Genomic DNA, 60,948 nt, shown 5'->3' on the forward strand with positions numbered 1-60,948 from the left:
CACCTTTAAACCTGCTTAACTCACCAGTGTTTTTTTTTTTTTTTTTTAGTTGTCAGCCACCACCAGCATTTTTGAATATTCTTTACAAAAATGTAATGGCCCCCCAGAATATTTTGATGTATACCTGAACATGCAATATTTCAAAAGAAATAACAATCTCTGCTTTTAAACAAAACAAATGCAAAACAGCTAGCACGGAACAGCTTTTCATGCTTGAACGTTAAAAAAACCCACATTATTTTACATTATTGCAGCACCTCTCTTCCTAGTCTGTCGGTAACACCAAAGTCCCTTTCAGGCAATTCATTTCACTCGGCGGCCAACTCTGAAATGCCTCTCGGGCAGCTATTTCAGTCATGCAAGTACAGCTTCAAAACAGTTTAACAAGCTTATGATTAAATTTCATATTTGAAATCTGACAATAACTGTTTCAGAAATCTTCTAAATGCTCAAATTATGACAAAAAACCCTGCATTTTTTTCAAGCTGGACCAGCCAAAGAGCATACGTAGTTCTTAGCATATGTCTCAGAACACTGACTGATAGCAACCGGAGCTTCTAATGGCAGCTGCAGGCACATTGACTTTACCCATTGACGATTGGCTCTTTTACTTAGAAGGCGGAACCTATTCCACAATATTGCGCATTTCACTATTTACCATTCATAAAAATACGAGTGCACTGTCTTTGTATATCTAAAGTATTTGGTAATACTCTGTTTAGTTCCTGTCTCTATGAAGCCCCTCCTTCTGAAAAGTGTAGTGTGCTCTGATTGGTCAGCTGGACAACTGTGTTGTGATTGTTCAACCTCTCAAGCATGAAAGGAAAGTCATGCCCCTTACCATAACTGCGAGATTAAGCACTATTAATTCAAGTTAATCAGGCCAAGCCACTTTTTTTGGGGAGGGTGGCCATTATTTAAATGAGGAATATTGTAACGTATATCCTACTTTCCCGGAAGAAAACTTAAGACTACAAACAAGGCATTTTAGGGAGTTCACAAAATAGTGCTTACTGATATAGAGAATAACTCCATTTGGAGTGGACATTGTGCTTTGTAACTTTGTATACATTTTTAATGCTCAAACAGCAGCAATGTGCACTAAAGAAAGTTGAAAATGTACCAAAAAAGCATAATAGGTTCTCTTTAAAATTATATTATATTTTTATACAAGCGCAATAATGACATCCCACAACAAGCTTAAAATTAGCTCATGTTGGTCACTGACATTATAATCAAGTGCTAGACAAGATCATCTGACAGTCTGCTAACATATCTGATGAATGTGCATTGGGTTAACCAAGCTAATCCTTCACTAGTCGTTTGTGTACAGAGGCTAAGTAGAGCAGATTAACCTGTAGCCTTCCATTCTTTTAGTGTTGCCCGACCATCTAAACTCACCATTCCACTTTCCTTTCTGTTGTTGACTTTACAAATGTCTCTTCTCAGCTCTCCATCCAGTCAGTTGACTTGTAGGTCGCTAACATTTGACTCTTTGTCAAGATGGCGTCTCCCCAAACACACAAGACAAAGGACCAAATCAGTGCAAACAGTCTTGACAAACAAAGCAGTCCCAGTATCTGTGTCACTGGTTAAGTAAGCAATAATTGACAACGGGCTGTTAAATTATTAGAAAAATAATGCACACCCGAGGTGGTAATGCGGGCCACTACGCGAAGTGGAGCTTTTAAACTTTTAAACTATTTTATTGACAAAATCGTCAGAGCAGTGCTGATGACACGTTGCTGTGTAAGTGTGTGTCCGTACTTTATGTGTATGTGCGAGAGAGAGCCGCACATAATTAAATCATTTTTATCCAATTGTTTACAATTTTGCTTGGTCAGTGTTGTTGTGCGTTTTGGTTCTTTTGTTGTTGTAGTCTGTAAGGACCTTTTGAAATAACTGAAATAATTTGGCAAGGTGATATGGAACTGTATTGCGGTCAAGACCTGCTTGAAACAACTTAAGCCGTGGGTTTCCCTGAAAATAATTGCACATCTTAGAAAGATCGTCAACCAATCAGATTCAAGCATTCTACAGCCCCGTAGTATAAGCTTATCTAATCAATGGCACTATGACCATAACAGAATCAGATCATTTTTAGCTTTCCAGCTCCAAAACCTAAATTACGCTTTTACATATTCAAACTTAAAGTTATTGGTTATGTACGGTGGCCCAGTAGTGCACAACAAAACGAAATAGTGCACAACACAACAAAATATAAAAAACAAACATAAGTTCACAACAATGGAAATAAGCCACAACACAACAGAATAAAGCCACAATACAAAGAAATAAAGCCACAACACAACGAAAATAAGCCACAACACAACGAAAATAAGCCACAACACAACAAAATAAAGCCACAACACAAGGGAAATGCTCCCGACCATTAGAGGGCTCTCAGAGCATGGTAAAGTTTTCCTTTCCACTGTTCTATGGTGTTGGCAGTCTTAAAAATATATCAACACCACAATTAGTTTTAAAATGTAACCATTGTATATCGACATGAAATATTAATTCAAAATCACCTACGTGCATTAGCTGCATATTTATACCCCAAAAATGCTTTGATACCACAGCGCATGATGCTTAAAGCCCCGTTCACACCGCCAGCGACACGCAGCGACAAAGCAACATGATCCCATTCATTTCAATGGAGGGCTGTGTGCGACACATGCAAATGAGAAGCGAATTTCGCGAGCGACAACCAATAGGAGTGAAGACTGTCAGTGGAGCTATGTGCAGGCAAGACAGAACAGAGTTCCGGAGCGATTTCACTGTTTTATATGATTTGACTGTAAGTTAACCACTCTATGTGTAACCACTCTATGTAACCACTCTATGGATATAATAAGTATGGAAAAGAAAATGTCGACAGTCTTACTGAGTTTAATTCATACATGTAATTTTATGATGCTAGTTTACTGCTGCAGTTAATGTTACTGCATTAAGTTGATTATTAGGGACAAGAAAATGTATTATTTGTCAAATTCGAATGACATTTTATTAATTATTGACAGTATGAGTGAGTTTAATTTGTTGATTGATCGATCATTATTTTGGTTTATGATTTAATGCACTGAGCAGCACTGCTGTGGTTAAAATAACAATTCTCCAACAGCATTACTTTTAATTCTTTTAAGCCTAATTCCTAGTCAAATTAGAATGATTAGAATGATCTTCGTTTTATATATCACTTGTGATTGTACTTTCTATAGATATGGCCAGACGTGCAGTCAACCAATAACATTAGAGCGACAGCACTGGGAACGCCCACAAGCGACTCACAGTAGAGGCTGCGTCCTAACCAGAGCAGTGCCAAGGCTGGGTCTGCCTCCTCCAGGGGCAGTGCTTGCAGGTTCACCACCTGGTCCCGGAAGGGAGTGGTGGGAACCTTGGGCACATATCCAGGCCGGGGTCTCAGGATCACGTGAGAGTCACCCGGCCCGAATTCCAGGCACGCTTCGTCAACGGAGAATGCGTGCAGGTCCCCTACCCTCTTGATGGAGGCCAATGCAACCAGGAGCGCTGTCTTCATTGACAGGAACTTAAGCTCCACTGATTGTAAAGGCTCAAAGGGAGCACTCTGCAGGGCAGTTAAAACCACTGAGAGGTCCCAAGAGGGAACGAGAGGAGGGCGAGGAGGATTCAGTCTCCTCGCTCCTCTCAGGAACCTCAGGAACCTGACGATCAGGTCGTGCTTCCCCACAGACTTACATTCGACTGGGTCATGGTGTGCGGCAATAGCGGCAACATAGACTTTGAGGGTGGAGGGAGACAGCCTTCGCTCCAACCCTTCTTGAAGGAATGAAAGCACGACACTGATCGAACATCTCCGGGGGTCTTCTCGGTGAGAAGAGCACCAGTTAACGAAGAGGTTCCACTTCTACGCATAGACGTGTCTCGTGGACGACGCTCTAGCGGAAGTGATGGTAGCCACCACCGCTGGTGGTAGGGTACTCAAACCTGCCTCAACTCAAACCTGTGGCGGTATTGTCTGAACGGACTAGTACGTGTTGATTCTTGAGCACGGCCCGGAAGCGGCGCAGAGCAAGACGTACAGCCAGCAACTCGAGGCAATTGACGTGCCATAGGCGGTGGGGTCCTTTCCAGGAGCCCGCGGCAGCACGTCCATTGCACATGGCGCCCCAGCCCGTGGTAGAGGCATCTGTCGTTACAACAACATGCCGGGAAGCTCGTTCCAGGGACACTCCGACCCGTAGAAAGCTGAGGTTCGACCATGGGGTGAAGGTCTGACGGCAGGTCGGAGTAACTGGTACTCGGAGGGTGCCGTGTTGCCATGCCCACCTCGGGACTCGGAAGCGGGGAGGATACCGCGCGAACTGAATCGCGTAGCCGAGCCTGATCGTCCGAGCGACCCAGCGGGACAGGTTGGGAAGCTGTAGCCAGGCTCCCAACGACTGTACCAGCGGGGTCATAGGAACCACAGACTTCCCATCGGTGGTGCAGCGAGGCGGAATGACTGGCCCAGACGTGGACGGCATAGCGGCCCGGTGTGGGGGCACTGTCATTGACCGCGCCCTGACAGAGGAGACCAGGGAAGGACGAACGTTCCACGGGGGTCTGCTCTGCCAGGGGGCTGGCGACAGAGGAGGATGAGAGTGGCACGGTCCGGGGACGGCGCGCACTGTCATCTGGCTCTGAGACAGAGGAGGACGAGGGGTGCACGGCCCGGATTGTGATGCTGCGATTGACATCGCTTCTTCCTCTGGAGCACCAAAGAAAACCCGCGGGGCACCCGAAGATGGTCCCGCGGCAATCCCCTAAACACCCACGGGTTGCAACACTGAAGAAGGTGCTGTGGGGCACGGACAGATAGTCGGCGCTTTGTTCCACACAGTCACCCTCAGATCACCCTGGCCACCAGCCGAAGTAGAGCCTCTTGTGGAGGTGCTAGATCGGGGTGTGGATGAGGGGGCTCTCACTCTTGCGAGGTCATTGAGTCTCGATCGTAGTGTTGCGATGGTCTTGTTCCCACAGAGAGAACATGAGTCATCCACGAGCGCTGCTCTAGCGTGATCAATGCCCAAACACACTAGACAGCGCTCGTGCCCATCAGAGTCAGATACAAGTCGACCGCAACCAGAAGTGCACGGGCGAGGCATCTTTAAAAAGACGTGCCGCGTGCAAGCTCTTTTGTGAGAAAAAAACTCGAGTGCTGAAGCGCCCTCGGAGAAACACAACAACTGGCAAACCACGCACAGATTAGCAGAAAGTGTGCACTCGCCGGGAGATCGCCGTCACACCAACACTGGAGAGTTTGCTCGTCTCGTAAGATGGCTAAAGGAGTGAAGAATTAACTTGGCTCCGAAGCCAAAACATATCTGCATAATCTGCCAATTTCGTTGTGTTGTGCACTACTGGCCACCATAGTTATGAGATAGAGAAGATAATAAATACATAGACGCCCTATTGGGCGCTTTGGAACATTGCTGCGATATGTCAACGCATCCGCCATTTTGCTGAGGGCAAGACTGCGCTGTGAACAAATGCAAGTAAACGGGTGAGCTGCGGTTTTCCTGGATAAAAACAATAATAACGTTTACATTTATCAACCGATTTCAGTGGTTTGTACGTGGTGTTACTATTACTAATTATATAATGACCAAATACAACCAGAAAAAATTTTCAGTCTTGTTTGTGAAAGGTAATTACCCGAGACCTGTTTTCAATTGTGTGGCGATTTGTACAGCCCCAAGCAGCACACGGCATTTTTCTCAATTCCCGTAATGAGAGGTATGGGAAAGTTGCCCTCCGCAATATGGCGGCGCCGTTGACGTGCGCTCCAGCAGCCAATAGGGCGTCTATGTATTTATTATGTCTATGGTGTCACTGATGTCAAGTCTGGTGTGTCATGTCTTAACATGGCAGATTCGAATAAGTTTATAATGTATAGACCTTATGTAGCTCCGCACCTTTACAGCACTGTGCTTTGAATTGTATTTCCACAGCATGAAGGTAAGATCTTTGAATGAACCCCTCATTTTAAAATCTTCCCGGTCTACTGATATTTGTTATGTTATGACATCCGCTTCAACCATTACAAAGCTCATAGGATCTTTTGTTAACTCTACAATAAGTGAATCCACTTCACCAGCTAATTACTCGTCGACGGCGATGCCATAGAAATATACAGAGCTACCGCAAAAACGGAAGTTCTAACACACAATTCTAAAGATGGCTGCGTACTTGTTTCTCTGGCGCATATGGTCCTTTTTGTTTGACAGCCCTTTCATGTGTGGAAAAGAACCATCCTAATCTCATTAGTATTGATATTTTTAAATATATTTTAAAATGTAATTTATTCCTTTTGATGACAAAGCTGAATTTCCAGGAATCATTACTCCATTCTTTTAGAAAGAGTAAAAGAACAGCATTTTTTTTAAATAGTAATCTTTTGAAATATCTGTCGTTTCACTTTTGGTCAATTTAATGCGTCTTTGCTGAATATAGCCTAAGTTTTATTTTCTTTAAAGAAATCTTGTCAATGGTAGTCTACATGTATTGATAGCACATAAAACGTTTTAGGTTTTAGAAACGAAACTGGTAAATAAATGTGATGACAATGAACATATTAATTGTCACTGATTAAACACGATAAAACTATTGTAGTTATTTCATGATTTCAATATTTTCAAAAACCTGAAAAGATTTGTAATAATTAATACATCTATAAAGTAAAAAAATATATATATATGTATATATATAATGTTTATAGTATATACACACACACACACACACACACACACACACACACACACACACATATATATATATATATATATATACTGTACATTTGTATATATTCAACATATACAGATGTATGTGTGTTAGAACCACACTTCCTGTACGAATACCTACAATTACTAATGAGTTTGCTCTGGAAAAAAATACAGTATTACTCTGAAGCGAGAAATGACAAATGTCCAGTTTTCTTGTCGTGATTATAACATTATTTAAAAGTGTACGAGGAGTACAACATTCACCTAACCTCATTATTATTTCCAATATAACATTCTTTGAACAATTATTTGTAATATTCCAACAAGAAGGTTAAGGTTAACATTCATCAAGTACAAATAACATCACATGGATGTTCTGAAAATGTTGTTCTCGGAACGTTTTCTTTCACCGTTATGAGAACGTTCATCAAGTAAAGACATTAAAAAAGATGTTCCAAGAACGTTGTTCTAGAATGTTTCTCTCAACATCATGAGAACTCACACCATTTATTAATAATGTTATTAGAATGTTCTATAAATGTTATTTAAAGAATGTTTTATCTTAACATTTACATAACCTGTTCCCTGTTAACTGGAATCCCTTTACGACTGTACTAAAAACATGCTGATTAATAGATGGCAGAATGTGGCTTGATAACCTTCACTTTTACCATCACTGAATCCCAGCATACGATCTATCCACAGATGTCATTTAGAGACACGACATTCCAGTCCATTGTTGTCCAGCAGCTGCATGGCACAGTGTGTCTTATATCTTCATGTGTTTTACGGGCGAAATGGGACTGACAATGTGTCAGAGAGACAGAGAACTGGTGTAATAGCATCGCACACATTCCTTCCCCTTGTTCTGCTGCGTTGATTGCTTCCTCTCTCTTTACTGGATGTGTTAAACGCACACAGTGGCGAGAGACAAAGAGATGCTTGACCTTTGACCTCTGACTAAAAGCAAGCCTAATCTTAAGTTAGCATCCTTGGTTTTTGTCATTGTCTTTTCCCAGACAGAGAATGAATGCAACTTTGGTACCAGGGTCAGAGCCGTTCAACAGTTCTCCGTTTACCAATAGAAGTGAGTTTGTGTCTCTCTCTCTCTCTCTCTCTCTCTCTCTCTCTCTCTCTCTCTCTCTCTCTCTCTCTCTCTCTCTCTCTCTCTCTCTCTCTCTCTCTCTCTCTCCCTCTCTCTGTGTGTATGTGTACGTGTTCCTCTCTATTCACGCAGACACACAGCCCACCCAGGGAAGGTTGTGCTGAGTGTCTGTTGACCCCTTTTTCACCTTTGCTAAACACTGCAATTATCTCCCTTCAGCTCTTTACAGGGAAGGAACACAGATTACTTGGATCTTTGTATCTCGAGTTTGCATAAATGAAAGCAGGGTGCCGGGTATTTCTCTTGAGAAGTCCCAGTTTTGAATTACTCTTTCCCTTCCCACTTGTCAGTGTTCTCACTGTGTAACCCAGACCAGAGCTGGTGTAGAAAGATGAGAATAGAGCTGCACTTCCTGTTAAAAATCTACTGGTCATAATATTGTTGCGTAGTGTATATCTGTACCTTTAGCTTGTGACCTTTAGTGTTTTTTTTTTTGCTTATACCCGTAAAAGGTGCTTAACATGCGCTCTGAAGTTATTTTTATGTACCCATTTTGGGGTAGACAAGATACAAAGGTCTCCTTTTAGGGCACTACGCTTGTACCCCTAAAAGTTATACTCTTTTGACAGATAAAAAGATCAGTGGCATTAATGCTGAATTTACAGCTTCCAAGGTTCAGATTGATGCTGATGAATATATAGCACAATTAATTCTAAATTCTTCATACTTTCATTGGAGGTACTAGATGAGAAATCTTCAATTTTATATATTCACACTACTATTCAAACGTCATTTTAAATGCTCTCCCAGTTGCATTTATTTGATCAAAGATGCAGAAAATACAGTATTATTGTGAAATATTATTACAATTTAAAGTAACAGTTTTCTATTTTAATATATTTTAAAATGGGATTTATTCCTGTGATGGCAAAGCTGAATTTTTTTCAGCAGCCATTTCTCCAGTCTTCATGTCATGTGAGCTTTCGGAAATTACTAATATGCTGATTTGATGCTCAAGAAACATTTATTATTATTTTCAATGTTGAAAACAGTTGTGCTGCTTAATATTTTGGTTGTGATACATTTCACTTTTGAACGGTAGTGAACAAAGTTTCGAACAAAAGAGTATCAGTCATTGTCAGAATTATATTGGTAATATGATCAACGAAGGGTGTAAAATAAATCTGCTTTGTTTATCCTTTTTATCTTTTATTTAAAAATATCTAACCTTTCACTGAAATTAAACTAAATGTTTTCATAGGAACATGAACTTGTTTAGCTATGACTTCTTGTTTCACAGGAGTTTAAATATGAGGAAACACAAAGGCCAAATTCCCTTAATCATCCCTCACAATGAGTGAAACCAAAGAATACAGTTCTGATGTGCAGCAAAAGATCGTTGAACTTCACAAAATAGCATCACTTTTTTTTAAAAGCATCAAAAATTCTCATTTCCACCATCAGGGCAATAATTAAGAAGTTCTAATCAACTATAGATGTTACGAATCTGCAGGAAGAGGATGCGAGTCTATATCGTCCTAATGCACAGTGAAAGTTTGAGTGGCCAAAGACTCTACGAGGATCACAGATGGAGAATTGCAGAGATTAGTTGAGTCTTGGGGTCAGAAAGCCTAAAAACAAATAATCAAACCGCACCTACATCACCACATGTTGTTTTGGAGGGTTTCAAGAAAAATCAACCTTGCTCATCCAAAACCTCCAGCACTTCAAAAGGGACCAGATTCTAAGGTCAGATGAAACTTTAAAAAAAAAAAAGAGTTTATTGGCAGCAAACCCACTATAGTGCAAACAGGGATAAAAAGTACCCCATGTGTACGATTACCGTAAGTATACCGCTGTATCTTTAATGTTGTGGGTCTATTTTTTTTTTTTTTTTGCTGGATGTCCTGGACATCTTTTTCAGATTCATGGCATCATGGATTCTAGCAAATCCCAACAGATAAAAAAAATCTAAACTTGACAGCCTCTACTAGAAATCTTATAATGGGCCATGGTTGGATCTTCCATCAGGACAACGATCCAAAACAAACATCAAAATCAACACAAAAATGTGTCACTGAGCACAAAATGAAGCTTCTGTCATGGCCGTCCCAGTCCCCTGACCTGAACCCTGTAGCAAAACTGAGGAGTGCACCAACATGGAGCTGGGAATCTGAAGGATCTGGATTCTGTATGGAGGAATAGTGTCTGATCTCTTGTCAGGTGTTCTCCAAACTCATCCCCCTTTCCCATTTTCATGTTAATTGTTAGTTAATTGTGAGAATTAGACCCTAATCCAAAGTGTGACCCTTTAAAAAAATTATTATTAATGATATTAATAGTTGCGAAGCTGCTGAAAAGCAATAACAAAAAAGCCATTATTCAAGAAGAAATGTTTAAGAAATATATCTAATTTCTTGGTACTTTATTGGAGGAATTATGTGGTTCACACCTTTTTATGAAATATTTACAGACCCTTTCATGATGTTAATCCCTCAAAGGAAGACATTTACATGGTAACATCATTTGCACAATGAGGTAGACAGATACAATAACTAAAATAGCTTATTAGATGTGTGAAAAAGTATTACTGAATAAATGATAGCACTTAAAGAGAATAATAACTTAAATTAAAATTAGTACCTGTACAATTAAAAAAAAAAACATTTAATTACATATCAATCCATAAAATACAGCTATGTAAAGCAGTAATGAAGTGATCTTGTACACACAAACAATTTAAAATATAAAATGCCCAGTAAAGTGGAACTAGGAGTAATGTTTTCATGTACAGTAGCAGAATAACCAGTAAAATGTGGAAGATTTGTTTTTGTTCTTCCTCTTTTTGTGCTTGTATTCCAGTCCAAAGTCATAATTCCAGATAAGCGTTAGCCAACAGCTGTGACTACTGTAATCTCAGCTAAGGCTTCCCGTAGTGTTGAAGACACATGAGCAAGTCAGACACTTATTCACACAACAGTCTGATTTATTTACAATCCCTCATAAGTTTGAACAGCACCATCACCTGCAGCCGCAGGACTCCACCACCATATCTTCGTACTGTTTGTACACAACGTTATTCCCAGCGTCGATGTACAGGATGCTGATGGGACTGAGTTTGGAGGGGACGCAACAGCTGGGCGGCATGTTGCTGGGGTTCATGGAGTTCATTAGAGTTTGTATGATGGCGTGATTGGTTGGCTCCAGGTGAGAGCGGAGGGGGAAGTCACACATGCCCTCACAGTGATACGCCTCATAGTCTAATGGAGCAATGATCCAGTCATCCCAACCCAACTCCCTGAAATTCACCTGCAAATGCTTTTTGCTACACCTAGATTTGGACTTTTTGCCGTGCCTCTTGCCATGGCGGCTGGGTAGAGTTGTCCGTCTACTCCGTCGGGATTTCAAGTGAGGTCCTTTTTCCTTCCCAGGACTATCCAGACCCCACAGTTTAATCTTCTCCCTCTTTTCATAGAAAATGCTTTGTCTCTTTTTTGACCTTGTGAAAACGACCAGTATGGCTTTCTTTAGTTGCGGGCGGCCATGTCTGTGAAATCCAAGATATTGCAAGTCGATTTCCCTCTCAGGATTATCTAGCGTCGCCTTGAGCTCCAAACAGAAGCGGGTCCCGTGAGAGTGGTGCTGACGTTCCTTAAAAGTCTCCCATACGTCGAAAACCTCCCATTTTGGTTTATGTGCATCCTCCAGATCTAAGGTTTTGGAGTCAAGCACAGTGTGTGACTGACAGGAGAGCAGTTGTATCTCCACTGGGCCCGTCTCTGATGCTCGGAACGTCCCGGAGATCTTTGTGTATATCCTCAGTTCAGCACCCAAGAGCTCCACGTTTTCAGAAAGGGTCGACACATCGAATAAGTATTTCTGTCTCCACAGTGGGGAGTTCAAAAGGTCATCTGGAATAAAAGAGCACACATATTTACTAGTGACAGTGGCTGTACATTTATTTACAATGTCAGTTAGAGAGGCATACAGAGGAAAAAGCGAAAAAGATTTCTTTCTTTGATATAATAAAAAGTTGTAAAAGTTAGATTAAAAATGAAGTTAGGCTACATTTTAAATTATTATTATTGTTATTACTTGGAGTTTTAGATAAAGTAGGGTAACACTTTATTTTAAGGTGAAGTTACACATTACTACATGCATTTACTAGTAATAATAGTAAATTATGCATTATTACAAGTTACTAACCCTAAACCAAACCCTAACCATAACTCTACAGTAAGTACTTTTAAATAAGTTAATTAATATTACTCTGTACTTATTTGAGTAAGTACAATGTAACTGTCACTTTATATATAAGTGTAACCTACAGTGTAAAACTATACATTTGCATAATAATAAAATAATTAGGGATATATTCATTTTATAGGCTGCTGTAGCTATTTCTTATTTTGACACTTAATAAATAAAGACAAATTAATGTCTAGTGTGTTCCTGTCTTTCTTACTGGTCTGTTAGTAATAGTATGAACACTTTTAGAACGTAAAACGAATGTTTTTATTCTGTCAAGGAAAAAAAAAAGAATGATAATGGAATTTCTATCATATTTTAAAGCCGAAGTTAAACAAACATATTTTAGTACAATTACTCATTTTCAGTGTTTTTTCCCCCCAGTTATTTCACATTCAGGAGGATTATTCATTTTTCTTTGCCACTTTATCGCCAAAATCTAATAGCGAAATAACCGCATTTTCTCTGGGAGTTTTTTTTTTATCTTAAACGCACCTGTGCTGTAATCAGTCTGACACTCATTGAAAAGGGGAAAACAAATTTGGTAAAAAAAAAAAAAAAGGCCATTTATGAAACCTAAAGTTAGGCCTATAGATCAGATTAAAAACAAATCAAACAACTAACCTTGGCCCTCGTCCACAAAACTCGTTATAGTGTTTGCGGCTTTTGACGAGCGGAAAAAACTCGCGTTCAGTCCCAGTTTTTCAGCCGCGGAAAAGGTCTTGTAGATGGAGATCATGTAATCATGAGGTTCAATTGCATCCTTCATCCCCCGTTGTGACTGTATGGCTCCAGATAACAGTGATGCTGACAATATACTTTTGCCGTGCTTGGCTCTTCTGTGTCCATCAGCAGGCGCAGACCTGGACACTTTCATCCCTTTGGATGCGTTTGGAAACACGGGATTCATTGAGTGAACACACAGAAAATGCAAAAGAAAAGTAAAAGTCAAAAATATCCCAGACACTCCACAAGCCCACATCTTGTAAATGCACAAGAAAAAAAGAAGGACCTGCTTGGGGGAAAACAGGAACACATCACATGTGTGTGTGTGGAGGAGCGCAGACTGAGAGCAGCTCCCTCTGAAGAACAGCCTCCTTAAGTACCGTCATGAGCTCCCACTCAATCCAAACAAGACTTCCACTCTCTACTACCCAGCTTTAAGATATTAGCCTACTGTCCTCCTGTCCCTATAATTTAACATGCGTGATTTGAACAGTAAAACATGCGAACGTTATATTTTATTGATAAGGTTTTATAATCAGAGCCAAAGTATAGGCTACAGTGTAGCATAACATAAATATAGATCTAACTGCTGAGTAGACTATGAGAAACAAAGACAAATTTTTTTTTTTTTTTTATCGTGATTGTGATTGACAGATTGTGTTTTTCCCCCCTGGTTTGTTCTGCAGGTGTGTCAGGTCAGGATTGAGCAGCGTGGACTTTACCTCCCTCTAGTGGTGAAACGTGTTTTTTTCTATTCAGACAATAATTCAAGATGCATAAAGCTCTTGATTCTTGGCCGTATGAAAAAGTAACATAGTTCTTGTAATTGTTTAACTATATCATTTGTTACAATAAGGATATAATTAAGGTAAGACCATTGATGGCTCCTCATTACAATGCTTAGGCCATGTTAAGGCTTTTATTTCTTTATTTTATCATGCATTTGTTATTAAAAAATAGCAACCTACACAGGTAGAAAAAAATAGCTACAACATGCAGTTGTAATATAAATCTTTAGAGAGGGGAAATTCCCTTAACAGTTTATCTATTAGGCCTACAAATTCTACAAGAAGTTAGTCAAAGATTACCACAAATACAATAGAACATGATAAATTCTAGTAAAGGTGGTCATGAAAAAGCATTCTTATGTTGGTGCAGGAGGATGTTTTTCACTTTTTTTCATCAGTATTTTTTTTGTTGTTTTTTGTTTATGTGGCTGTTTTAGATTATGTTTGACTTTCTCCACAGCGTTTTAAAGTGGTAGCCTATACGTATTCTCAATAGAATTCATACGGGTTGCACATCTTATGATTAGCGCTGTGATAAGAAAAGCTTGCGCAAATCTCATCACACTTTTGAAACGCTCTGGCTTCAGTCAAATTGCGCAGGTAATTGGTCCGTTAAATGCTAATGTACGGCTAATAAAAGCTCCGAACGCCAATGTATATAATTAGCCTGATTCTATAGTAGCCTGATGTGTTTTGGTGTGGGGGGTCAGAGTACCAGCAACATGTGAGAAGTGCCAGTAAGCAAGAAAAGTTAGGGTAGCCCTCCCCTACCTCTTGAGGCAACATTTCTTTTCATATCTGATGATGTGTTTACTGGACTGAGGGTTAGACAAACTGTCACTCACATGAGATCACAGTAGTAACAAACCATAACGATCCAATTGTTTCCTGATGGACAAAATCATGTCCCGCCCAATATTCGTTTCACAACTTTGATTTGAATGGAAATGTTTGGCGTCTATATGTTCAAGAATTTAATGCAGAAAAAGACAAAAGCAGTATGCTAGAACTTGATTTTATTGAGTATATAAGAAAGCATATAAATGTGTAATATTCCAAAGTAAAGTAATGGGAATAGATAAAAAAAAAAAAAAACTTTTGTTAAAAGTAACAGTTGTTTTTTGTTATTCTACAGTCTCAGAATAATAATTGTAGTTAATTATATTATATGTATACGAGTGCACTTCTTCATTGGTTCTAGAGTCCCCTGAGCAGGAGGAGTAAACCACTCAACAACATGAGCAGATACACAGATGGTGACGAGACGCTGGGGAAACCATTGCCCATAGGGATGACCACAGAAGATGGCGTTGTAGGTGATTTGAGCGTAAAAGATCTGGACTCAGCTTTCCATTCATTTAGAGTAAAGGCCAACTTCAAGTTATCACCTTTAGAAGAGGTACAGAGAGAGAAATGATCGTAAATGCTTAAAATAACAAGTGACAAAAATCGAAGTCATATAATGGAGATGACCAACCCCTTGTGAAGATGGCTAAGTCAGTGTAATTGGCCCAGCAGCCACTGAACGGGATGGTGGTGTTTCCGTAAAGCCCCTCTGTTGGATTCCCGTTAGCATCTTTGAGCACAGCTGAGATGGTCAGAGTCGTCACACCCACGGACACACAGTCACCCTGGAAACAGACACACACAAAAAAGATGCTCTGCTTATTCGATACCAGGTGTCGTTTCCTAGTAATCAATCACCTAGGTAGGGTTACACCAGTCATTCATAAGTTCTTAATTAAAGGGTCATAAAACCCCCTTGTGTTAGCACTGGTCGTTCACACCTAACATCTAAAAAAAAAACTAAAGAAATGGGTGTATAAAGCTGTGGAAAAGTGGGAGTGTAGAGGGTGGGAAGAGGGCAGACAACAAGTAATAAAATACAGACCTACAACACACATTATACAGACAAATGAATATTAAAACATGAGTGGAGAAAGAAACACTTGATGCATTTTAAACATATAACCCTATGACAACAAACGCACAAAAAAAACGTATCATTAGAGACGACTTACAATGATCACGAATAAATCAAATGAGTAAGAGTATTTAAAAGGTCTAATCATATTTTCATTACATTTACGAGCACTGCAATATCTGAACAAATGACACGCGTCAGTTTAACACAGAAAGAATAAAGGCATAAGTTGTAACTTTATGCCACTTACGTCAAAACTGTGCTCCTTACGCACAGCTGAAAACTACCTGAAAACTTGCATCAGATATTCTTAATGAAATCTCACCGCTGCGTCCAGAGCCATGATGCTGGGCTGCACGCTGAGGGGTCCGGGGGACGATCCGGCCACTGGCTGTATCGCCACCATCAGGGATGATACCGTCTTGACCGTCTCCACCTGCTGGTCTTCACGGGTCACCTCCTGAGTGGCCACCTGAGAGAGAGACCGTTACAGCTCAAATAAGGAAAAGCATGTTGTGTGCTTTACTGTACTGCAGGGGTGTCCAAACTCGGTCCTGAATGTCCACTGTCCTGCATAGTTTAGGTCCAACTTGCCTCAAAACACCTGCTGGAAGTTTCTAGTAAGACAGGTGTGTTCAGGTGTGTTTCTTTGAGGTTGGAGCTAAAATCTGCAGGACAACTGTGGCCCTCCAGGAGCAGGTTTGAACACCCCTGCTGTACAGCATCTATTATTGGATCTTATTCTGATAAAAATTCAAAGGGATATTTGGGGTTCAGTAGAAGTTAAGCTCAATAAACAGCATTTGTGAAAGTGTTTCGTCCCTCATTTTCTTTAAAAAAGCAAAAATGGAGGTTAAGGTGAGGCACTTACAATGGAAGTGAATGAGGCCAATTTTTGAAGAATTTAAATGCAGAAATGTGAAGCTTTTAATTTTGATAAAATCACTTATATTAATTATTCTGTTGTATGAGATAATAGAATAACAAAGAATAATATTCTTGTGTATTATTTGAGTTGTAAAGCTGTTTAAAGCATCATTTCTATCGTTTTAAGAGTTTTGGTGTTGTCATCATGGTGACAGTTGTAAAATTATATAATTTCACACAGATAAGGTTAGTCAGTGATCTTTTTTTTCACACTAAAATCATGTAAGCAGTCATACTGTCCATGTCTTGTGATAGTTGTTTATAGATATGTTATACAGGTTGAAACCCCCTTCACCTCTTGATAGCAATCAATAATAGAAGTGGTCTAAATATTAAAACATGACCATATATCTTCTGTGGAAGTCTCAGGACCAACAAATGTTCGTCCAATCCTTGCAATCATACATATGTATTTCCATTCCTCCGCATACCCTGCTCACGCAGACATCACACGTCATAAGCGTGTTCCTTAAGGCTATGCAGAGTTGTAGACAGACTGTCACCGAGCGCCGCAAATGAACAGAAGCCACATTTTACAGTTCCTCCTGAACCAAAACAATGAGCTTATGCTGCGCTCATGCCATCGTAACTGTCATTACGAGATGGCAACCCGTGACCGTCTAACCAGAGCTGTTCATGCCCTCAGACTTGGATTTATGCGTTTCTGTGTCAACACGCCGAAATGAATCTGCAGCAGTCAGGTGGTACAGGTCAGAGTTTCAGGTGGTACAGGTCAATAATTTAAGTTCATTATTTTTGTAATGTTATGAGCTTTCAGACATGAGGTAATTTAACGCCATCTCTCATCTTGTGACGTTTTGCAGACTTTCATGTGTTTTGAAGGAGGTGTGGCTTTGGAGACGCTCTGAAGGAAGGGTGTGATTTCATGGTTTCAAACCTAGCTTGCTAATTGCTAGCCTCTCTGAAATTGCCTTCCCTACCTTTAAGTCATGACGTATCGAATACTGTTTCCAGGTCCAGGTTTATATATATCACACATTTAATCAAAGCTTTTAAAAACTGTGTACAACAAAGTCTCTGGGCTTGCATTCACTGCCATTGTAAGTGCCTCACAGTAACCCAGATTTTTGCTTTAATTTGTATTGAACCCAGGAAATTGATTGAAATATCAGCTTTGTTGTATATGTTTCAATAAAAATTCCCAGATGCTGGGATCATCTTGACATTTTAAAATGTTAGTGAGTTTGGTCATGTGATCTGATTAGCATCTTACATCGTTCCAGGTGGGGTCACTGGAAGAGGGTGGAGGAGGGATGATGCCCAGGGATGACACATTGAAGCCGATGGACTGACTCAGATTGCCGGAGACAGCAGCGCGGCCCAGATCGTCAGCAATGTTCTTCAGGGCCGCAAACTGTTGGTCTTCTGCAGATGGTTTATAAATATTAAGACATTGTATTGTGAATTTGTGATCTAAACGTTGTATTTGTCATTTATTTTATTCTTGCTCTCACCAGTGGTGCTGTTGGTGGTTGTCTGAACAGGGGGCTCCCTGATCTCCACCTGCACCGTCAGTCCTGTCGAGCGCCTCCTTCTCGCATTAGTACCCTCACGGACGATGTTGGTAATTCGAATCTTGTTCGCCGGTATTTTCAGAAGTAAAGCTAGATTGTTGATCAGTTTTGTCCCGAAGAACTCCGCCTCAGTCATGGCTGGGAGGTTGAAGGCCAGGAACAAAACCGGGGAGGTGCGGATTTGGACCGGCTCTGAGCCTCGAAGAAGTATGTTCAGCATTTTGTAGTCCTGGTCAAAAAAGTTGGAGCCGTGACTGGAGTTGAAACTGGGAACGTATTGCCCTGAGGAGCACAGAGAGGAATCAAAGTAAGAATTGTGAAAAATGGTCTGCTGGCCTGCATTAACATGCATTATTGTGCTGTACTCTACCTGTATAAGTTGGCTCACGCAGAATGTAGTCAGTTTTGCCAGCATTCCACTCAGCATTTGTTGGACCAACCAAAGTATTGTTAACGTACACATCCAGCCGCTGAGGGTTTGAGTAAAATACAGCAACCCTGACAGCCTGAGAACAACAGAATATTACTGTAGTTAAGGTTCTACTGAACACACACACACACACACACATATATATAATTCTATATATTGCAGGTTTGGATTCACATTTATTTTGATGCAGTGTTGGATATATTTTGGCCATAATGTAGTTATTTATTTATTTTAGGATTCATTTCCAACTAGCTACATTTTTCTGGATCGTGTTTTGTAGCTTTTAAATAAAAAAATATTAACAAATATGTAAAAAAAACATATATAGTAACATTAATAAACTAATTAATTCTATTTTTTAAATTACTATATTATTTTACATAATATCTGTTAATAAATGAATACATTATTATTATGAATACATTACATTGTTTTTATTATTATCAATTATGATATTATTATTATATTATGTGTGTATATACAGTATTTGTGTATGTATATGTATGTATCAATCAATACCAATTAATTGATTGATATTGATTCATCAGTCAATTTATTTTTAATATTTAAAAGATACACAAAGTTCTGCACAATTCAGAAAAAAAACAAATGTAACTTGAAAAAATCTTAAAATAAATTAGAAGACAAAATGGAAATAAAATAATGTATTTTTAATAACATAATGCAGAATAAAATCTATTATGCATTTTATTGTTCTAGATTTTGTATCACCTGTAGATGCTTATAGGTCAGCATAGTCTATTGTCAGTATAATCCATCTTACTAACCTCTGTAGGTCCAGCATTCAGTAACATAAGTCTCAGCTTCTGTGGTGTTGTGCTGGTGAAAAAGATGTCAAAGGATTTATTGGTGGCCACAATGGCGTGGAAGAGAGATACTCGCTTCTGACACGTGTAGCCGGCGCACCAGCCGTGGTCTTGTGGGCCTGGAACAAGATATTCACAGTAAGATTAAAATTCAACAATACACAATGAAACCTTTTCTGCTTATATAAAATCCTAAACAATATTATGCATAAAATAGTAGGTGTTACAGGGGGAGGTAAGAGTCATACCATTCACCAAATCCACATATTTGTCCCCCAGGATGGCTACAGGTGAGAGACGCCTGGTCTCTGTGTCTGCGTCCAAACTTTCGATGACCAGCATCCTGTAGTTGAGCCCAAAGCACTTGTAGCTCTGCCAGGTGTTCATGTACGTACAGGTGTCTCTGATCACTCCTGCACAGGTAAAACAGCCACGTCATACGTTAAAAGCAGCTCCATCATTTTAAGTTCTCTCTCTTAGATCACTGTAAATGTACTGTACCTTTGTAAGGAGCGATTTGATTCACAGGTATCCGGCTGCCGTTGAGAGAGGTGAGCATGACTTTGGGGATGCGGTAATCGCCCAGTCCGTGTCGGGGATCCCCGTTCCACTCGTACTCGGACTGGGGCACCACTGCTCCTACTGCACCCAGGAAACTGCCATCCAGATCCTTCAACATCGTCTTCTTCTTAGCATCACAGTCCATGTCCACACAGTCTGATGGGTTCACCTTGCTGAGATATAAGAGTGGAAAAAATCAATCAGTCACTTCATATTTTTTGGTCATCCCAACATTGTTCTCTCAATCACACATTTTCATTGTTGTCTTCCTTATAATCTTTCATAATTATTTTTTCGGGAGTAATAGTTTATTAACAGTAGAGATGCGCACCACAACTAACTTCATTAATGTAGAAATGTTTAAACCGACTAGTCTAACAACTCCAGATAGTCAAAAAAGTCTGCATTTGAATATCTGTCACGATCACCAGCTGGAGTGCCCTGGTTGTCCACCAGAGGGCACTCCCCTGGTTCAATTAAAATTAAATTATTTCGTTTTCTGTTTCAGATGTAGAATGTTTAATACAATTTAGTGGACTGTCGCACATCCTTAATTAACTTTGTGAATTGACATTGACTAAGCTTTTGAATTACCCCAGATCAGGCCGATGAATGTATGCCAGAGCGTCCTCTGTGCTGTTTATCTTGGCTATCCTCTCAACACTGATTGGATGTTGTAGATCCTCATTTCCCGGGTTGGTCATGAACATGTAATTTCTCTCCTTTGAGCACACACTATTGAACCCAACAAAAGTTGTGTCTGGAAATAGAAACAGACAGTGTAAATAGATGCTCTTTTTTTGTATTATGAAAGTTTTAAACTGAAGAGGGACATTTTGAAGCATTGTGACTCACCAGAGACAGTCATTAGACCAGCTATGGCATTGTAGCTCATCAGTCCAGCGTGAGGCTTTTGTGGTGCAGTATTGTGGTAAGATTCAAATGTTGGCCAGGAAATTCCAGACCTTCCACCTGTTGCACACAGAAAATGCAGTTAGAATCAGCACGGAAAATGGATCAGTTACATCAAACAAATGTATTCACTAGTGCATAGATGATTCTTTAATATGTATTGTACCATTGGGGGGGCGAGGGGCCCTGTGGCTTTTGCTGAGCATAACATAGGTCATAGTTGTGGACAGACTGTCAAAACAGTTGAAGTTAGGGCTGCTGCCCACAATCAGGGCACCCTGTAGAGATGATTTTTGAAGAAAATGATTAAAAAATGAACAGGGTAAAAGTCCTTTATTCTTTTAAGGCCAATTAACACTGCACTGAGAGATGCCAACCAATGCTGACAGTCACCAGATTAAAGTTTGTAACATCACAGAGACATATAAATGCCAATTCAACATGTTCGATAGGCAGAAATGAGAGCCGACAGATGCCAACAGGGGTAACACACTGACCCTACAAAGTGTCGGTTGCTGTTTGTCGGTGCAGTGTAAATTGGCCTTTAGTTTTGACCGAAGAGACATAATAGTGCATCCTCACCTGTACACGGACTATTTTGTCAGAGTATTTGTGGCTGAGCGAGGGAGGACTGTAGATGAGAGACATGATACTTATTCCATTATCAATCAGGCTCACGTTAGAAACTAACACGTTCATCGATACCTGGAAGTGAGGAGAGGAAAACATGAATGCTCACCAGACCAGCACAATGCATTTGTATAACTAAATTAACAATTTATCTGACCAATAAAACACTTGGCTTTGCAGTTACTGTAATTATAGTAGGAAGTTTGCAGATCATTTATCCTACTTGAACATAAATGCCAAAATCAAAGCTCCTCCAGACAGTGAAGCCCTGGATTTGAGAGCAACCAGCAAGTCCATCTTTATTCATGTAGAGTCCGTACAGACCGCCATGTGCCTCATTCTGACTCCATTGAGCCACTGAATTTGGAGATCCTTTTGACATATTGTTGGAATACATGAATAAATTAGTAATAAAGTTAATCTTTTAAAAAATAAAATAATTAGCATAGACAATTGTAATCTTTAGCAAATTTCTAAATTATTTTTTCTTACTGTAAATTATAATATTGTGATGTCTAAACTAACTTGTATCATTTAAAACAATCTATTTGTTTTATTCAAAATGTTCTTGTATTGTAGTTTTATTTTTGAAAATAATTATTGGCTTCTATACCTGGGCATGGTTCACCATCTATTCGGAATCCCACTCGTTCATAGCCAGCAACAATATTCCCTTGAAGAATTGCATTGGTTGCCTCACTCACCTACAACATCAACACTAATATATCAGTCTAGTACTAATCTATCAGCCAGTAATAATATGGATTTTTTTATGATTGACCATGATAAAGCTATGTTTTTTGAACATGTACCATACCAATCTTGTACCTTGGAGTGCAATCAAAATGATTTTTTTATATTTATTATTAATATGGTAATAATTCTCTACCATGTTTTAGAACAGTACCATGGTACTAGCATCTGATCACAGTATGTTTCTTTAAGGGTTACCTCAATGGCTGCATTCCATTCAAAGTTAAATTCCTCCGCTCTGCCGTTGTACGATCCAGGCCACAGTGTCAGGGTAACTAGGTTCCTCCTGATGGCATTACTGTCACCCCAGACTCTGATTCCTGGGAAATTGGAATAATAATTGCAGAATAGAAAAGTGCTAAATCATATGACCTGGCTAACTCCATAGTGATTACATTTTGTTTAATAGTATTTTCCTTTTGTGCTAACAATGAAGCTGCCAATGAATCTGCACCTTCTCCAACGGTGTGATGGATCACGTTGTCATCAATACTCAGTCCATCAGTTCCGAAAACACCAATAGCAGGAGCAAAGCCGTCATGAAAAGCACATCCCTTGACGTAAGACTCACCAACCACCTAAAAATATTGTGACAGTAAGTAGTTGAAAGGAATACGTGTGATAATCATGTACTGTATCAAGACTTTCTCTCACCCCTCCCAGGTCATAAAACACCAGAGAGTAACGTGGGTCTGACGGGTCGTTCCATCCTTCCTGCCCGGTGTGGTAGAACTGAACATTTCTGATCTGGGCTTTTCCTGTGAGGCAAATTATCATTAGCTTTAGTGAGTTTTCATTACTTAGATTGTGCTGAAAAGGTCTGATTAGCAAGTGATGTTATCATTTTGAAATATCACTTTGACATGAAGTTCTTTGAATATGACTGCTTGCAAGATTCTTTTTTATTAAAACTACAAAACATTACTATTTTCCAGCTTTCTCTCATCTTCCAGGTAATTAAACCATAACCATGACTAAAAATCATAGATACATTTGTACATAAATGTACAGTACATAAAATGTCTCATTTAATTGAATGCATCAATATATGTAAGTGGTTTTGCATGTGATTCTCCTCAATTGTGTTTCATGAATGAGGCCCAATGTGAGTAATTTATAAAGATTATACCTCTGTAATCAATCCCTCCACTGGAGAAGCTTCCCACCAGCACTCTGGCTCCATAAGACTGTGTGTACATTTCTGGATACTCCTGACCAATGATCTTGATGTTCCTGGTCAGTAAAGCCACATTGCCTGCAAGCTGATAACTTCTTGAAGTACCTGGCACACTGTAGCTCTCCCCTATATGACCAAATACATTTAATAAGGCAATAAGTCCCGCGAAGCCGTGATTTACAGTGAATTTAGAACAGCTAAGGGGCGTTGCTAGGCATGACGCGGACGCAGAGTTGCTGGTGTTTATTATAAAATAAAATAAAACACCAGCAACAAAAAATATAACATTATAACACATTTATTCCACCGCCAAGCAATTTAGTTCCAAATAGGTTGCCGAGCAACACATGCAGCAACCGGCAGCAACAAAGAATCACAAACGGCAGTTGCGCACAGTAATGTAATGCGGTCACAGGTGTATGTTTGTTAAGTAATTTACAATGGCTTCGAACGTCGCTCAACCAATCAGAATCAAGGACCGGAACTATCCGTTTTATAAATTGATTTAAAACATTTATTCAGAATGCATGCATTGAATTAATCAGAAGTGAAGGCATTTATAATGTTACTTTATGTATTTCTATATTTAAAAAAATGTAGTAATAGCTTATATGTATATGGCATTATCTATAATCTAGGGGACTAACCGATGTGTGTGAATGATAAAGGCTGGTCCAGAGTAAGTGTGCACCCATAATCTGAGATAGCAGTTATGGTGCGGATTTCTGTCTGCCAAGGGTCATAGCTGGTGGTGGACAGCAGGATCTTCTCCCCAACCTGGAGGAAAAAAAAAGTGTTTTATTCAAACAAAGAGAATAATGGTTCAGAGCACTAATGCATGAAATCTAAATGGCATCACCAAATAACACAAGGAGGTTAAATAATTATCTTAAGGTCTCCGTTTTTATTTTTATAAAGCTTCTGACCTTCCAGTCCACAGATTCCTGTAGAGAGAGAGTGCTGTTTCCTGCCTGGGATGTGTTAGCCAGCTTAGTGTGATACACGTTGTGTGGCATCCCATAAAGGTCAAGAGATCCAAACACACCTGGAAGACAATGTTTCCACTCAAATCAACACTTTTAAGTTGGCAAACGATTGAGAGGAACGTCTCTGATGCATATACAATCAATAATGAGATTTCTTTATTTTTATTCCTGTTGATTTACCTAGAACTTTGGACCCTTGGTTTGGTCCAGAGGGTAACAGCCAGTCTGGTGTGGAATGGCTTCCTCTCAGTATGATCTGCAGCTGACCTCTGAAGGGTTCATCAGGCCACCCAGCAATCAGACGTCCACCCTGATTGAGTCAAGTGAACATGTACAGATAGAGTTAGTGTCTTTAGTATGGACAGAAGTATGTGAAATTTGCACACAGGAAGAGTCTGGTTCTGATTTGGTGTAATAATCCTAAGATGTCTATAGCAGAAAGATGCCATTTGAATGTAGTTATGTGCTTACTTGAATGGAGATGTATGTGGCATTCAGAACAATGTTATTATATTGAGAAACATTGCTGGTGGAGGTGCCATTGTTTGTGTCTGGAATCTCCAGAACTCCAACTATTGTCAGCTTGTTCAGGGAGGGGACTACAACATCCACAACCATCCAAATGCCTTCGAGAAATGATGGGACATTTTTTAATGAAATAACATACCATATTAATAAATAGCTTTTTCTTTGTCTTTGCTTGGGATTTGTCACATTAGAGATGCTTACCAGCTGGAATTATCACATCAGAGCCTTCTTGTGGCACATTGAAGTTGTTCTCTGAGCTTGACCGCCAGAATAATGTATTTGACCAGAGACTAAACCCAACATATGTTTTATTAGCAAGGTCAATTGAGACAAAAGATCATAATAATAATAATAATAGGTAATAATTATTAATATCAGAATCAGAATCAACTTTATTGCCAAGAAGTGTTGTACACATACGAGGGACCTCGATATATACGAGGGAATATATAAGAGTGATTATTATTATTATCATTATATGAAAAAAAGTGCTTAGCGTGTGTGTGTTAACATACACATAGATGAAGTTTGCAGGTCTGTGGGCAGTTGTGTTGGCTGGATTGACTTCAGAACCAGATGGAGGGATAGGATTGATTACAGGAGGGATAGGTTGAATACAGCGGGGATAGTAACACTGATACACTCTAAAGTTCAACGATCTGTCTACAGCTGAGCGGTCCACACTGTTCCTCCTCCTCCGGCTAGTCACACGGTCTCTTCCAGACACTGTAGTCACAAAATTGAAAATCTTTATTTTTTTGCATTGTACTGAACAGCTTTAAGCATTATACTGTATGTGTCCTCTTTAAATACAAAGAAAGCACATGTCTTGGGTGAAAGGACAAGTAGTTTTACCCATGTAATAGAGGCTTCTGGATGACTCGTTAAAGTACCAGTCTCCATTTACATTCGCAGTGTGGTTCAGGGGCTGGGAGGAACCTTTCCTGTCATCTATAATGCGGAATATGTCAGGTGTCTGAGTCAGGTTGTGATTCATGATTATATAATTTTCTCGCTGTCATGGAGAAAGAGAGAAAAAAATTACTTGCTAAATAACAAACTTAATTGGATGGAACATAATTAAAAGCATAGTTTTATTGTCCAAGGGTTGTCATGCTAAAAGCCACAAATGTAAAATCAATTTATTGTGAAAAATGATTTACAAGAAATGTAGATATACATATTACAATTTTTTTTTTATTAAAACAAGTTTTATACACATATTTTTCTCATATACTATAAATGAGTCTTTATATATGAAAAGCATCCTTTATATCATAATTAGGGCTCCTGGACAGCAAATAGTTAAACCCCTGATGTAAGTCGAACAGATACTATAAATAACAGTAAATGGGTTTGCAACAATATAAGGGTGAGTAAATGTTAACAACATTTTCAACTTTTCATTTGAAAGCATATTGAATTATTTAGTAACGTGTAGTGTGCACACTTTACCTGAAAACCGTAGACCATTCCATTGTATGAGATGCTAGTGATTTGGGAAGCACCATCAAAGTTCCAGTTATAGGTTTGGCCGGTGGGCAGCATTGCCATCCAGCCAAATGTGTGGGTCACAAGTTTTTCAAGGAAAGGAAGCAAGCATGTTCCTAAAGAGAGGTATGAGAGTAAGACATGAGTTGTTGTGCCAACAAAGATGCTTTCTAAGCATCACAGCTCACTTCAACCCAGCAAATACAGAATGCTCCCCATTGTTAGTGTACGGAATCTTTAGTTACTATTATTTTTTGTAATATACAAAAAAATATAATTGGGGGGGGGGGGGGGGGGGATTGATTTTGTATGTAAACATGCAAACATGCACTAGAGTAGATGTGTTTGACCATTGCGCTCGCATCTTGCAGCGTGTCGTGCGTGACATTCTAAAAATGCGGCACTTAAGCACTAATGAAACTAATGCGTCTTTAGACCTAACATTTTTTTCATTCTACTGCCCTGTTTCATGTTTAATGAAAAAAGCGTTCTTTGTGAATTGTCCCTAAGATTTTTCATAAACTAAAGTTCCCAGGACATTCTGAAAACCAAAAAAGTACATTCAGAAAGAACTAGACATTCAGAAACATGTCTAACATATGCTACACATTTTTTTCATGGCTCAATCGCCCAGATTATTTCATCCTACCAAATGAGTTGGTAAGAGTCACATCTTTAGCTTGAAGTGAATATGGTGAGGGATTGAAGACGACCATGCGGTGGAAGTTAATAGTGTTGTCACACACTGCAGCAGGGACGCCAACACTCCACTCTGTTCTCGGAAAGCAGTGTCTCGGGTCGAGCAGGTTATTCCTTGGTACCACCTTGTAGCTAATGTTCCCTTTTCAGAAATATATTCATTATTTCATTTTTTTTATGTTAATGTTACCAATGCTTTGTCAGTGTAAAGTTTGAGTTTTACCATGCCAATAAAACTAAAACAATATCCATTAAGATATTGTTACACAGATAAAAGTTTTTTTTTCAAGTTATCATGATTCTATATATTGTAATATCTAATGTTTCTATACCTGTCAGGGACCCATCAGTATCTACTAGTGCCACCTCATGCTCCCATCTGAACCAGGCCTTGTTGGGCGACTGATGAAACTGGATCCCACTGAACCTCGCGCTCCAGCCTCCACAGCGGAACATGCAGGTTCCAACTATTTCTGCCACTCCGACAGCAGCACACGATGGACGATTGAAGTTCACAAACTTGGTGTTGATGACGCTCATACCATCATCCAGGGGCAGGACAATGCCACGAGCGGTGCAGTAGTCGCTCCCCAGCCCCAGCTCATCCACATGACCCACCATAGTGCTGTTGACCACGGCCGCTCCTCCATTCAGTCCCCATCCGCTGACATACGGCTGGATGATCCTCTTGGCCTCCACTCCTGCCTTCTCATTATTGACCATTAGGAACTCGCTGAACTGAACCGCTCCTACGTTCACCCACTCGGCACCTTTCTCGTTGTTCCAGGAAGTGAAGCGGCGGAAGACCGCTGGCGCTGGTGTAGAGGAGCTGCAGCTGCCAGTACGCATTGGGAAAAACTCTTGGAAGATCCACAAGCCAAACCAGCCCTGTGAATGCACCGTATTGTTGAAGAACTCTCCTAGTGGAACTCTCTTCTGACAGATGTTGGCATCATACGAAGGGCCATCTGGATTATCGTGCATGCGGTACCAGAAGCCGAAATGTGTCCCACCAGCCGCGGCATTGTGCCTAATGATGTTATTAGGGTTGGTGACCCAGTATGCAGCTGGAGTTACATCATCATTTAGCAGACTGGTGCTCTGTTTTACAAATATCGCCAGGTTGTACTGTAGAATGTTGCCGGTCTCAATGCCATCCTCAATAAAGAAGGCTCCACCCATGATATTGTAGATGACATTACGTTCCACCAGCAGGTTGTGGGTGTTGTGGATGGTGATGGCACGGTTGTAGGACTGGTGAATGCCACATCCACGCACGTATGACTTAAACTTAACATCACCCAGTAGATGCCAGTGGATTGGGTAGCGTCCCAGACGGAACGCCTGTCCAACATTGAAGAGCTGAAGGAGGAAAATGACAAACGTAATGTCATGATTGAATATCCTGGAAAACATGGTCTTAAATGTCTTCAAGAGTTTTGAAACAAATGTTTTTGAAACAAAATTAATGTTTACCTCAACATATTCAATTCTGCCAATTGCCAGATTTTGGTTTGGTTGTGGTGCGTGGAACATGATGCAGCCACCAAACTGGTCACTTCCTACCTCTTCTCCAAACCTACCCTGGAAACAAGTCTGGGTGGCAAATTCCCCTGTAAGCAAAAGCATTCATATAATTTGATAAAATTGCCAATCACATGACTTTTAGCTGTTTGTCTTTCCATCCACAGCTGAGGAAATAACATCCAAACCTGTGTTGAATCCATCAGGGCAAGCTGCAATCTGATCGTTCCACTCCACGTTGTTGGATCCACGGACAACAATATTTCTGGTAAGAAGGCCCACCTCTGCTCTCGCTTCAAAAACTGTCCCATCAGGCAGTGTGACAGACACACCCAGATGAGTGTATCTCAGTGGTTCGGTCAGAGTGAGGGTCCTACCGTCAGCTGAAACTGAGGCAATTCTCATCAACTCATTCTCACGCTGACTGTGTCTGTGAATTCAGTCAAAACACATTTTTGGTTATTAGCATTAGCACTGATAAAGTTTTTGCATCATTATTTGCATATTTTTATAGCAATTTTAGCATATTCAATTTGAGCAAGAAGAATTTAAACAATAAGTTTAAAATTTCATATGTTTTTTTTACCCCTAAAACGAATGATATCACCTAAACATTTTTTTAAGTTAAATTAATTCATTTGGGACCATTTTATAGAGAACAATTGCAAAATTTTTCATTTCCTTTGCCCTTGTTCCTACACTGATGTAGTTCAGTTTCTGTAGCAAGTCAGTGGCTTAAATTAAATCAACCTGAAGTTTTGCTGTAGGTTTGGGCGGTGCATTAATACCTATGCCCAGTGGAAGCGATGGCAATTTCGTCACCAGTCTTCCAGGTGACAGCATCCATCAGTGTCAGCGTGTTGGAGCCGTTTCGTGCAGTCTGAGAAAGGCGAGTCCACGGCATAGGGACAGGGATTCCTGGAGAAGTAGGAGTGTAGTTAAGACCTGAACAAAACCTCTCACTCCAGGGAAGTGATTACGCACTATGGTGTCTGTATCAGGGAAATTTCACAAAGGGGCTTTCTGAATTAAATGAGCCTTCTGGGAATGTTATGTAGGTCATCTCTATATTTGTGAGGATAGCTTCATTTTGTGTTTCTGACTTTGTGACCTTTTAGTTGCAAATTTTCCAGTACCTCTGAGGTCTCTGTTACTTTAGTCAAGTTACAGACAAAAAAGGAATACTAATAATAAAAAAATATATTGTTTAAGGTACATCTGTTCAATGTTTATGGTTATGCATTTTGCAGATTATTTAATATTTGCACTACCGTTCAAAAGTTTGGGGTCAGTAAAACATTTTTTTTAGTGCATTCACTGGAAAACAGGCCCTCAAATCTTGTTCGCACTTCTGCATATTAAAACTTCACAAAACATACATATATTTTTTAAAATAATCTGTAATGGCGCGCTGTCTGTTAAACGGCTCTCGGTGAACAAATACCCGAAACAAGAAATCCACTTCAGATAGTACCCCAGCGCCGCATTGATTGTTTGTCAAAATTCCTGTTTTGTCAAGTATCCTTGTCTTAAATGAGTTAAAAATTGTTAAATGAACATAAAGAACCATATGCGTCAGGTCTTAACGTGACAACAGCCTAATAAACCTGCTGCTGTCTGTCATTTATATTAATCAAAGAACAAAAGACAAAGAAGAACCACTCACTGCTCTTGACTGAATAACTTTTGTAGCTTTAATAAGGATTAATCTATATTCAATTTATATTGTATGCAGTGAAGTCTGAAATTTGAAATTTTAAGCACTTTTAACTATGTTACATGGGTCAAAAACAACGAAAACAAAACTTTTTTGTGCATTTTACCAGGGCAGGTAAAAATCTGAACCAGCCCGACTGGGCCAGTAGAAAAAAACCTTAGCGTTGAGCCCCTATATATTAAAGGTACAGCTAAATGTGACACTTATTACAATGTGTTTATGTGAAAATTGTTTCAAGTTCACTTAAATTAAAGTAGTTATTTTAAATGATAAAACAATTAATTACTACAATTAATGGCTAAAATTGAGAAAAAAATCACTTTAATAGAGACATCAATCTCAGTACTGGTATTAGTGATGCTGGCCTTCATTCGTAGTGCTTAGTAAAAAGATGCCTTAAACAAATATGTTGTAGATTATTTTGCAGATTCAATGTGATGTATTATAATATACAAATATATTAAAAACTTTAATGTTAGGTGCGATTAATCATGATTAAGTGATTAATTACAGAAAAATTTTAATCAATCGACAGCACAAGGCATACACATGTATGTATGTGGGTATGTATAGACCAACTCTAAATAAAGCTACATTGTCAGCATCATTACTCCAGTCTTCAGTGTCACATAATTATTCAAAAAACATTTTTATAATGCTGATTTGTTGCTCAAGAAACATTTATTATTATTATTATTAATGCTGAGAACAGTTGTGCTGCTTGATATTTTTGAGGAAACTGATGCATTTTTCTTTTATGCATAGGAAGTTCAAAAGAACAGCCTTTATTTGAGATGCAAATCTTTTGTAACATTATAAATGCTTTTACTGTCCTTTTTGGTCAATTTAATGCATTCTTGCCTTGAATACAGTATTTATTAAAAAAGAACCTTACTGACCTCAACTTTTGAACAATAATGTATATTAAATATATATATATATATATATATATATATATATATATATATATAGTTATTTTATGTATTTATTTTATAAATATTAATATAATATATTATGTATATACATTTTAATTATATTGAATTGAAAAAAATTGAACCTAAATAGTGTTGTTTATTTGCATACCATGCAGATCCAACACCCCTTCTCTGACAGCCAGGGTCTTGGTGCCATAGACAGGAAGTTCTGTGGAACGCAGGTGTCCATGCAGTGTGATTATGGCCTTGTGCTGGAAGGGGGCCTGCTCTGTTCCGATCTGCAGCGCTCCACCATCTGTGATCAGAATATTCTCTGCCTGCAGCTCAATATCTGCCTCATCAAAAATCAGTCGCCCACCTAAATAGAAAAAAATACATGAACATAACAGTGAGTGTAAGTGTACCAAGGCTTTGTTTAATAAAGGCCGTATTTGTCTAAATGAGCATACCCTGGATAAGGAGCATCTTAAGAACTGGAGTGCTGATGTCCAGAAGGATGGTCTGGCCAGGAGTGATTACAGCAAACATGCCCTCCTCAGGTGGGGAGAGACCACCCCATGTATAGGGAGATGACCATACATCAATGTAGAAGAAGGTAGCATTATTCTGAGAGAGTGGACAGACATTATTATATTATTGATAGTACAGATACATATATTATTATTGTTTTTATTTAATAATATATATATTGAGAATAAATAAGTATTTATTTAGTCACTGTGCTGTTTAAGAAGGTCAAATATATTTATGTCATGTTTGATGTTACCATTCTGGCAATTCCTCTGTTCCCCAGCTGGATTCGCACTTGAGTTTCTTGGGATCTGCGCTGAGAGTTGGTCACACAGATGATTTGCGATTCATTGGCTGACTGGACATCGCAGACAGACCCTGCGATTGTGACGGTGACTTCATTGACATTTGAGCTACAGGTGAGATGGGGAAGACAAAAGCCAGTGAACTCGAGAAAGTAAGTAAAATTATTCTGTCATAATTTCTTTATCCTCAATAGGCTTTAATAGATTTGAGGTATAGTGTACAAATGGTCTACTTTTATCGTCAAGAGATTTGGGTGACTTTCAATGGAGGGACAGAAATATTTCAGAAGTTCAGAAGATGAACTTAAGTCTTATTTTTGAGTGAACTAACCTTTTAAACAAAATAAAAATGAGAAATGATGCTTTGTCAACTAACTGAAATAAGTTTAGGTTGAAGCATTAAAATTACTAACTGGAAATAAATAAAACTAAAACTAAAAAAAATGCATGCATATATATATATATATATATATATATGTATATATAAACAATAAAAATGACAAAAGAAAATAAAAATGTTAAAAAATGTAACAAAATAAAAAATAAAAACTGAAAATATAAAAATAAAAACCAATTCAAAATTTGATTAAAAATATAATAGTATACAGTATAAAATAATACTAAAATAACACTGCTATTGGCTGAACAACACATACATGTTATATTTAGAAACAATAATGCCGAAGTAAACAATGAACACTGTATCCAAGCATGATTGGAGGACAATCAGCCACAATGTAATTCTGGTCTGTTCTGCACCTGAAACCTGAGCCGGTAATCGTGAGTCTGGTGCCTCCAGCGGTTCCCCCTCTGCGTGGTGAAACGGTGGTGATAACAGGGGTCAGAGAGGATCTGTAAGTGTAGCTGTTCGTGAGGTTGACAGTGTCACCTCCATTCATCACTATGACTGTGCAGGCCCGCTCTGCTTCACTTCCTGCAAGAGACAAAAGCAGTCATTAAGATACAAGCAGGCAGACTGATAGTCTTTATTTCAGTTCTGTTCATCTGTGACTTGTTTCCGAGCTGTCACATTTGTCATCGTCTCTCATTGACTGACTTCTGGTCAGTTAAAGCCTTTCTGGTTTTGCTTTTGCGGAAAATATTTGGACTGGGAGATCATATAATTGCTTTGATGGATTAAGCTTTGCTAACTGAACAATTCTAGACACATTCACAATGCTTTTAAACTGATACATGCCATTGTTGGGTGGGACCTCGCAGTTCAGATGGGTAGATGTGGAGTTCTGCAGGTGCACGTTACACTCTCTGTTACAGATAAGGACTCGTGTGATGTTTGGGTCAAATCCAGAGCCTTGAATGGCAACAACAGCTCCTCCGGCGTAACTTCCTACAGCAAGGCAGAGCAAAGGCATCATGTAGTGTCTTATTACTTTGTAGTTTTTGTGTACTTGTGTAGTTACTTTGTGTACTTTGTGTGAATATGACAGCAACTAAGTAAAGGTATCCAGCTTCAGGACCCAGAGTTTTTATTGGACATAACAAAAGCGTCCCTAAAATTACTGCAAACTTCATGGGCCCGACAGTTTGGAATATTATTAACGTTAACAACTATTTTTATTTCTAATCATCTTTTGAATTTTGATTGGATTGATCCTCTTGACAACAAATAATTCACTGCACAACATACAATTCATAATCATCTTTATTTGAAAGTTAATTTTTTTGTTTTTCCATGATGAGGACATCACACAACCTGTCCAAGTAAATGTGGTAAATGTGGCCAAGAAGTGTTTAGTTTGATTAACATGAACAACAAGTATATTAAGTGCTTTTCCTTGTTCTTTAGTGTTGGAGTACCATACATTCAAAATACAATTTAAAAGTTTGGAATCAGTAAGATTATTTTCATTTTTTTATTTGTTTGTTTTGTTTTTTGGAAAGAAATTAATACTTTTAATGTGCAAGGATAGATTAAATTGATCAAATGCGACAGTAAAGACATTTATAATGTTACTGTCATGATTATTTAGTCATCTGTTTGTTTAGTTTCATTTTCATGGACTTTTACTTTGCTTGTCATTATTCCCTGTTGTCTTTGTTTACGTTTCCTGCCACTTGTTTGTTACCATGGATATTCATATAATGAATATCCTTTATATGAACCACCTATACCACCTTTAAAAAAAGTTACAAGTTATTAATTTTAACTTGGTATATAATATCTATATTCTATAGAATGACAATTCACGAGTTCACACTTACATACAATTAGAGTGTATAAGGTTTAATGCGTATTTGGCGTGCTGTCCGGGGGGAGGGCTCCGAGCTCGCAGTTTGGCCCGAGCCCAGAGTACTCCCCCCTATGTAAGTGTTTAGGACTAGAAGTGTGGAGAAGGGGCGGTGGAGGGATGCTGCTAAACTATCAATGGAGTGAGGTGAGATTGCTGAATCTATATATACCTCTTATCATTGATTGCTGGGTGCACTCCACTCGTGTTAATTAACTGAACGTGCTCCTCCCGAACTTTGTTAATAAAACATCATGTGTCGCTTATTTCCATGTAACTGCATGTAACATTCCATGTAACATTTCCTTCTAAGTTTGCTGAAATTTTACACAAGGTTTGAAACTTTGCCAGTCAGTTTGGCTATATTCTGTCCATATTAACAAATCTTTTGACCTAGAGAAAGTGTTTTTGATTACCCTCATTCGGTGTGACCCCTGTCAGCAGCAGCTCATAGGTGAAGACAGACTGGGTCAAGGCATGACCTTTGACCTGATGGTGAAAAATGACTGGGAAAGTTCCTCCTGCGTGCTCTCCAACAGTGCACAGCAACTGCATATCTGTGATGGATGTCACGCTACAAGCCACACCGCCGATCTCGAAGGAGACGAGTGCTACATCTGTGCCAAAGCCAGAACCAGAGACGGTGATCTCTGTTCCACCCGAACCTGCGAGGAAGGGATTATGTCTGTAGTATTACTATGAAGTGTTGTGATGTTCAATAGTTCAATAGAGTGCTGTAGAGATAACGTATATATTTTTGAGGCCAAAACTTGGAAATTAGTTAATTTTTTAGCACTTCTGGTCCCATCATCCTGAAGACGATGTTTTTTCTTTAATTGGTTTTTCGTTGAAATGCTTAAAATAAGGTCTGTGGTTAACACAATCTCAAGATTTTTTCATGTTTTATTCTACAACATAAAATACATCACCCTTGTAATTTTTTTAAAAAGCTTTTACTTGTCTTGATGAATGCTGTTGCTAACAAGTAGCTAAATGGGACTACAGAGGTTGTCTGAGACATTAAACATTGTCACGCCGAACAGGTAAACTCATCGAATTTTTTTTTTTTTTTTTTAATAAAGACCCAAAATAAAATTCTGATTCTTAACAGTGGTGACATTGAAGTCACGCAGCCATTTATAGCCTATGTTTAGCTTTTTAACTCTGGAAAGTTGTTCATTTGTGAAATTATCATGATGAACAAAATGAGTAAGAATCCAAACTTTTGTTGGACATAGACCTTAATTTATGGAATAATCCAAAAGCCAATGGAAAAATCCTATTTGTTTTTTGTCGAAGGAACAAGGGTGATGATAACTTTTGGGTTGGCCAACAAAAATACGTAATCACTGCAGCAGTCCATAGTAAATGCCACTAATTATATTCTTTTCTTAATGTAATGCATGTTCGTACCTGTTATAGGACTGAGAGAGGTGATGTTTGGAGTTTGTTCCCTAGAGTAGTTGAAACGTTGAGGTGGATACACAACATCAAACACCTTAATGTTCACCTGCACCTGTCCCTCTGCATGAGGAGGTGTCATGCACCTCACCGTGTCTGGAGTCACATCTAAAATCCTGCAGGGGGAGTTAGCGAGCTTCACGGTTGTATTTCCTGCCACAAAGCCATTTCCTGTGATCAAGAGTGGAGTTCCTCCAGCAATGCTGCCTGATGTTGGGTTGACGCTGGCTTGTGCTATGCTGGTCAGGGTGGCGTCTCCAGTGGCAAGACCTTTTCTCATGACCACCACCTGTAGGACGTGCGCGCCAGCGGGAAGGGCACCAACTAAAACCGTGATGTTGTTATCAGTTACTTCTGTGACTTCCAGCAGGATGTTGGCCGCAGATACCATTAGATCAGCAGAGTTGTTCCCAAATCCACTGCCAGTGACCTCAACGGTGGTGGCGTTTCCACTAACCGAGTTAGGGAACACCGCGGATACGTACGGTGCGATGGAGTCGGAATATTCAAACGTGCAATCAAAACTGCATGAGGAAGAGATGGAGTTGACGTAAACTGCGACGTTTCCCCTGCGAGCCGCAGATGGTGAAGTATCGCACACCACTTGGGTGTAGTTCATGAAAACCACTTTGCATGGAATGTCTGCTACCGTAACTAAGCCGTTCGAGAACCCAGAACCAGAGATGAAGAGTCGTGTGTAGCCTGTGGTGCTGCCCACCAAGGGAAAGACAGAATCGACCACGGGTAGAACTACAAATCTGCGGTCATACTCTTTCGGCATGTACAGGATGGCGGTGCCAAGGTTGTTGATTCTGACACTTACGGATAAAGGGATTCCCACTGGTGCTCCGCTGTCAGGACTGAGTTGGCAGTTAATCTCAGTGGAGGTGCTGTTGATAACGTTGCATGGACGATCTCCAACTTTGACCTTTGGTTGGCAAAAAATAAATAAGACAAGCGATCAATTAAAAAAATATTTAATAATTATATATATATATATATATATATATATATATATTATTTTAGTTGGAAAGATATATCTTTTTTAAATTAAGGATAAAAGAGATTTACATTTACCTGCATTTAAAGCATATCTGAAGCAACATTATTTGTTAAGCCGCCTTTCCACTGCACACGACAAACGACAGCCGTTGGACCGGAAGTCATTCATTTCCAATGGAGAGTCGTACGGGAGCTGCGGGGAGTTCCGATCATATGCGTATGCGGAAAATTCGTATCCGATTTGAGCTTTGGATCCGTTGAAATATCTGAACTTCTGCGGCTAGACCGTATGCGACTGGCCGACCGGATGTGATGTATTCTAATCAAAACTATGAGCGTGAGGCTAGAATTACCAATATTTCAACTCTTTAATGTTATTCTGTAAATTCTATTTCTGTAAAATGTCGGTTATTAATAATTATGGCAGAAAAAAATATTTTATAATTATTAAATCAATATTTATTTTGATTAGCTCTGTAAAATCTATTGTTTTTATTTTAGATGTATTGGGGGGTATCATTTGTTTTGTGTGGATATATTCATGCATGAATTACATTCATCATTCATTTTACCATTGTGAATAGCCGAGGGTAACGGTTGCTTCACGACCAATTTCAAAGTTCCGTGCGACTGACACTAGGGGGCGAAATGCGACAATCGTATGCGAATGTCGTGTGCAGTGGAAAGGCGGCTTTAGAAAGAAATGTCTAGATTTTGATTAGGTAGAGAGGATGTATTTTTAAATAAAATTGGCAAAATTAATTATTCTTTTTGAAGAATAAGTTTTTTTTTTTTTGCTAAGGTTTGCTACTGTTTTATACCAAAATGTATACGTTTTAGGTAACTGATGTGCATTTACTCTGAAATCTCAAGTGATTTTCATTTGAGTTATTTTTCTTTAAATGTGTTTATTTATTTGTATGTTTTCTGTATATAAAATACATATTGTGTATGGTAAATAATCTAAAAATGTATGTGTATGTCTATATGTGTGCATTTTATGTATGAATGTATATGTATTTGTTTTTGTTGTTGTTTTATAAGTATTTGTGTACTTTTTTTATGTATTGTGATGGCAAATTTTTTCTTTAACTATATGTATTTTAAGTGGAAAATAATAAGTAAATAATTTAAAAAAAATTCTTTGCTGTGTATTTTATTGACATTTGTCAGGTGTTTGGGACATTTTATGCGTGGTATTCCAAAAAAAACCCTTTAAGCGCCTTTAATGCCATAGCTGACCACTGAAGCTCACCTCATTTGCACAGTTAATGTTGCTAAAGCCAGATCCATTGATGTTGATGATGTCATGTGTGGTACCATGGTCAGGCGTAATCTGGTACACAGTGGGGCTGGCGCAGGAAGTAAAACTGAAGTAGTGACCGTCTGAGGTCTCATTCAGTTCCAGCTGATCTTGAAAACAGTCCAAAGTGGTCATACACTCAGAGTCAGATGAGTTCATTTGTCCTGCAACTGGGGAGGACACAAAGGACAATTAGGATGATTTTACCTTCCAATTCCTTACCCAAAACCAGCTTATGCTTATGAGTTAAATTACTTATGAATATAGGTTGTCATTGTACCTATATTAATAGAGGCCTGTATTCCTGTCACAAACACCTGAAGTCCAACAGTGCTTTTCTCCCGAGGCATAACAGTCACCACTCCCTGCAGCGTCTTCTGGTTGCCAGAGTCGATGTAACCGCTGCTGTAGTAGTAAACTCCAGGAGAGGTGAAACGATAGGCGAAAAACCCTAACAATAAAACAGACACAACAAGATCAGATTTTGTTCCTCCTCAATCAAACTAGCGTCACACCTCCAGATTTCATTGTCCTTTACAGGAATAACAACTTACATTTACGGCAAAAGGCATTTGTTGTGTTTGTCTAGCAAAAGCATTTGTTATGTTTGTCTAGCAATATAACAACGTACATTGTTTTCTGCTCAATGACTGGAGTGTAATGTTGTAATTATAGTTAATTAGAGACCTTGGGTTTACTCTTCATGAAATCTGACACTCTCACAAACCAAATGCTTGTCTGGATCAGGGGTATTTAATCACATTTCCCCGAAGACCAGTCTCTAATGTCACAAAGATCAGGGCAATCAAAAGCCACTTACACTGTTTCAGAGTCAATATATTGTACTATAGGCCTATGTGACATCATGAAATAATGTTCATTTAGCAAAAAATATAAAAAAATTCAAGCTGGGAGCCATTAAAAGTAAAAGTAAGAAACAGCTTAAAAAGTAAAAAATTATGTATTCAAAACAGTACATCCCAGACTGTTGATCTTTCCTGTGTAGAATTGCAAATTAGTAATTCAATTCAATTCAAATGTATTTGTATAGATAATTTCACTATACAAATTATTCCAAAGTAACTATACAGAAAATAGGATAGTACCTTTAGGCAACTAATTTGTTTTTAGGAAAACAACTTTAGACTGATAAATAAAATAAACAAAAATAACAATACTTGGGCGAATAAAAAAAATAGTCTATAAAGATATCTTGCACAATAATACAAATTTTATTTATAGTATTTATATTTAAATTATATTTATGAATTACTTTGCATATTTATGAACACCATCTAATTATTTACATATTAATATTCATGATTTGTGGTTTTTGATTCCTCTAGTTAGATAGGATCTCTTTATAAGAATTAGACTAGAAAATGTAAAAAACGTAAGCAAGGACTGGTTTTCAAAATGGTGTTCAGGAAGATGTTGTTCTCACAAACAGTTTATGTAGTTGTTTGTCTGCTTGATGTAAATTAGATTGAACAGGTTTAACACACAGGATGTAAGATAGTAGTTTTTGTACCTATGGCAGTTCCTGTGTCTCCACTGCTGAAAGCAATGCCATCATAGTCTGTGCTGCTGGGACTGGACACACTGAAGACCCTGTAGTTTAGACCGGGCACAAAAGCTGGGGCGTCCCAACGCCAAACCACTGTGTCCCCCACTGAGGCTATTATCCCAGAGGGACTCCAGCCGTAACCCTGACCATACACTGAACAAGTGGGCAAACAAGCACATGCAGTCAAACAAGCATATTTTATGACAATACACAATATGTAGGGACATTTTCCAGACTAGATAAATCATTTTATAGTTTCCACCTAAAAAAAGTCATCTCTATCTAAATAAATACTTTATAATTAGAACACATAATAGAACAGCATAATTAGAACATGTATTTAGACTGTACAAATCTCCATACATTTTTCAGTATCATTTACATTTACTTTTTCATTACCATTACTTTAAGATTTTGTTAATTTCTTTGTTCAAGTTTTTCATGACCCTTTAATATTTTATAATATTTATTTCCATTACATTACTTTTTAATTTCCAGCATTTCTCCATTACGTTTTAAAACTTTATTAATTTCCATATTTTTTTAGCTTGTTTTTTTTTTTACTTTAAAATAATATCTCATTTGTTAACATTACTTACACAGTACTACAGTATTTATTAATGCTAATTTCGATATTTACTGTACTAGTAAATTTTTTAAATCAAAAGTTCTATCTGTTAACATTAGTTAACAAGGCACTGTGAGCTAACATGAACTAAGAACAATATTAATAAATGCTGTAAAAAATCCTTTATTGTTATTATTTATTGTTATTTTTATTATTACTCAAATACATTAACTAATGTTAACAAATGTGAACTTATTTTTAAGTGTTACCATTTTTTCTTTACTTTTTTATTTCTTACATTAAAATGACTTATCCAGGTCTGGTATTTACAGAGCCCCCCTAGTCCCACTTTGTCAAAAACATTAATTATAACTATCTTGTGGCCTCAAGATAGTAACTTGTGGCATCAAGATAGTATGGGCTACGAGATATTATCTTGAGGCCACGAGATAGTTATAATAAATTTTTTTTGACAAAGTGGGACTAGGGGGGCTCCGTAGGTATTAAAAAAAATCCCTGCTATTGCAGAATTTTCATGACTTCAGGAACCATGAATTTAAATATCAGAATCCGTGTACATTTTCATATATTCTGCACTGATTGTGAGGGAAAACGGGAATATATTTCAAAATGTAAAAAAATTGATGAACAGAGCTGACAGTCAAATTGGTAAGATAAACGTCATATTAGGCGAACACTCACTAGCATACAATGCTATTGAAAAAATGTGTATGCTATTATTTAACTATGTCAAGATTTTCTTGGACCATAACAAGCTAAAGAGAAGTCTAAATTCTTCCGCTCAATCAGTGCTATGGAATATCATGTTTTTTTTTTTTTGTTGCTCTAGTGTATTTGATAAGTCTGAGTCAATGTGCTGACAGCCAATGTTTTACTGTCTCTGATGTATTCAGGTATTGTGTGCGTGGCAGAAAAAGAGATAAAAGAAAAGAGATATTACCGGGGTGGAAACCTTGGTTCGTCACGGTGTGTGTTTTATCTCTAGACTGGGTCACACACTCAAGATGATGATCTGAAATGGCTGTCACTCGGCATTGTGTGTCCCCTGTATGAAACGCACAATGTGACTACAGTACTAAATGATCTGGAAACGATTGGTTTGAGTAATACACTGTTTAAGATCAAAGAGTAAATCAAAGCATTTCAAGGTAGTTTTAAACATGGGGAATATTTTAAAGAATGTTGATATATACTTTTGTCCATTGTAGTCTTGTCTTACCTAGAGTGACATTATTGTCTGCTGTGACAGGGCTGAACCCGGAGCCGGTGATAGTGATGGTGGTTCCGCCATACAAAGACCCCAGAGATGGAGAAAAACTCGTGACCTCTAGAACATACTTTATGGTGGTATTAAGGCCAGCACTGCAAACACACACAAAAAAAAACATTTAATCACTTTTTAAAAATTCACTTATGATTGAATGTCACTGTAAATGCAATTTCACAATTTCATTCTACATGTGAAGCATAATATTTACATAGTTTGAAATCTGATGTTATGGAGTATAGTAAGTGATTTGAGACCTGGTTAAGGTGTAACCCTGGTTTCCGACTCTCACACGGACATTGTACATAGCTGGGGGAAGTGTGGGTAACAGGCAGGTGATGTTTTCATTGGTCCACTGCAGCAATTCACACTCAGCCTCACCAATCAAAACAGAGCTGCCATTAGCCTGCGCCCCAAAATTTGTGCCCAAGATGGTGAGAATCCTGTGCCCTTTATCAAAAAAGATCAGTGAAAACAGGGTAAAATTAATCACTGTTCTTGTAAGATTGTGAGGGGTGAGAACAATGAGGAAGTTCGATACAAAATTGCTGTGATTGTTTATTGTTGTGAGTTTTTAGAGCAGATTTCAGTGTTATTGACAGGTCCTTTTAAGAAACATCACGCTATTGATTGCCCTTCACTGCCGACAAACCGGGTTTTGTGATTGCGTGACATCAGCTAAAGCCAGTGGAATTATCTAGTGTGTACAAAAGTGCTGGAAAGCACTGTTAGCGGAAGTTTGTCTGGAGGCCATATGGGGGTTTAATGCTGTAACCAAGATGAAAATGCAGATCAGAACAATGGGGTGGGAAAGAAACACTTGAATGTGATTCTATCTGTTTGTTTGTTTGTTTGTATCCCATGACTTTCACCTTCATTGTCATGTCTCTCTAAGAACAAAGCTAACCACCAGTGTTTAATTTGAATATGAAAGCAGTGGAATTCATTAATTATAGGTTGGAAACTTTTTAGGGGTTAATTATGTTGACCGTTTCTACAGTTTTTGTCACGTACATCTCGAAATTGTAGCCTACTGTTGCTATCAGCAGTTCAAAGGGTAGCCGTGACTACAGGCTTTTTGGAATAAAGGCAGCTGATAGATCAAAATCACAACACAGTATTTCCCCTTCTTACATAAATGGTCCGAAATGGACACTCACAAACTGAGTAAAATGTATTTTGACGGTACATAAGAGGAACATAAGACATGGTTCACATTACATTGTAAAACTTACAGCCTTGGTCCTCACTGATCTAAGACAGTGTTTCCCAACCACTGTGCCGTGACAGGTTGTCAGGTGTGCCATGGAAAATGATCAAATTCCAAAAAAGTAGTAAAACTAAATGCTACAAATAAGAATGTATCATCGCGCTGTCGGGGCGAAACATGTATGAACATTTTTGTATGAAATTAACTGAAAGCTTGGCTATTCTTATTTACTACTCGTCGACATTCTTGTGAATAAAGGCAAGGGAAGAGACAGAGTATCGGATTACAGCTCTAATCTCAGATCGGAACACAATCAGTTGTTGACTGTTTGCAAACATAGAATGAGAGAGACCAACTATAGGGCACCAAATTTGACAAGATGAATATGTATTGAAAAACATATTTGAACATTATTCAGGGTACTTGTCAGTGTCGCGGTCTGGGTCTAATGTAATGTCTAATGAAAAGGGCCCAGCTTCTTTAACGTTTAATGGCCATGGGTTCAATCCCCAGGGAATACATGGAGTGTTTAACATATCTGCCCTGAATTGATAAAAATATCTTACCGAATACTGTTGTAGTTTGTGGGCTCACAGATGTGATTAAGGCTGTCAGAGTGCTGCTGTACGTGAAAGAGCCATTTGATATTGCTGTCATCTCTGCCGTGGTCAGTGTTACTGTCCGTTCACCTTCTGACCCCTAAATGTTGTCATACACAAGATTCATGTTTCAAAGTTTCATTGATTCAATATTGTACAGCATAAGCGTTTTTTTAAGGGGGGGGACATTAAAGGGTTAGTTATTTATCGGTGAACTAACCCTTTAAGGGTGGAAATTCACTAAGATTGCAAACAATTGTAGGTGGATCCTATCGCATAGAAGAGATAATATTCCACATCCAGGCACTCACATATTAAAAAGGGCTAGAAAAAACACCAACACATATCTGGGGCGATATTTTATATATATATATATATATTTTATATATATATATATATATATATATAAGTTTTATATAGCGCTGTCCCAGAGATAAAGTCTTTTTAAAAGAAAAAATGGCTATGTGAGTGCCTGGATGTGGAATATTATTTCTTCTATGCAATAGGATCCACCTAGTCTCAGCCTCAGACGTCACGCCCACGGAAACACTTAACTGGAAACACTTCAGGAATGTCGAAGTCGTCATCTGATTGGTTGAATTTTATCGGATTTCCGGGGGGCACGAGTGTCGCGTTTATTTTCGGTCCGCCGGGAAACAAAGCGCAGACGTGTGATTGCGGAAGAAAAACTGTTGTGTTTACATGAGTGACAATGAGCATTTATCAAGATCAGCTGAACGTAGGATTCTCAAAAGTATGCGAGGTTCACAGCATAGACTCTTGAAGTTTTCTTCTCCTTCTTTGATTTTCTATGCTGACTGACTATGCCGGTCTGTTGTTGTGGGGACATTTCCACGCCCCAAAACGTGACGCTGAACGAAACGAACTGTAATTGGTTGTTTGACATGTCGGTCAAACGGCCTTATGGGCGGGCCTTGGCCAAAGAAAGCTGCTATGAATTCCAGACATTCAGCCGTCAGTCTGAAGGTCTGGCTACGCGAGACTAGGATCCACCTATAATTTTTTGCGTTTTGTTCCCCTTCTGGAGCACCCATAGTTTTATTTTATTTTATTTCATTTTTTTAAACCAGATGCACTCATGGATTACATTTTTTGTAATTTGCAAAATATTTGAAGTTGTGGAACTGTATAGTGAATTCAACCATAGGAGTCTGTTGATAATACTAATAAAACATTTTTAATAATACATTTTATATTCTATTACGAAATTTATTTTAAAAGATTTATAACCCATTTAGAATTTAACATTTGTCTATTTTCTGGAAATCTTCATGGGAAATCAAGCTCTTCACTTACAGCAGGAACTATGCATCTCAGCTGGAAAAGTTCCACTTCTATAATGTTACATGGCTGAGTGCCAATGGTGACTGCGGTATCATTCCTGAATCCATAGCCTGACACTATCAGAATCGTCCCTCCTGTGAAGCCATAAAAAAAAAAAAAAGATCACGCTAGTAGCTAATTGTAAGTAACAGTCATAAGATATGTTGGGATAACATCGGTAAGCAGATTTTGGACACACCAAATCCAGTTTAGAAATGAATGTGTCAGTTCAACTTGTCATTTCAATTGTGCTGTTGATTTATATTAATATATATATTACACTCTTCCATATGTAGAGAATTGTAATGCTACTGTACATGTACCTGCTACACTTCCTGTTGTGGGGTTTATGGAAGTCACTCCTAACAGATGTGTGAACAAGCTGTTATTACATTGGTATTGGGCATTTCCCAGCACAGAGAAACTCAGAGAGACCGGCTGTACACCTGCACTTGCAGGACCGACCTGGCAGGTTATAGAAGTATCTGAAACACAAATAAATATTTTGAACATATTTTCACTTAAATAGTGCATAAAGGAAAAGTTTACTAAAAATTAAAGTTTTGTCATGATTTACTCACCTAAACTTTTTTTTTGTGTGAAAAATAAAAGGAGTGAATGAATAATGATTTCTCATAAAAAGCAATCATATTACTTCTGAAGACTTGACTTGTGCTTTGTATTCCATTGTTATGATACTTTTATGGAGCTTTGTATTCTTTTTAAAGCTTGAAAGCCTCAGTATTAATTCATAGTAACTGCTTGGAAAAGTATAGTATAATTATTAGTGCCCTATTATACTTTTTTTAATATATTACCTTTCCCTTTCATGCAGTGTGTAATATAACTGTTTGTAAAGATCAAAGTGCACAACAAAAAAAGTTGTTGTCTCCTAAAAGAAAGAATCGATTCTGAGCAACTGAAACAAGTCGTCAGCAATTCCAGTCTCACTTCCTGTTACATATCTACATAGCGATGTGATAAATTTCAACAATGCCAGCGTATGGTCTTCATTGGCTGTCCACGAACAACCTTTACTTTGACCCGCCCTCTAACTCTAACAGTAGTTTTAGTTGAGACTTAGAAGAGCCCTGGTTCATGTTGTTGACATGTGGAGAAGATGCTGTTTTCAGCACAGAAAAAGCAAATCCACTTTGCATGCACTTCCAAAGGATGAGGACTCATGCTGGAATTGATACGGAAAAGCTATCGTTACTGTTCATATCACAGTGTATCAACCACTGACAAAGCCTCCGGAGCTGAAATTCAGATATGGTAATAGGTGTTTCGTTTCCAACACATGTTGTAAGCTGTAGACCAATTACAACAGACTGGGCCTTCTGACCAATCAGAGCAGAGTACGGCTTACGGAATTGAGGAGTTTAGAGAAACTGAGGGCCCTATTTTAACGATCTAAGCGCATGGCGCAAGTTCAGTTTGGATCCACTTTTTCTAGTTTAACGACGGATAAAAAGGTCAGCGCGCCAGGCACATGGTCTAAAAGGGTTGTCCATATTCTCTTAATGAGTAATGGGTGTGTTTTGGGTGTAACGTGAAATAAACCAACCAGAGTCTCATCTACCATTCCCTTTAAAAGCCAGTTGCGCTCGTGCCATGGCGGATTCGCTATTTACATGACAGAATTTGATAGTGGAAAGACTGAACGCATCTCCAGAGCGAAAACGAACAGTATTTATATCGTTTTTACCTCTTGTAACGCACAGACCAAAGCGCCGGCGCCCTCAGATCACTTGGACGTGGCTGTGGTTACAAGAGGTAAAAACGATATAAATACTGTTCGTTTTCTCACACAAACCGCTCGTTTCGTGTCTTAGGCCATCATTGTGTACTTACATTTACGAGTCATTAAATCATGTTTAATTTGGACTTCTCTGTGCATGCTCTTTGAGGTGGTGACCATAGACCTGCATTATATGACTGACAGACAAGAACGGTTTGACCTAAAAATATCAAAATTGAAACTACTGCGGAAACAAAGACACCTACATCTTGGATGCCCTTGAGGTAAGCTAAAACATATCAAAACTTTATTTCAAAGTGAACTATCCCTTTAATATTTGGCATGTTTGTGTGTTGCTGCGTGTTTAATATGCAGAGTGTGCCCACGTTGTGGACCCGCCAATAGATGCCATTGACTTTAAACCAGGTTTTTGTTGGTCAATGGCGCAGTCCATTTATAGCCTCAAAATAAATAGCCTATCTAGCCTCAAAATACCAACGCGCCATCAATGCACCTGAACAACACACCTAGTTTTCAGACCAGCTGCCGACCATATGGGCGCAAACGCAATTGCTATTTAAACAACGTGGCGCATGACGTGAAAATCATACCTGTGTCAGGCTGAAACTAGCGAAAAACACTTGCGTTGCGCCTGGTGCTGCGTTGCGACTGGTGTAAGATCGGGCCCAAACCTTCAAACGAACAGTTTACAGACTCTTTAAGAAATTAGGTGATGTGCAATGTATATTATGAGAAAATAAAAGTGTTTTTTGACCTTGGATGAATGTAAGGAGGAAATTTTTTAAATTAGAAAATTAAAAAAATAAGACCCTTTAAAAAAGCATAGGGGCACTTTAATGTCTAATTTTGTGTTCTAGAGAAGTCATACTGGTTTGTAACAACATTAATGTGAGTAAATTATGACAAAATCTTAATATTTCTTAAAAATTACCTATGACGTGATGTTTTTTACATTCTTTTAACAAAAAGTGATATGCCATCTGAATGCAGCTTTTCACCTGATTTTATGACATTACTGTGTTTTGACTTACTGGTAAAATGTAGAACAGAGCATTTCACATCTCCAATCTTTACAGTGACGTTTCCACCATCAAAACCAGATCCAGTTATGGTAAGAACTGTTCCCAGACTGCTGGATCCTGAAGGACAAGTTATATCAGTAATATAAACCATTATGAATGGAGATGACAGCTTTTATGTGATACTGGATCATTTACTCTTCTTTACCTTCTTTAGGCGAGATCCCGGTCACTGTTGGGGTCTTTGGCTCACTCCAGGTGAAACCACAGTCCCCTGTGCACCGTGATGGAATACCATTGATGAAAACTTCCACCTTAAAGATAAGCACAGAAATATACATTTCTGTCATTAGACATCTTAAACCAAGGTTTTCTCAACTTGATTTGCTTTAGGACCCAGAAATTACACTGGACTTTAAGTTTACATTTAAGAGGAGAGGATTTAAGAGGAAACCCAACACAGTACTAAAATAGAAAAGAAAAAAAAAATCTCTTTAGTTCAGCCATAATCCTCTCAACATGCACAATCCCTTATGATCCCTAGAACAGAGTAACAACTGGACAGCCCCTGCACCTGTCCCACTATGTAGCGCTATTGAAATCTGCACACTACACTGCACCAGGTAACACGAGGAAGAGCCTTAAAAAGAAGCTGCATTTATATGAACGATGTATGTTGGACAAACATTATTGCAGCAAAAGCAGTGAGTAAGAAACTCACCTGTGGTTTATTTGTAGGCACGCGCAGAAAATCTCCCATAATTCTCTGTTTGAAGAGGCCTCCTTGCTCGGTCTCGTGTGACGTCAATGAAGGGTTCACACCAACCACATTGGAAGCATTGATCTGGTTAAAATTATCAAGAAATGTTAATTCAGCCAGGTATAAAATGAAAAGTTTGAGTCAATTAAGATATAAAGTTGGGGTTGATATGATTTTTCAAAGTCTCTTATGCTCACCAAGGCTGCAGATCCTTCAGAAATCATTCTGAACTACTGATTTGGTGCTCAATCATTTCTTATTATTATCAATATTTAAAACAGTTGTTCTCCTTAAGATAGTTGTACCCACTGGATACACTCAAGACTGGCCCTATTTAATTTTTTCATTGAATATCTTTTTTAACTTTTAAATATTTCACATTGCAGAAGTAAAAATGGGTTGCAAAGACCTTTCCATTTTGACTTTGCTATATATTTTAAATAATTGTACACATTTTTTTTTAAATCCCATTAATAATGCTCATGAGCAGTTCCCTTGCCATCTTGCAAACACCAGCTCATTTTATTGTAATAGCACTCTGAACTCTTTCTTGCCTTTAACAGAGGCTGATTTCCAGGGATGGTGAGCCACTGTATGTACCAGCTGTAGCCTCTACAGTCTCCAGATCTCTGCACCTGCAGCTGGCCGAGCTCTGGGATCCCCTGCAGGGAGTACTGCAGGTCCGCAGCACTGATGTCTACCGCCAGGCCTGGGAACACAATGCACATACCACATGAAAAAAAACAGATAACCTCTTGGGAGATTGTGGTTTATGTAGAAATAAGTCTAGTTCGCTATTCTACTAAATTAGTTTTGGGACTGAAACATGATTAACAGTGTCCGACATGCTGTGAAACTACAGGAAATTACATGTACTAAATTATTCAGTTATTTTATAGCAGCTACACAACAAAGTAACAGATAAACCACAGCCACCATGCTTACCTTCAACACGCCGGGCTAAGAACTCAACGTTAAAGGTTCCTGTAAGAGGGGGGCTGGCTTTCTGAGGGCGCATGATAGTGACAGTGGCATTCCCTTGGCTTTGAATCAGTAGGTCTCCTGTTCTGTTTGGCATCTTCTGGTGGACATAAATGAAGACTGAAGTTTGAGAACATGGAAGGCTTACATGGATCACTTAACAACACAATCTGCAGGGAAAACTCAAATGACAGATCTTATGACAAGCAAATATTTTGTTGTCAACCATCACTTGTTATGACATCAGAAAGATCCAGCACTTCAAAACAGTCATTGTATAATGAGTTCCATTTTAACTCTAACTTACCTTCAGAAAGCCTACTTCAAACAGTGGGACACCAAAGCCACAGTTGTAAGGTGTCGCGGTGATCTCATAGCTGACTTGTGAAGCATTTGCTTGTTTGCTCACAATTATGTTTGAAAAGAAAAGTCCTGAACTGGCTAGAGCAGGTGGTCTTCTTCTGTGGATTATAACTGAACACGTGGAGAGACATAATAGAACATTACATTTAAAAATATGTAAAAACATTTTAAATGATTTGATCATTAAAAATAGCTTTGCCGATATATCACCTAATTATCATATAAATTATCCAGCATATTTACATCCATGCCACCATTCAAAATTTAATTCTTAACTAATTCCTATTTACCATTAGAATCCAAAGCAGTCATTGCACGTCCAATGTGAACAGCATCTATGAAGTAAACAGAGTTTGCCACTCCATACACACTGAACTGAAGAAGTTTGTAGTTGGAGCCTATGTAGTTTGTCTGTATGGAACTCAGGAGATCCACACACTTGTAGTTCCACCTGAGAATGACAATTTCAATTTTATATTATACTCACAACAAAAATTACCTTGATATTGGTATCATTTTGTTCCCATTCAGTCAGTCACGTTCGGCTTTACATCGATACTGACGTATTGGGGTCTAGCCTGGGAGCCCAATCACCTCCAAGTGGTAACTAAAATGAGCCAATGGAAATTGGCCACACCCACCCGGACATACAGGTATAAATATGACTGGCATTACTCAATTCATTCTTACTTTTCTTCGGAGCAGAGCAGTTGTGACAGCGATCGCTCATTCAATTCATCTTCAAGAGCAAACAAAATTTGAATTGCTAAAAAGGAGATCATCTCCAAAAACAGCCATTTGAATTGCTTTGAAGCAGCTCGTCGTGGGAGATCTCTCTGCCGGTGTGAGGGCGCATCCAGAGGTGATTTGCATCCAGCCTGCTGTGCACGGAGAAGTGCAGCGTTTCACCCCTCTGCGCTTCAGCGTTCAGAGAAGATTTCCTAAAAGAGCAAGCACGGGCGGCGAGCATCTTTATAAAGATGCCTTTCCGTCCATGTGTTTCTCTTTCCGTCCATGTGTTTCTGTATGTTGTCGGTTCCTGACTTCATCATTCAGCGCTCCGGATGAGGACTGGATGTCAATCCCTGCATCGGAAAGCGGGCTTTTGTCCTCTGGAGACAAACCAGTTCAGCACTCGCGGTAGGAAGATTGGTTCACAGCCACGTTCCGCCCCAGTGCCTTTCTTCCTGAAGGTTCATGAGCAGGTTCAGAAGTCGTGAAAGGCACCTTTTAATGCCCGAAGCTGCTCTGTTGCCTACTCTACTCTCACTACCCTCCGAGGGCCGCCAAGGTTTATGTGGACATTCCACAGGTGGAGCATGCAGTTGCGGTGCATTTATGTGGTGGAGTCTGTTTCTTCCCGTTTGTTGAGTACAATGCATTGCAAAATATGAAATGACAATGCAGAAAAGCTGAATGCATGTGGCGGAAGACAAAACTTGAAATCCAACATAACATCTATAAAGACAGCCTTCATGCTCCGTAGCTTCCCTCTCCATTGGACTGGGCACACTTCTCCAGCGTTAACAACACTGGTCTTGGCTGAAAAGCAATGGGAGTTGAGATCTGAAGCACTCTTCCCCCCGTGAAATGTCACGATAGAGGAACAGCAGCTACGACTATCCCCAGAGTAAGCCCTGTCCCTTCCATCCCTTTGGTATGGAGGACTACTCTCCTTGGGCGTACATGGGGCACTGGGTAGGTTACAACTATGTGAGGGCAGTTGCCATAAGGGCACGCTATAGCTTGCCAGCCTCTGCATCTCCGACACTTGTTACACAGTTCAGTGGCTGTGGCACTTTCCAAAGGGACCCCAATACATCAGTATCGTTGAATGTGACTGACTGAATGGGAACGTCTAGGTTACTAGAGACAATAAGATTGCTATATGTTCAGTAGATTAAACTTACTCATCCGTTGAGTCAAACTGCACAGAGATGCGTATGTTCTCTTCCCGGACAGTATTTGCAGTCATGTAACTGAACAATATTCCCAGTTCATTCACCAGGCGCCCTTTGTAGGCCAAACAGAGCTGCAAAAAAATATATAACATATTTTTTATCTTTGAAAAGTTCATATACTGAGAAAAATCCATTAGTAAGGATGAGATGCTGAGGTGTTTAGTGGAGCTTACAGTGTTGTATGTTTGTAGCAGTATTGGGTTGTAGAATGCTCCGGATGCTGTAATGTCATTGACATTGAAGAGAATCTCTGGATTCTTCAGAGACCAGCGGCCACAGAAAGCCTCCGAATCAGTGACCCGGACCCCTCTGCGGCTTAGATCACCTGAAAACTGTTTGATAAGGAGAAAGCTCTAAAAACTGGACAAAAAAGTGATGTTTTCAACAAAATAACTGATGTCTATAATGCTATACCTAATGTCACACATTATTTGCAAGGCAAACTTGACTTGATTTGAAATAGGTAGGCATGTCCTCTGCATGTAGAACATACTTGATAATCTGCTTTGCAGCCTTGCTTACCCCTGTGGTGGTGGTCTCATAATCTCTGAAAAATTTCACATTAGTGTTCTCCATGGTCGGAATCTGTGCTGGACATTTAGCGCTGATCATCATATCTAGTGCTGAACGCACCTTTAATAAAAAAAGATATTTCAAGAGAGTATTCAAGCTGTTTGTACACAGGACTGTAATGGCTATCATTTTATTCTATGGTAAATATTAAGAAATATAAAACAAACAAAAACCTCAGCTTCAGAAGCATTGAAAGGCAGAGGGAGGGACGGAACTCCACCCCACAGCAGTGTGAACGTCTCCATGCTGGCCTGGCCTTTCACATCCTCAGTAACTGTGATGTTAGTATCTGAGCCCATGATCAAGTAGTCAAGATCCTTAAAGTCACCTGAGCTAAAAAAACAAAAAAAAACATATTGCAAAATACTCTTAAATGTAGTGGTATAAAACATAAACGGTAACATAAAAAACCCTAATAACTGATAACAAAAATAAGAATCAACGTTATAAATATTTTAAAAATTAAAATATACATGAAAAATATGTAATCAAATGTGGTAAAAAATATTTTTAAAGTTCACCTCTGTTAGAGTTGAATGTCACATTGTACAGTGACTCATTGTCCAGTTCTAGCTTTGTGACTGTAACGCTGTCTGGTTTAATTGTCCACAAATCATTCAGAGCGTTCTGCAACTCCATCGCTGATGCACTAACTGGGATCGGTCCTACAACATGCAAAGCAACTCCAGTAAACATTACAAATATCCAAACAAAAAGATGTCTCTAGAGGTAGTGCAAAAGCGTGAATGCAAAAATATGGAGAATTTATAGTGCTGTGTGAACTAATGCACCTGTTTTAAGATCTCCATATGCCAGGAAGTAGTATGTGTTTTCACAGTTGCTCAGAGAGAAACAATCACTGCTGATTCTCAGAGTCTGCACCTCGTTGATGGGGGTTACTGGCATCCACCCCATGAAACGAACCACCTAAACAACAAAGAATAAAAAAAAAAATGCATATAGCAGGTAGAGGAGCTCTTCTCTGAGACGTATTGAGTTTCTGCAGGTGCAGTGCAGAAAATGAATTCCCAAGGCCCTTCCTTTCCCTAAAATGCATCTGTGAGCTCACTTACCTGTTTTTCAGGTACTATATCATAGTATGCGTTAATCTGTTGTCTCTCATTAACAGCTTCAATTGTCTGCTGGGCTGTGAAAGGGCTGATCTCTTTGAAAAAAGCCACATCCACTGATGCTGCTACTCCATACTTCTGCACTAGAATCTCAATGTAGTACCTGTAGCACATTTAAAGATGTTTCAAATTGAATCAATATAGTCAATAATAACAATAATAATGACAAAAAGACTAATAGAGAGCAAACATTTATTACTTTTTTTAAAACTATTTTTACTTGAAACCCTTCACTTACGGTTTTCCCTTCTCTAACCGCATGACGTCTGACCTCTGAGTGCTATAGCTGAAGAAACTGCCTGTATATGAAGGCTGTGATGCAATCTTAACCTGAAATAAAACAAAATGATTACATTTAAATTAAATGAAAACATGCTTGTGTAAGTTACTAGCCTCTACATAGCCTGTTAACTGTCAGTGTATTGCTAGCACTTAGCACACTTTTTATTGCCTTTTTTTAAATTAGGTATCATTCGAAAGTTTAAACACTCATAATTAATCCTGTAAAAAAACTTTTTTGAAATTGGACATCATTACCATGGAAAGGGTACTTTAAACCCTTTAGCTGGCTTAATTTTCGTGATATCAAATTTGGTAAACAACTTGGTTAAACACATGGCTTCATTTTTTCTAGCAATTTTAGAGTCCAAATTATTTTGTAAAATATTTTGTGTAAAATAAAAAACATTTAGTTCAGTACATTTGCTTTACATTTAACCTTTAACTTTTTTACACTTCAATTTTTCTGATGCTGCTTTCACTTCTGCAATAATCTGCTAAGTGCCTTCTTTAAAATAGATCCAACTTAGTAGTATTCCAAAGCATTCATACATTATAACCATTTAAGTCCAGATACAGTATATGCTCAAAAAGGCAGTTAACAGGAAAATTGCTTGCACTGATAACTACTGAAATTATGAAACTATGATTTTATTGTCATTCAGTACCTTGTCCTGGGGAAGACCTGTCTTGCTGAAATATAGCTGGCATTGGTCGTATGCTTTGATTCGGAAATAGTAGTTGTCGGTCTCCGTTGGAACAAAGAAACCACTCAATCGTGCCACAAAGTTATCCATTTCATTGGGCCAAACAAACGACAGTGAATCCACCCACTGGAAGGAATATCCAGGCCTACTGGAATTATACTTCAGGACGTCCTCAAGAAGGTTTGGAGAAGATCTTTTCCACATCTCCATTTTAAAACCTCTGCCACCTACAAACATAATCATTTAATCATCACTCAATACAATCAAGACAGTACTGTTTATAGTGTTGTACATTTTACATGTGTAATTTTATAAATAGTAGGGGAGACCTGAAATTAAATTAAATTAAATTAAATTAAAAAAACTTTTCCTGGTCAATAAATGAATCACAAGCTATGTTACCCTGTTTTTATGCGCATGCTGAAGTATCATGTCAGAAACGAGTGATGGAAATGCAAATTTCCCCCAAAAAATACCTTAATTCGCAAAAGGTTTACGCTTGCTTGAGGTGGTTTTTGAAAAAATAGTTAATGCGAATGGAGATGGAAACGCATTTGCCGAGTAAATTCTGAGGTAGCAAACATTGAACCCATGTGACTAATCGGCTGTGTCCGCTGATGGTGTTTTATTTATTAAAACAAGGGATGCAAAAAAGAAGTGCAGCGCGAAGTGTAGAATCCATAACCCATAAAAAGCCTTTATTCAATCATAGCTTAGGCATTTAAAAACAGGTAACCGCACAAGCCTTCATCTTTTTATATTTTTCCTTAAATTGTCGAATGGCTTGGCTTGATATGTTTGTAGGTGTTTCATTTACTGTTGGTTACTAGGTTATAACAATACCACCGTCATCCGCTTGAACAACTTGATGGAAACACACCTAATTTGCATTTGTTTGTTTCCTTTTTTTTGTGTGTGCAAATTTTTAAAAGATTCACTTCACGTTTGGATGGAAACCCAGCTACAGCTATTCAGGTACGTTTACACGACAACGATATGCTTAAAACTGAGAAGTTTTTCCTTTGAGTTTTTTTCGCGTACAGACGACAGCATTGTCAAAGCGATCCCCATTCACACGGATCAGTGACTAAAACGCTGTGTTCTGCTGCCAGGCCATTAGATGCCGATGAAACACTATAGACTGAACACGTAATACGCACATGACGTCATCGTTTTCAGAGATTCGCGTTTTTGTTATTTCCACGGATACCGTTTTCCAAAACGTACACTTTGAAACCCGTTTTCAAAAGTTCGCATTTTCTGGCACCCAAAAAAACGCCCTTGTCGTGTAAATGAATGTATAAAAAGTTTAACGTTTTTAGTTGAAAACGGTGTGTGTAAACAGCCTCGTAATTGAGATCAGAGGGTTCCAATTCCAGTCCTTGCGCCTCCCCGCTCAGTTTATATGAGCACCATGAACTCATGTGCGTCCCGATTGACAGGGTCCCTACACAGTATTCACTGCTCCCTACTCCCTTAGCACAGGATATCAGTTAAAGTACACTTTACTTAACAAAATGCGTTTATTCGCAACACCCTGCAATGTCATCAAACACAGACAAAACTCGTCACGCATATTAGAGTTTAAGGTTTGATGCCATAATATACTTTTTAAAAAAATGTTTAGATAAATTATCATACTTTCATTTAATATACTGTACATGTGTATAAAATCCATATAAATATTTATTTTATTTATATAGTATTCACATACATATGAACTAATTATACATTTCACTTAATCTAATTTGTCAAATTCAAAAGCCCTAAACTGAATGATGAATGTATGTTGTGATGTTTAATATGAAAATAAACGCACATTGCAGCACACATATGGTCGAATAGAACTCACCCCTTAACTGAGCGCGTCAGATAAAAGAAACATACAAAATGTGCAGAGCGGTGAGGCATGAAGACTGGAATTGGAAACCCCTGGTTTACATAGATTTATGTCATGAACAAAGAGACGAATACAAAGAAAATGTTAAAATTCTAATTTCCTTGCTGTCAATTATGTGATGGCCTCTTACAATGTCCTGTTGAAAACAGACAATCAGTTACATGACAAAAGAGAATCATGTTCTTGTTTGAGATAATGTGTTGTGACACTTCAACAATGTCAAAGTCAAATGTTCTCGCGTGTGGAGCGCAGAATTCCACTGTCGTGCCAACAGTGTCTATGGAAAAGTTTGTTACAGTAATATAAGATAACCATAAAAGATCTGATTTCAGATAAGTTTCTCACCAGGAAACACTGTCATATTGTTTTTTTCATAACCAGGTGTAATGCAGACAATCCTCTCATTTGATATCTTCTGAATCTGACACTCACGACCTAAGGAAGAAAATGATAATAACAAAATACATTAAAAAAAATATTTTTTAATTATTTTATAAACCATTTATATAATCATTTGGATAATTATAATTAGTCACAATAATTAATTTTATTATATATTTTTGTTATGTATATCAGATAGCATATATATATATACAGAGAGAGAGAGAGAGAGAGAGAGAGAGAGAGAGAGAGAGAGAGAGAGAGAGAGAGAGAGAGAGAGAGAGAGAGAGAGAGAGAGAGAGATTTTCAAAGGGTTACCTCCTACTAACACCATGGCTCGTTGGTCAGTCTCATCAAAGTAATGTCCCTGAATGGTCAGTAATGTGCCGCCCAGTATGCTGCCCTCAGAGGGAGAAACTCCTGTCACCTCTGAAAGAGAACGGCCATTTTTTTTTAAAATCTGATTTTGTGCAGACAATTCCATGCTGTATTATTTAAGAAGAATAAATGTTATCCACACCTGCGTATGTCTGGAACATGGCAAGCTTGTTCAGTGCTGAGATGCTGAAAACCCCAAAGTCTGGCAAACTCCTACAAAAAGAAAATATGTTTTGTCTGCTTTTCTGTCGACAACATGCAGAGACTTTGATGTAAAGTTTAGTACAGTAAAATCAAACTTCTCTGACCTCCCAAATTGACCGTCGATAATGTAACTGAGGTTGTGATGACCTGAAAACCAAAGGCAATGACATTTAATCTGACAAAAATCAATAGTGAATGAAAAATTATTGAATGTTTTAATAATAACGTGTCCTCACCAACATACGTTCCAGTCATTTTACAGCTCATATATCCCCATTGACTGCTCTCATAATCCAAAAAGAGGCCATACCTGAAAAAGGGTGGAGGGTGCATTCACAATTAATGTTTACATTTATTAGTATCTTAATTTAGATATACTTACTTTTCATCTGAATTGGGTTTTAGAAGTTCACAAGGCATGCCTCCCATGTACGCTCTGTTCAAAGAAAACACATTAAAACAGTTTCAGACACACTTTATGACAAGACAGAGTATATTTAACATTCATACAGTTATATTTTTCCATTGTGTATTAAATATTTCCAGACCTTAAAAATCTTGATTCCAGGCCATTTGAGCTTTTGTCTGTGTTGCTTCCGTACACATCAGTGTAGATTCTTCCCCGCAGTGTCACCACAGTCCCTAACAGTCATTCAGTTTCATTTTTGTTTCTTTTTTTTTTTTTTGTGAAAGGTATAATTTTTTATAAACCAAAGCAGCAGAGTAATGACAAAAACTAACAAACTTTACCTGGGGGACCTGAGAGTGGACTGATACTTTGAATGCTAGGTGTATAGTATGTTCGGCTCTGTGAAAGCAGTGAATGTTTTTATAAATATATTGTAATATTTTGAGAAGATATGAGTAAATGTATTAGTAAGCAATACAATGAAGTCCATCTCACTTACATAGAACATGCACCACCCGTAATACCACTGATAACCATAACAAATGTTACTGGGAGGAATTGGCACGCCATCCACGCTGACCCGAAACTCATAGTTATCTTCTGGCAGAGCTCTGAATATAATGCAATATAAAGCTTATTTAGAGAAACATATGCCATCGTCATTTTACATAACATTGTGCGGTACAGCTATCTCAAAGAATTAAAATATCTTAAAGGACAAGTTTGGTATTAGGAAGGATTGTTTCTGTGCACCTATGCAACCATTGTGGAGGTGGAGGGGTGCAACCACAGAAACCAAAATTTCTCGGGACAGCAGCATGTGTCCAAATTTTAATCTTAACCGTTTTCATTTCATTTCATCAGAAACGATCTTAAAACAGGGCTTTAAGTGTAAAATACCGAACTTGTCCTTTAATGCATATCTTCTTCATTTACGCACAAATATGTCAGACCAAAGTCTGCAATAATAAACATGTTATAGAATCAAATGCAAAAGAATTTAAAAATGTTTTTATAATTATATTTTTTTATAATACATAAAATAGTAGTACAATAGTAGTATAATTTAGAATAACATTAGAAGAAAGTGCATGCAAAAATGAAAATAATTATTTCAAATTGCATGAATAATATGCATGAATAATATTTGGGAGCTGCAGGAGAGGGGAATATTTTGGAAGACATGGAATATAGCACACAAGTCATGTGGACTGGTCTTATTTTCATTTTATTGATTGGATATTCCTAAAAAATTTCTTCCACAGAAGAAAAACAAGTCACATATATACGGTAGCCTATATATAGGTTTGGAACAACATGAGGGTGCAAATTTATCCTACAGGACAAGTAAATGTTTCCTGCAATGTTTAGTGGGGGAAGTTGATTTAAAAAAAAAAAAAAGTATTTAAGCTATTTTTAAAAAAATGTTGCAGAACTATGCAGACAATGAAAATTAAGTTACTATGCTATATAGGCCAGTTTTATTTAATTCCACTGATTTTATTAATTTCTCCTCAGTTTAAGGAATTATGTACATTCCTTCCTTCAAAAATATGCCCAATCCCATTAATGCAATTTACTTTAGAGTGTGTAAAAAATAAAAATAATAATAATATTAATTCTTATTAGCACCATTCAATACAATGCAATTACAATCAAGATAAAGCAATCAAGATTGCTTACCTTGTATAACAGATGATCTGATTGGAGTGACTGGAGTCTTTCTCGACATCACAGGGAACAGATCTGGTTCGGGACACCATAGTCACACTGTTGCCGAAGTTTGGGTCATTGGCTTTGAGATTGAACTGATTGGCTTGAGCAAAACCTGAAAAAATCACCAACGCTATTAGAGTTTTTTAAAGCATTTAAACTGTAATAGAGCCAAAATATGCTAAATCAGAAAAGAATGTTGGGATTCATTTGAAAGCATATTGGTGACATTTTTTTAATACCTTGCCCCTGTATGGTGAGTTTCGTTCCGCCATTGACGCTTCCGAGATATGGGGTCACTTTGTTGACACGTTGCGCCCCTGTCAGGACGGAGTTAATAGGTTAGTCACTAAAATCTATTCATTTTAATGTATGAATGTCTGTAACGCTTTTAGGATTGTCTTAATTATCTTAAATATATCTTAAATAAAACTAAAAGTGGAAGATAAATCCAACGCCTACCTGCGGAACTCCACAGTAAAATACAAACTGTGAGCGGCAGGTGAAGCTCCCGTCGCACGTGCCTCATCCTGACAGACTCGCGCGCTTCAAAACAAAGCAGCCTGCAGTTACTGTAGACCTTCTGCACAAACAATATACACATACCATTTGTATTTCTATTACAAAACAAATTTTAACATAAAATTGTAAAAGTAATAATTTACATATTAAAACGATGCAATACTGAACAGACAATATCCAGTATTCAGGCTATATCCAGTATACATAGACTACATGAATATACATAAATTTTTTTTATAATATATATATATAAAAATAAATATATATATATATATATATATATATATATATATATATATATATATATATATATATATATATATATATATATATATATATAAAGTAGAGGCTATATACTTAAAAATAAAAATAGACAGAATTTGTAAAAATACTATAGGCTACATGATTATTATTGAAGTGTTAGATCAAAAGTAATCAATATGCAAAGATTTATGTATGGTGTATTTTATGTATATATATATATATATATATACAGAGAGAGAGAGAGAGAGAGAGAGAGAGAGAGAGAGAGAGAGAGAGAGAGAGAGAGAGAGAGAGAGAGAGAGAGAGAGAGAGAGAATTATAGAAAAGTGTAAAAAATGTAAAAGTTCACAATGACGATAATTAAGACTCACCTACCTGTTAAAGCACTCTTGGGAAATCCAAACACCAGTGGCTCACTTTTGAAGAAGAGCTCACTCTTTTTATAGTACTACATGCCCACAGGGTGGCAAGAGGAGATTGGCTGTTAAAGCACCATGGTAAATCCAAACACCAGTGGCTCATTTGTTAAAGGTGTTGACGTTATTTTCAATAAAATGAATGGGTGAATCTTACGTCTAGCTCCCCCTCGTTAGACGTCCAGAAAGAATGTAATTTGGGCCTAATGGATGGTACTAGAATAACTAACCACACCCTATCCCTACCCACAACTCTATCCCTCCACCCCATTAGATGTCCAGAGGGGTGGAGCTGGACGTCATTGACTCTGCAGTGAGCACCACTTGACTTAAACAGGGAGGGACATATCAAACAGCTCCACCTCTTTTTTAAAACAGCCAATACCGTATAGTTTATATTACAGCTCGGCAAGAGCCATTGAGCTCAGTAAAGCAGCAGTTTCCTCCTAATCTCTAACCGTTTCTCCTCCTAATCTTCCCTTCGCTTTAAAATACAGCTTTCTGTGGTACTTATGGGACCCATTCACATGGGTCCCATAAGTTTTCTGGTATGTGCCGACTTGCGCATATGATCCGCTCTGTGCTACCAAGTCTGGACCGGAGCAATCACTAACATGAAACCAGACTGTATTCGCCCCAATGGAAAGCATA

General features: G+C 38.3%; 2 protein-coding genes across 2 annotated transcripts; both read right to left on the reverse strand.

The window, feature by feature from the left end:
- Positions 1-10,709: 10,709 nt before the first annotated feature.
- On the reverse strand, positions 10,710-13,155 carry gdf6b (growth differentiation factor 6b). Its single transcript, XM_056250681.1, has 2 exons — positions 12,724-13,155; positions 10,710-11,762 (listed from the first exon to the last, which is right to left on the reverse strand). Exons 1-2 carry the CDS (start codon positions 13,079-13,081, stop codon positions 10,873-10,875), a joined length of 1,248 nt encoding a protein of 415 aa, XP_056106656.1. The 5' UTR covers positions 13,082-13,155; the 3' UTR covers positions 10,710-10,872.
- A 1,633-nt stretch (positions 13,156-14,788) lies between these two features.
- Positions 14,789-60,295, reverse strand: LOC130085116 (fibrocystin-L-like). Its single transcript, XM_056250688.1, has 77 exons — positions 60,257-60,295; positions 59,558-59,678; positions 59,338-59,415; positions 59,066-59,210; positions 57,882-57,993; positions 57,724-57,781; positions 57,522-57,615; positions 57,356-57,409; positions 57,210-57,283; positions 57,078-57,120; positions 56,912-56,982; positions 56,710-56,820; positions 56,356-56,445; positions 54,072-54,337; positions 53,363-53,454; positions 53,068-53,227; positions 52,786-52,921; positions 52,516-52,659; positions 52,168-52,322; positions 51,944-52,054; positions 51,595-51,753; positions 51,371-51,492; positions 49,751-49,911; positions 49,405-49,571; positions 49,062-49,197; positions 48,671-48,825; positions 48,078-48,200; positions 47,565-47,670; positions 47,369-47,476; positions 44,899-45,060; positions 44,549-44,670; positions 43,199-43,331; positions 41,680-41,872; positions 41,375-41,517; positions 41,096-41,200; positions 39,531-39,719; positions 38,280-38,450; positions 37,952-38,169; positions 35,647-36,622; positions 34,650-34,898; positions 33,183-33,332; positions 32,744-32,918; positions 31,936-32,092; positions 31,619-31,775; positions 31,318-31,527; positions 29,306-29,435; positions 28,706-28,947; positions 28,470-28,606; positions 27,326-28,355; positions 26,944-27,135; positions 26,259-26,410; positions 25,659-25,818; positions 25,319-25,529; positions 25,005-25,093; positions 24,747-24,901; positions 24,456-24,585; positions 24,216-24,334; positions 23,937-24,066; positions 23,242-23,415; positions 22,767-22,870; positions 22,567-22,690; positions 22,311-22,432; positions 21,973-22,063; positions 21,583-21,731; positions 21,312-21,434; positions 20,896-21,007; positions 20,673-20,789; positions 20,412-20,577; positions 19,758-19,990; positions 19,505-19,669; positions 19,218-19,375; positions 18,370-18,505; positions 17,940-18,281; positions 17,699-17,850; positions 15,863-16,009; positions 15,091-15,244; positions 14,789-15,001 (listed from the first exon to the last, which is right to left on the reverse strand). Exons 2-77 carry the CDS (start codon positions 59,622-59,624, stop codon positions 14,811-14,813), a joined length of 12,645 nt encoding a protein of 4,214 aa, XP_056106663.1. The 5' UTR covers positions 59,625-59,678; positions 60,257-60,295; the 3' UTR covers positions 14,789-14,810.
- Positions 60,296-60,948: the final 653 nt, after the last annotated feature.

This window comes from Rhinichthys klamathensis, unplaced genomic scaffold (genome assembly GCF_029890125.1).
Source record: "Rhinichthys klamathensis goyatoka isolate OS25496 unplaced genomic scaffold, OSU_Roscu_1.1 h1tg000073l_1, whole genome shotgun sequence".
Taxonomy (NCBI): domain Eukaryota; kingdom Metazoa; phylum Chordata; class Actinopteri; order Cypriniformes; family Leuciscidae; genus Rhinichthys; species Rhinichthys klamathensis.

What these genes read in the sequence shown, in the direction of transcription:
- gdf6b (XM_056250681.1), bottom strand. Translation starts at nt 13,081, where the DNA reads ATGTGGGCTTGTGGAGTGTCTGGGATATTTTTGACTTTTACTTTTCTT. An exon ending in TTTTGTGGACGAGGGCCAAG is followed by an intron (nt 11,763 to 12,723) that starts GTTAGTTGTTTG and finishes CTTTTATTCCAG; the next exon opens with ATGACCTTTTGAACTCCCCA.
- LOC130085116 (XM_056250688.1), bottom strand. Translation starts at nt 59,624, where the DNA reads ATGAGGCACGTGCGACGGGAGCTTCACCTGCCGCTCACAGTTTGTATT. An exon ending in CCAAGGGTCCAAAGTTCTAG is followed by an intron (nt 24,335 to 24,455) that starts GTAAATCAACAG and finishes ATTGTCTTCCAG; the next exon opens with GTGTGTTTGGATCTCTTGAC. An exon ending in TTTATCATTCACACACATCG is followed by an intron (nt 23,416 to 23,936) that starts GTTAGTCCCCTA and finishes TTGGTCATATAG; the next exon opens with GGGAGAGCTACAGTGTGCCA.